Here is a 72,089-nt window from a genome sequence, read left to right as displayed (position 1 = left end):
ATCTTATATCTCAAATCAATCTATTACAAATTTAAAATATATTTTACTATGTGATTCACATTTTGCAAAGTCGATGAAAAACCCTTGACATAAACCTGCAATAAGGACAAACTTACTTTTAGAATACTTTGACTAGGCCTGCTAGATTTTGAAAAGAAAACTCTGAAACGATAATAAAGTTGAGTTTTCATCCTTTTAAGTGTGAATGAAAAGGAGAGAACATGAAGAAGCTATTTCGGTGGGTGAAAATAATTTACACTTGTATTTTTTATTTTAATTACAGAAAATATTCCTCTTTTCTTGTATAAAAATGAAAAATCACTATACTATATATATGTAATAAAAATGCTTCTATGTTAAAATCAATTTATCTTTTAATCAGTTAAATAATTAATGTCATAATAAATATACAATAAATTCAAATAATCATATTTTTTTATGATTTTTTATTAATATAAATCTAATCATAGTTTAATTTCTTTTAAATCTGATTATGCATTTGTTTAGATTCACTAAATAATTAATTGATTATGTTCGTGATTGATTGGTTTTTCTAAAGTTTTGATAATTTGTTGTGTTATTTCAATCGTAATACAATATATATATATATATATATATATATATATATATATATATATATATATATATATATATATATATATATATATATATATAATTTAAAAAAATAAACATAAGTAAATTTGCAAAAAAAAAATAACAATATTTTCTTAAGCCAGTGATTGAAGGCAAGGTTGGGGCATTTTATGCTAAATGCCTTTATTCTAGGGTACATGTTAAGACACACCTTTTTCTCTTCTTCAATTTATTGCTAAGAATTTGTCGTTTATGTTTCTTTGCAAAACAAAAAAGTTGGCACTGAAGTCAAAAGTTTACTGTTCTTTAACTTTTTTACTGACAAAATGGCATAATCATTGGAAGTCGCCGAATAATGTACCTGCATTCTAGCTAAAACTTCAAGAGTGTGTTATATTCAAGCATGATTAGTGAAGCAATCACGTAACACATTGTGAGTATAATCTAATTCTAGAGAAATTGCCACTCATTCTGACATAGTTAATTTTTATAAACTAAATCAGTTTTGAGATGAAATCTGTGGAGACCCAAAAATTAAGATGACATTGTAAATCTAATTAATAATTAAATTGATTTCCCAATATTTAAAATATATATAATATTATTTGTGACAGCAGAGAGAATTGGTTCAGCAAACACACGAACCATCATAACACGCTGATATATTAATGCAAGAATGTGTATATAATCCTTTCTCCGATTTCGAAAATAAAAATAAAATAATTATTAAAGTACACCATTCATCCTTATTTCACGCACTCAAGTAATGGTATGCTCTTTCTTCTATAAATCGAAACCCAACATCCTCGAATTATTTTTAGAAAATATTCTTTGATACACATCTACACTCATATATGACACATTATTTCTTACTCTCTTGTTATAAAAATCATGTCAAACAGTCTAGATGTATCAATCTACTATTACTCATTATTTTTACTTCAATCTCTATTAAATAGAGATGGATCTCAATACCTTACCTACCCCTGTCTTCACACACTATTTAAGCCAAAGAGAAGAATACAAATCTACTATGCCCTTATTATAAAAATCATGTGAAATGAGTGTACCATTACCCATTATTTTTATTTCAATATCTATTAAATAGAGATGGGTCCCACTACCTCACTTACCAGTGTCTTCGCACACAATTCAAGTGAAAAGGAAGTATAAAAATCTACTCTTGCACTTACCATTACCATCTAAATAAGAGTAATGATTCCTTAAGACACCTAAAATTTTTCCATTCATTTGACACTACACTTACTTACTTTTTACTCTATTCTTTTTTGAAATAATAAAAAAGTTTACAATTTTATGACCGTTTTATTTTTATAGTCTGTATCAAATGAATGTAAAAGTGTTTATAGTATCATCACTCTGTAAATAAAACACTCACCTTTTTAAGAGTTAAACGTAGGACCCACGCATGTCCTAGAATCAATGAAAATTCTCAATTTCTCTTTCTCTTTTGCTCACAATACGTACACCATGCATGTGAAACACTTCTTGTCCCTTTTAAATTTCCCTTCACCCATATTATAAATAAAGATACCAATATCCATCCTCTATTACATCCTAAAAATCAGAAAAAGTTAGTTTGACACGGTTTAGAAAGAAAACATTTGACACGTTTTTTAATAATATAATAATATATTTATGATTTTAAATTAAAAATAATAATATCGATAATATAATATTTATCCATGATGAATGTATTTGTCGTTTTCCTGTGTCAAAGCACCGTTGTCCCAAAAATCTAACAATCTAAAAGAGCTCTTGTGAGTAATATTTCCTTTTGATAAATGAAACCTTATTTACAAGTTTCGAATGGGAAGAGGAATATAAAGATTTATAATAGTATCACACTATGCCATTGCATTCGTTATTTTGTTTTGTAATAATATTCTTCAACATGTTGTCAGAATTCCAATTGGTATTAGAGTTTTTGTTATGATAACCATCACAAATATTAAAAGTTCTTCCAAGAAGTTGATATACTTACCTATTTTTGTTACGGTGTATTATATTAATGACAGCTAGCTATTATATTAACAAAAATTTTTCTTAAATACTCTGGTTTTAGAACTATGTAATCTCTGAAATACTATAACTTCTAAATGATTTAATGCATCTATATTCTTGAGGTTGAGTGTGGTTTATTTATTTGCTTTAAACAAGTGGCCATGACCATGGAATTGGTTTACTTCCATTTATATTTTCTTTTATCGATTTATTATTATTAATGTTAGTTTGTTAAACATTGAAATACCATATTAGTTTAACTATGTGTAGATAGTTTCATGTATGAGTACCTGAATACTTAAGGTTACATACCCACTTTACAACCCAAATCAATGCCCACAAGCATTAAAGGGTATACTTTATCTCACGCAACCGTAATGACCTTAATTAATCAAATCGCAGTCAATGACATCCACCAATTTGATACAATTGCAATAAAGCACATCCAAGAGTATTATAGCACATAGCATCAACCAAAAGATTTATAATTATTATTATTATTTTTTCATCACATGAACCATTTGGAAACTTGTACACAGCATATATAGTCTGCCCAATACTTTAATAGATTCAAACATCAACATCAAAGCAATAACACCTATCTATACGCATATCAACAACTAAAACTAACCTATATTTTTCATGTTACTTATGCTATTAACAAATATCTATAAGCATTTCCTTTCAATTCACATTTCAAATAAAATAAATATCCAAGGCACCAATTATAACTTGGCAGTGCCGATTCCCAGCGTCAAACATTATGGCAACAACATTATAACTTGCGTATAACATTCCAACAAAGGTTCATACTACTCTAGTTCCTTGTCAATTAACTTACTTAACAGCAACCCAAGGTACAAAGATACCTAAATGAACTCAACCGTGACCACAACAATATCAACACATAATATCATATAAGTTTCAGGATTTCAAATAGCCAGATTGCCAAGAAACAACGTTTATGTTAACAAAATTAACAAGTAACTATTCTATCACTCTACAATTTACAAAACCCAAAACAACTTCCAGTAATATCAACATAACCACACGTTCAAGACCATCAATATTTCCAGTACAACTATATAAGTCAATTCTTGAACCCCTTTATAACCCAACATAGCATACACAATTTGAAACTTATCATCCCATTCATAAAATAAAATACCCAAAATTTTATTCACATCTTTATAAATTCTGGATTAATTCCAGTTTAACACACCCATCCCTATAACTCCTTTAATTCATCCAATCATATTCATAAAACCCCTGCACCATTTTAAATTTATATGCATACCATTTAACTTACATTATTTTGCAGGGATTGAATCCTAGCCCTTCAGACTGTACACAAGATGCATACTATCCACTATCACTACCACAACTTAAATCTGCTGGAAACATACTAATTTATTATTTCTTTAAGTCTTTCTTTTTATATTTAAACAACCAAAAAGTATGTTTAAACCTTATTAATTGTTAAGAGATGTCAAATATTTTATTATCAAATGTTAAGCAATTAAATATTGTGAGGAATTAGAGGATATATATATATATATATATATATATATATATATATATATATATATATATATATATATATATATATATATATATATATATTATTCTTTGAAATAACATATTAGAATTATTTTTTAAACCTCTCTACATTATTAAGAGTCAAACTCTTATATTCTCTACAATATAGGAATCAATGTTTCTTTTTTTAATATTTCTGATGACTTCTTCTAATAAAAATCAATAGAAGAAAAATGATTTTTGAGACTTCCGCTGCTACCCATATGCTCTTTAAGATAAGTTGTTTGAAAAAATAAAATTAAATTAAAATGTAAAAGTTTTAATAAAATATTTTGAATAAAAAATAATAAAATTTAAAATTCACTCAAAACTAAAATATAAATTCTACAATTAACTATTCTCTCTTTATATACAATTTTTTCCACTTTTAAATTTTAAATAACAGTTTTATAAATTAAAATAATTATTTTACTAATATTATCTTTTTTGGTAACCGTTTTTTTAAATTTAATTATTTTTTATTTAATATTTTTTAACTAAAATAATTATTTATAATAAAATTATGAAATTATTTACATTTATTTTTATAATTAAAATAAATAATAATTTTATAAAAAAAGTAAGTTTTTAAATATTATTTAAATATTTAGATTAAACTAATATTTTTGAAAATTTTAAAATATATTTTCTTAAAAACGAAATTCAATTATTTTATCTAAATAAAAAATATAAAACATTTTAATTATGCTATCTAAATGAAATATTTTAAAAAAATAATTATAAATAATTCAAACACAATATTAAGAAAGCTTCCATTTCATATAGAAAATGATACTTTTTAAGTTTTTTTTTTCACCCCATCTCACGCAAAATTTTAGAATAATAGTGTTAACCTAAATATACTTATACACATGATTATGTAATTGTGATTACCTAAAAACCCAAGATTGTTTAATTTATATATATATATATATATTTGTAAAATATATTTTTATTTATAGTCTCTAAAAAATTATTTTCTATGTAAACTTTAATTATTAAATAATTTACGTCCATTACAAATAAGCTCAAAATATAGTAATGGATGTAAATCCTTAAGTTATATTTAAATTCCATTTTATTAATAGCAATAAATTATGTTAAGATACATGTTCAATTAATTTACTGTATATTAGCATGTATAATGGGGGAGCTGATACATTTAAATTGCTCACCAATTATCCATCAAGCCCATCTTGATTCAGATCCAGTATTTTATGTATTCTAATTACTAATTGTGTCCTATACTAATATAACAAATTAAAATATTTGTCATTACTGCATTAAATCACCATTGCTGATACCACTGTTAATCATTGTCATCACTGCAGGGGAAGAAGAAGAGAGAAATACAACGTTACAGAAAAAGAAAAAGAGATAGAAACGAAAAAAGTTCGTTCTTAGAAAACTCATTTCAAAAAGTATTTTATGTATTCTAAAAAATTTATTCTGGAAAGCTTATTTTGAAATTTCGTTCCAAAATATTATTTCAGAAGTTTCAAAGAGCTTGTTCTGGGAAATTTCCGAAACTTATAATTCAGAAATTATTTTTATGAAAAGTAAAATTGGTATTTTGAAAATTTGGGGATGCATGAAGAAATTGTCGGGATGCAGGAAGTAAATGAAAAATAATGGGCTTTGACATCAACCCAAAGAAGATCCATTTGTTCACTTGGAGGAGATAAATTGGAAAATAGTGAGTGGATGGATTTGAGGGGATTTAAAAGTAATTAATTGTTGTTTATTTGAATAGATTTGGAGGTAATTATTGAGAATCAATTTGGAAGTAAAGTTTATGAGAATTAGTATAGGATTTGATTGATGTGACAAATAAAAAAAATTTGTTTAATGAATAGAAATTGAACATTACCAAAATACCTCTAGTTATAAAAGTAATATAAAATGATAATTTTTAATGTTATATATAATTAAAAAAATATTTAAAAGGAGAAAAAAAATATAAGTTAAAATTTCAAAGACCAAAGAGCCATAAACATACAACAAAGTAAGAGGCAAAGGAAAGATGTATAATGCTTACAAATATGTTTGAGTTTATCTTTCCAGCTTCTACACTTTTTTGTCTTCCCTTCTCTTCTCTTCCATACCCCAATGTGTGTCCTCTTTCTATTTCTGTCATCTTCATCAAACCCTTATTCTTAGAGTACAATGCCTTTCGCTCTATTCGTTCAACCATTATCGATGTCATTCCACCCATTCTCTCTTCCTGGAATGTCTCAACCTCTTATTGTTCCTAGCTCGGCGTCACTTGTGATGCCCACTGCTACGTCGTCGCTCTCAACCTCATCGGACTCCACCTCTCCGGGACTCTCTCCGCCGACGTAGCTCACCTCCCATTCCTCTCTAATCTCTCCCTCGACGACAATAAGTTCTCCGACCCCATCCCTCCGCCTCTCTCCTCCCTCTCTGCCCTTCGCTTCCTCAACCTCTCCAACAATGGCTTTAACCAAACCTTCCCCCCAGAGCTCTCGCGCCTCCAGAGACTTGAGGTCCTCAACCTCTACAACAACAACAACAACATGACCGACCCACTCTCTCTAACCGTCACGCATATGATTAACCTCCCTCTTGTCAGTACAAAATTATTCAAGAGAACCGAATACATACCACTCTAGAACGGAATACAACATGTAACCTAAAGCCAAACTGTGAGGGAATCGAATACAGAAAAAATGAAACCGAATACACCATGTTTTTATTCTAGGGAACCAAATACAAACACATGGAACCGAATACAGGGCCCTTTGTATTTGTTTGTATCACGGGAATCGAATATAAATGCTTTGTAATCGAATACGTTTCTGTTCTTTTTCATCTTCAACCACTCCTTTTCATCTTCTTCATGTTCAAACACTTTGGAATAAGTTATTTTTACATTAGAATCGAATATGTTATTTGCATGTTAGTATATTTGGACGTGGTATTATAAGATAAGTCAAGAACATATGTGATTTTTTAAACATAATTCCTCAAAATCTTGACACATTAGCGGATGATAAAAAAATTATTTATCTCGCAAATCATCTCAAATAAGTCTGTACATACCTTTTAAAACAAATACGCAAATCCACTCAAATTTTTGCTCGCAAATCTGACTCAACAGTGAAATTCATTTATTGTAAACACAGCCTTAATGACGAGCTTTTAAAATGCTTTTATTTTGTATTGTTTTTTTCTTCTTCTTTCAAATCCATATAAGAAGATGGGAATTCGACAGAATGAGATAGAAATAGCAATGATGATATAATTATATGTATTCATATCCTTGTGGTTAATAGTCGTTGAACAATTATGTTTATGACTTTTTTATAATTTGTCGTCTTTTTCTATTTTTCATCTTTTCTTCTTATCGCTTATGCCAACGTGGTAAGAATTGAATGAGCGTGTCTGTATTTTTTGTTCTATCTTGCTTTAGTGCCGAGAAAGAAAGAATGAACTAAAAAATGTTAGGTAAATTTAGTATGAATCCAGCGAGGATCATATAATAAGGTATTTATGGTATACAGGTATGCACACATTAAATAGTTGTACTGTATCTTAAATTCTATCTCTTGATTGATTCAACTACCAATCCACTTTTAAAAACATTCTCCATCTCCATTTCTTAATCTATGATTCGACGCTGATTCCTTAATCAATTAATATTTGAAGTTTGATCTTCAACTTAAACATGAAACCCAGTTAAAAATAGCACGTTACCCACCTCAAAATGAGATTAATAGTTAAAGAATAGAAATGAGAAAAGATTGGATCCATCTATTAGCTGTTACTTGAGTACTCATTTAAAAAATATATTTAAAAAATATAGATATCTATGGATATTTAAAAAAATATATTTTATAAATATTTAAAATTTAAATACTAAAAAATATATAATATAATATAAATTAAAATTATTTTTAATGAATTTAATTTAATAAAATTTAATTTAATTTATTAAAATATAAATTAATTTTAATTTTAATTAAATTTAACTTAGTAAAATATAAATTAATTTTTAATATTAAATAATGAATATTTGTGAATATAAATAATATGATATTAGTATAAACTCATTTATAAACGATATTTATTAAATTGGTACATGAGTCTTTTGACTACATGATTGCATGTTGCATGTCTAGAGCCCTTTCAAGCCATGTGAGTATTTATCTAGGGAGGGACCCCACATAATAAAGGTCACAGTTCCTTAGATGGTGAGATATGCCCTGCTTCCCTTCTATCTTTCCCAGATTCCCTTCAATCCAAGGGTACCTAGCAAATGCATGCGAAAGCTCCATGCTTCCATGTTTTCTCCATCCCAATACAAAGGAACAATCAAAATGTTTAAAGTCAGAGAGCTGAATGGAACTTTCATGCACGATATATTTTAACGATTTTTTTTAATAATTTTTTAATAATAGAATACGTGTTATTATTTTATTAGTCTATGTATTTAAAATAGATTAATTGTCACATCAGTTGTAAAAAATTGTAAAAAAAATTGTTAAAAGAAAGTTTTCCAACTTTCATATTGCTTCCTATGCTATTTTTTGTTATTCAGATTATTAAATGCGTTCACGGTTTCACCTATCATATGGTACATGCATTAATTATTCAATATGATAATGCATGGTCCAGTCAATCCAGTCTCAATCATTGATCTCCTATCACCTTCTAACCTAACCATAAAATCTATTATCATAAAGTTATTCAATTAAAATATTATTCGGTGCATTAACAATTCCAAGTTAAATACATTTTAAACCAAACTTTCCTTATATGTAAATATATTTGGAAAAATAATCTTTCTTGTTGGGGAGACACAGAATGAATTTAATTTCCATATACTATTGATTACAGTAAATGTTAATTAATGCAAAATTATAACATAACAATGATAGTTTGATAATATTTTTTTATAATATTTTAATATCGTATCATTATGTGTGATAGTATAAAATTATTCTATGATCAATAATAATAATCATATATTAATATAGACTAATCACAAAATAACATGTAAATAATATTAAAATATTATTAATAAAATATTGTCAGAGTATCGTTATTCATCTATAAATATGTGTGTTTTTTTATATATATAAAGCGCAGATATCGACAGTGGAAGCACGTTGTTGTGTTTTGTTTGCAAACAATGTTGGTAGATTCCAGTTCTGGTTTTCCCTAATTTGAAGGAAACGTTGCTTTATTCTGTTGATTTTGGTGTCTTTGGTGAAAGTAAAAACAAAGGAAGAAAGATATACTGCAACGCACGATGGAAAGTGGAAAAAGGTTCCCGTAAAAACTGAGGGACGATGTGCTAATTTTGTTCTCTGGATATGAACTTGGCAAGAAGCAAAACTGATCCCAGCTTGGGTTTTCTATTTCTTACACATTCCAAGCGTTTATACCAAGACACATGCATCACTTTAATTTTATACTTTTTAGTATTATGTATATTATTGAAGTACCCGCTGAAAAGTTTGAAAGACATAAAAAAAAAATTAAAAATGATGTCTTTTAATTAATATTTATTTTTTTATGTAAAATAATTTATTAAATTTTCGTAATTAATTTTATTTAATTTTTACATAGATTTTTAATTTTAACTCCGATTCATTTCTTATTTAATTAAATATTTCACTTTTATTATCTAAAGGATGAAGCCTAATTTATTCAATAGTTTTACAATCCAATTCAAACAAAAATTTTAACTTCTGAGCAAATTATATACAAAAAAAATTCTCAAAATCCATAAAAAAAAGTATCAAAAAATAAAATTAGATTAAAAAAATACATTTAACAAATAGAATAAAAACAACATCATAAGATAAACATACTAATCAAAAATAAAGATTAAAAGATTGTACCAGCATAAAATTCAAAAAATAAAATATGCCAAAACTAAACTCTAGAATAGAAAAAGTTAAGAAGAGATAAGGAGTGTAATGAAAAGATGAGAAGTCAAAGAGATAAAAAAGAAAATAAAAATAAAATTTGATTATAGATAATATAATAACTAATATTTTTTTCTAAACGAAATTATAATTTATTGAAAAAAAATTAACTCATTAAATATCATTTTTAATATCAATAAAAGTTAATGTACAATAATAATTTAATTAATTTTTTTTAACATTAAATTAAAATTAATTTAATAAAAATATATTAATACTAATATAATTTTATAGAAATATATTATTATTAAAAAAATTGTGTTTTTTTTCTCAAACATAATTTTGTAACCAATTTAATAGAGGAATATTATTTTTTAAAAAAAAATTGAGACTATTAATTTTTGAAGGTCCGAAGGAGATTGCTTTACCTGTTTTCTCCTTAAGCCAGTTATGTTGGTGAAAATTTTACCATTTTTGTTCGTAACTTATTATTTTAACTCAGGAAATAGACACTAAAAGGGACGATTGATGACCGACACGGTTTCATTGCAGACCCCCCGATGCGTTGGATGAGAAAAAGAAGAGTTTTTGTGGTACTTGTTAAGCTTACAGGTTTTTGATGTTCACGATCCAATGCTGAAGATGATGGTGTGCAGATTTGAATTCAAATCTCGAAACCAAAGGTTTGCACATGGACAGTGTTCCCTTGACAATACTTCTATTAATCAGACAAATTTAAGCAAAGATTTCTTTCATTAAGTACATTGACCCTAGTCACTGCTCTTTAATGGTTCTTGGGATTCACTATTTATTTGCCCCACCACTGTAATCTGAATTGGGACCTGTGCTCTCCAATGGTGGCCTCCATGGCCGATTGGGGACCATTCCTTAAGAACAATATGCTCCCATTGCCTACATCCCTGAAACAAGTTCCATTGAACTTTACATGCAAAGAGGAACAACATGCTCTAGCTATATGCCACACGCCTCCTGTGAACAATATCTTCTCTATATGTATACTATGGTAGATCTTTTCAAAGAAGAGGGATGGAGGATTATATACTGAAACAACAACAACACTGATGAATTTGAAAGTGAAAGCTCTTTAACAATGCTGGAATGTACAATAACAGGTTAGATGATTATCACTCTCAGATGGATAGAGAAAGAAGCACAAAAGGTCATGGAGGAAAAAGGAATTTTATATCAAGCACCTATCATTAAGATGTTTGCTTATAAGCAGCATAATTTTTCATAACTTAATGGCATCATTATCATTATCCATTAATGCAGATTGATATTGACAGCCTAACTAAAAACATTCAAATCAATGATCTCATGACCGCAACAGATTAAGACACTGATTAGAGAAAGCGAATTTAGAAAATCAACTCAATTCGAAATGCTAACATATAATACCAACCAGTAGCAAGCAAAAGAAACAAAATTTATAAATAAATAAATAAAAGTAGTGTGATATAATAGAGACAATAACGATACACTAGTAACCATCAGCGCAGCACAAAGTGCAACTGCAATGCAACTGCCTTTGCAGCCATAACTTATGCTCTCCCATTCATCCCTATACATACATTTGCTCTGCGACCTACTCTTTTTCTGCCATTCTTATTTCTCGACTGCAATATTCATAATAATTCAAGTCAATAAGGAAAGAGAATTAATTTCTCCTCTTATAAACCCCGTTTTGCTGCAACCTCTTCTCTGTTTCTATTGTCGATGATATAAAGAACAAAAAGCTGTTTCGCTAGATCTTGTGGTTGTCTCGTGCGAAGTTTCCTTCATAAGCGACGAGAGTCGCATGACATTCGAGGGTATCAACACAGAAGAAACGGCCGCAATAATAAAAAAAAGCGTGACTCTTGTTGCCCGACGAGGGAAAAAGTCCTCAAAAGAATCAATAAAAGGGTGGAGGCGGAGGCGATGCGTATGGGAGTCCCACTATGGGTGGCAATGGCCCTTCATATACAGGGGCAGGTGGTGGGTTTTGGTATACAACAGGTGGCGGTGGAGAAACTGCCGGTGGAGGAGGCGGCGGGGGAGGCGAACTGTATTGAACCGGTGGAGTTGGAGAGGGAGAAGGGGATGGTGGCGGGTGATAAGGTGGGTGAGATGGAGATGGTGGTGGGAGGTAAGGTGTGGGAGAAGGTGTTGATTGCGGAGGGGGTGGAAGAAGTTCTGTACAAGGTGGTGGTGGAGGTGGGACACGAACAGGATAAGGAGGTGGTGGGGGTGATAAATAAGGGTAAGGATGAGGCGATGGTGAGTGATGAGGTGTAGGAGGTGGCGATGAGCCATAATTATGTGAAGGTGGTGGTGTCGAGAATGTAGGAGCCGGTGGCGGTGGAGAGTGGACACCATTGGGTGGCGTTGGAGTAGGAAAAGGTGTCACTGGAGAAGGCGGAGTGTATGATGGAGGCGGCAATTGCGAAGGTGGAGGAGGTTGTGAAGAGTAGCCAGGTGGAGCAGGGGAAGAATGTGGTGGTGGCAAATACACCGGTGAAGGAGGAGTGTGAATTGGTGGTAGTGGAGAAGGTGCCACTGGCCGGGGTGGAGGGGAATGTCCCACCACCGGTGGTTCCGAAGGAGGTGTAGGTAGTGGTGAAGGTGTCGTAGGTGAAGGTAATGGGGAAGGTGCGGCAGGTGAAGGAGGCGAAGGTGTTGTAGGTGAAGGTAACGGCGAAGGATTTACGGGTGAAGGTGTCCCAGGTGATGGAGGCGAAGGAGTTACGGGTGAGGGTGACCCAGGAGATGGTGGCGAAGGAGTTACAGGTAAAGGTGTCCCAGGTGATGGAGGCGAAGGAGTTCCTGGTGAAGGTGTCCCAGGTGATGGAGGCGAAGGAGTTCCTGGTGAAGGTGTCCCAGGTGATGGAGGCGAAGGAGTTACAGGTGGTGTCCCAGAAGATGGTGGTGAAGGTGTCCCTGGTGATGGAGGCGAAGGAGTTACTGGTGAAGGTGTCCCAGGTGATGGAGGCGAAGGTGTCCCAGGAGATGGTGGTGAAGGAGTTGCAGGTGTTGTGGGGGAAAGTGGTGAAGGAACAAATGGCTTGCAGTTAAAGGAGTTACAGTCCACAGGCTTAGACAAGAAAGCCTGACATTGCGCCGGAGGCCTCTGAACGGGCCTCGCCGGCAAGCAGTTGATCCTATCGTCAAACGCCGGCAAGGCGAGACAGGCAGGAGGCTCGCCGGTGAAGAAGTTAAAGGAGTAAGTGAAGTTGAGAAGGTGAGGCAACATACATATACTGGGAGGAATTTGACCGGAGAGTAAGTTGTGGGCCACGTTGAGCTGCTCCAAGCTGACGGCATTTCCAACGGCGCTTGGTAAGGGGCCGAGAAGTTGGTTAAAGCTGACGTCGAACACCGTGAGATTCTTCAACAAGCCTATCTCGGAGGGCAAGCAGGATCGGAATGCGTTGTTCATGAGAATGATCTCGTTGAGGTTGGACATGTTGCCGAGGCTGTGGGGAATGCAGCCGTGGAATCTGTTGTTGGCGAGGACGATGACGGAGACGGGGGAGTTGCCGAAGTTGTCTGGAAGGTCAAAGACGAAACGGTTGTCGTTGATGAAAATGGCGTCGAGATCTTTGTCGAACAATTCCCGGGGCACAGCTCCTTCGAATTCGTTGAACCTAAGATCCAAGAACTTGAGCGAAGGAAGGCGCAGAACCACCTCGGGGAACCTCCCCGCAAAGCGGTTGTTACTGAGATCCAGCTCGTAGAGGAGTACCAACTTCCGGAACGTGTGGGGCACAGTGCCGCAGAATCTGTTGGAGTTGATGTGGAAGAGTGCAAGATCTACGAGCAAACCGAGCTCCTCCGGTAAATAGCCGGCAATGTCCTGATGGTTGAGATCAATGCCGGCGACTGTACGGACGGAGGGGTTGTCGAGCGCTTGTGCACAGTATACACCGGTGTAGCTACAAACGTCGGATCCTACCCAGTCGGTTGTCTGGTTGCGGGGATCAGATAAAATGGCCAGCTTCCAAGCTTGCAGAGCTATGTAAGCGTTTCTGAGACGGTCATTTTCGAAAGCAAGGGAAGGGTCTACGGTGACATTCTCCCCTCTGTCTCCAAACTCGTCTCTGTAGTACAGAAGATGGCGCGATTGAGTTGGCGTGAGAGGGGAGGCATTGGCACATGTGGCCAGAAAGAAGCCAACGAGGAGGAGTCTGAGATTAAAGGAGTGTCCTTGTTTCTTCTTCATCTCACATGAGGCAGAAGAGAGGAAGAGGGTGCCAGAAAAGGGTTTGTCCCAGGGATTTTTGAACTCACTGCCTCTTTTTTATGAGCAGATAACGTCTCAAAAATAATTCATCAAGGGACAGCTATGCCACAGCTCAAACCACACCAGATTCTCTCTTCCCTGTTTATTTTTCTTTTAATTATTCAGTTCCATTTTCCCCTCTCGTTTTAAAAATAATAACATTATCATTATTAATACCTGAAAACGCAGATAACCGTATAAGAGTTTATTGGTGGTGTGGTATTAAATCTATGGACACGTACTCTGCCAGTCCTCGATATTGAATTGATTCTCTCTGTTCACCCTGCAGTGTTAATATTTAAAATATTAATATATTAATTAATTAGGATATATTTAAACGTATGTTAAGTGTAGTTTTAAGCGTAATTAACTTGAATCCAGTGAATTTATTTATTTAAGTATTTGAATTATGAAATTTATGTATGGTTGGTCGCATAAGAAAGCGAATGGGTCTGTACAGAGTTCCACTTCTACGTCCCCGCCAAACGCTATAAATTCGTTACGTTACTTTCCACCACCTTCTTTCCAAACCTGACTGCACATTACTCCTCACATTTTCTTTTATTTGCACCATGTAATTATATTATTTCTTCAACTCAAATTTAATTACGTTTTCTTATAATGCTTAAAAAATGTAATACTCCGTCACTAATTTCACTCATTTTCAAAAACTATACTATATCTATTTTAATAATATTATAATTTCTTATACCAATTACTAATCTCTTATTGATATCAAATCTAGAAAGTAAACATTTTTATTATTATTATCAAACATTTAAGCCAATCAACGATGGAGAGATGTAATAGGTTAATAATGATTGAGTAAATACTGTATGTTTTAGTTTTAATCTTTAATTGATAAATTTGATAAAATTATAAGAAACTGATATATATTAAAGGATGTATGAATAAATAAAGGTTATTAATAGTTGTTTTGTATGGAATAATAAGCAACAAAGAGAAATAAGAGAAGATTTAATGACAGCTAAGCTAACAGGAGAAGCATGAGTGAATTTGTCCTTGACCAGTTCATTCATGCTCCTTTGCTGTGTCACTTTAGATTGAATCCCACTTTCTTGTTTCTCCTGCATCTCCATAACATAACGTGACGTGATGCGCGTCCACATCACACTACTGTGGACTCTCGCCTTTGGGATTGGGACCCACTCAAGATGGCGGAAGAAACCTGTCCCCTGCGCGACGCAAAACGACATCCGCTCAAACTGTCCTATTGGGACCCACGCGCTTCACCGTTAGCTCCTTCCACCCTTTTCCGATATCACCCTCACAACTTTACTAAAATATTTTACACTATTATATATCAAAATTTAACTAAAATCTAATTTTTCTACCTTATCTTTTTCTAATGGCAAACATAATTTATTGGATGGGATGGGTAATAAACTTAATTTTTAAAACTTTATTTGAATGAATTTGACTTTTGAATAGTTTTCTAAAATTTCTGTTAATGAAAAATATCTATCAAGTTTTGATTTCAAATACATATATAGTAAATAAAGTTTAAAATATGTAAGATAACACTACAAAAATATTGTTTTGATCTTAAATTTTCGATTAATATAGTTAGAGTTAATTCTTTTTTATTTGAGGTATATTGAAATATGTGTTTTATCATAATTTTATTTTTAAAAGACACATAAAATGGTGAAAAGATAAATGAGTATTTATTTATTTTTAATCTCAGCTTAATTAAAACATGACAAAAAGGCGCATAGAAAGATGGTAAGAACAAATATATAATTAACATGACAAGAAATTTCAATTGAAAATTAAGATATATAGAATTCATAATATAAAAACAAAGTTGTTAAGTTTTACATTTCCACTCTCGTTATAGAATTCCAAAAACATATATATATTTCAATACTAAAAATAACTTGTAGGAAGTAATTATCATGTGTGTTCATTATCATTATTTGTATTTGTGTTGAGATTGTGTTAAATGAAATGTCTAAAATGTTTAAATTGTGTTATTTTATGAGGATTTACTGTCTAAATATAATAAAAAACGTGGATTTGTTATGTTTATTTGTGTTTGTTTAAAGTGATTTATAGATGAATGCAAGATTAGTCCATGACGTCATCCCTCTTCATGTGGTGAGATTTGTATGTGAAATATGTGGTTTTATAAAAATAACCTCACTGAAAATAGTGTTATATTTTGGCTTAAACCTATTTGAGGTAAGTTATACTATAATGCGATGACTGTGTGGGAACTGTTAGAAGTGGACTTTAAGCCTAACTCAACCTCACAAAACCGGCTTGTAAGGTGAGGTTTGCACCCACATTCACGCTGACGTATAGACATCGCGTGCGTGATCCCGATAGCGGGTGGAATAGAATAATAGAATGCCCACTTAGAACTCGCTAGGATAGGTTTTAACCATGGCTCTGATACCATGTTAGAAGTGGACTTTAAACCTAACTCAACCCCACAAAACCGGTTTGTAAAGTGATGTTTGCATTCACTTATAAACTATGAATTGGCCTTATCTTTAGTCGATGTGAGACTTCCAACAGGAACTATGCATGCTTCATGATAAATAACCAACAAATTTGTATGGATGCAGCTTCACGGTGAAGAACCCTGAACTATGCATGCTTCGTGCATTTCTAGGAATTGTGCATACCACCATGGAGTTTGCAGCATTAGGAAATCGATTGTATGTTTTTTGGAACCGATTTTTTGAGTGGTTGAAGGAAAATGCTTGTGCATAAAACTAATTCCAACCATTTTGAAAATTGTTACTATATTTCATGCATATTTAAATAAATATATAAGATTTTTAAAAAAGTGTGATACATAAATGTCAACACCTCCTATCTTGTAACGAAGCTAATTTTGTCTAACTATATACATACCAAAACCAAAATCATTATACACGTTTATTTTTTAAAATGTATAGGGATTTGTGATTTATTAACCATATACAACTATTTAAGATGGTATGATTAAAGTTTATCTTCCTATTATCACCTACACACGAGTTCAAAAAAATAGACATTCTATTCCGCGTAAGTTTAAAAAATTAAGACTATGTTCACTTTTGACTAATTTAACTGTTAAGAAGAAAATGGAAGCATAAATTTGCAAGATTTATTGTGTTTGTTTTAGAAGATTTGCAATGATTTGAGAGAATGGATTTGCAGAGGTTACAAGAGAAAGTGAATCCTCCTGGAACAGTTAGGCTTTGTTTTTTTTGGTGTATTTGGGGGAGATGATTTGGAGAAGATGATTTGAATGGATTTGAGGATGATTTTTTAGTTGTTTTTTTAAGTGGATTTGTGGATAATTGAGAGTGAATTTGGAAGTAAAGTTTGTGAAAATTAGTGTAGGATTTGATTGATGTGATAGATTTAAAAAATTAGTTTAATTGATAGAAATTGAAGATTACCAAAACACCCCTAGTTATTAAAGTAATTTAAAATGATAATTGTTAATGTTATATTTAACTGTAGAAAAGTTTATAAAGAGTAAAATATTAAAATTAATTATTATTATTTATTATTATTATTATTGTTTTTATCATTTTTATTATTATTATCATTATGTATTATTATTATTATTATTATTATTATTTGTTGTTATTATTATTACTATTATTATTAGTTATTATTATTATTATTATTATTTATTATTATTATTATTTATTATTATTATTACTATTATTAGTATTATTATTTAGAGAAGATATTTTATTCTTTATTTATTATTATTATTATTATTTTAAACAAAAAAAAACATCACCAGTAAATTATTTAAAAGGTACAGGGTAATATAGTAAAATGACTTAAATCCCTCCAAATCTTTGCTAATATGCAGAGATGAAAGTGGATGGCAATCCTCTGTGTTTTTCATTGCAAATCAGTTCAAGTGAACATGAATTATTCTTAATTCCATCGTTCTCAATCTGCACAGTGTAATCTGTTAAAGTGAACAGACCCTTAAAGAGATTTGAGGAGATTCACTTAATTTTACTAAAGTACCCTTTATGTATTTTTAAAATAAGGATATGCATAAAATTGAAGAATGGTAGTGCAACTCTGCCTGTAGTATGTGAGTCTGTTATGGGTGGCATTTTCATTAATAGTTTTTTACTCTTAAGAGAAAAGTCCACTCTGGGTTTAGTTTTTTAATTGTTAAAACCTTAAATTTAATAATAATAATTTACAATTAATTTAATATAATTAACACTAATTATATTTTATTTTAAATTACTTTTATAACTAAGGATAAAAATATAATATTTTATTTTTCTATTATTTTTTAAAATGTATCCCTAAAAATGTATTGTATATTAGTTTTTTTTTTAATTTTACTATTTCAAATAATTTTTACCAAAAAAATATATTAATCATAAATATCATTTATTAATAATTATCATTTCATATTACTTTAATAACTATGGACATTTTGATAATTTTTAATTTCTACCAATTAAACATTTTTTTATTTATCACATCAATCAAATCATACACTAATTTTTACAAACTTTACTTTAAAATTCACTCTCAATTACTTCCAACTTCACTGAAATAAATAACAAAATTTACCTTCAAATCCATCAACTCACTATTTCATAAATCATATCTTCCAAATGAACAAAACCTAAGTCAATAAATTAATAATGATCACAATCTTAAATATCATAGTTAAATAATAAATTTAAAATTTACAATTTATTGAAAGGTAAACTAATTACTGAATTTTTTATTTGTATGGTATACATTGTTTGTTGATATTTATGTATTGTTTGCATTAAAGCATTTTCAACTGGAATGTATTTTTAAAAATGATATATAAGCATTTATTTGAAAAAGAAAATTGGTAGGGTTGGGAGTTTTGAACTCCTAGGGCGAGATAGAGTGACGTTTAAATGTGGGAACAAGAAGAGAAAAATCCACCCACCACATCTCATCATTATGCTATTTCTTTCATAGGTTTAGCCTACTTATATGTCATGTTTGGTTACCATATCTTTAAGGAAAAAAATGCACTTATTATGTCAATCCATTCTCCTACTTTTTTTAGTTTATAACTACACATCTACTTTCCTTTTATTTTTAGTAATAACAATAATAATGTGATTCTTATTTTTGAAATATCAACTTTACAATAATGTGTTAATACTTTAAATTAAAAATATATATAATTAAAATTGTTGAGTGTATGACTCTTAAAACAAGTGACTCAAACTGATTGTCTAAATTTACTACATAAAATATAGAGTTATTAACTAGTTTATGGAGCTTACGGTTTTGGATCATTTAGCTTATATATTTATCAACTTTTTATATAATATATTTGACATCTTATAATTTTTTAACTGAGGATTAAATATATTTTTTTTCATTAAATTTTGATCAAAAATTGAAATTTATTTGTTTCAAACTTTAAATATGAATAAATATAATATTTTTAACTTAAATGTTTTAAATTTTTTTAATGTAAGAAACATATTTATATCATTGTTTGAATTATTTATATTATTTAACATATTATAATTTAAATATTAGTCTAATTTAATAAAAATAAGGTTATTAACTTAAAAAAACTATATTTATTTATTTTTTTAAAATTTGAGAATCAAAAGTATCAAAATTTAATACAAAAAATAAATTAAAATTACTACATACATATTTAATCATTTTATTATTTTTCATATTTTTTGCATAGCATATATATCACAACAAACAAAAATATTAATATCTCAAATGACTTTTTTATACTTGGTGTCAAAATAGTTATCTCCTTTTAATAAAATTTTATATATTTCCTAATTTTTAAATGGACAGCATATTTATATCTCTTAATTATTTTAAAAGATAAGCAGTGTGAATTAATGGGGTAAAGACACGCGTTTTAATACACACCGTCAATGACTTCAAATTATTCAAATCAAAATGCAAATAAAGTTGGAGTGTGTTTGTATCATCTCATGCAATGCATCTCCATTTCAGGAACGGGGAATATCCAATGCAATTAGAGTAATGATACCATCACACATTTTTATACAAGTTACAAGGGTAAAATTATCAAAAAATATAAATTTTTGTATTATTTTAAGAAAGAAAAAAAAATAAAAAATGAATAAAAATAATATCAAATGAATGTAAAATATTTAAGTGTGTCAAAAAATCTTTATTCATACAACTAAGACTACCACTAAATTTAACACAGTTCATAATAAGAAAAATGTTCAACTCAACATAAGAACCACTACTTTTACTTAATAAAACCTTAAACCCATAAAAAAAAATAATAGTTTGACATCGAAGAATAAAAACTGATTTACGTCTTAATTTAATAATATATATTATTTCAAATTAAAAATTAAAAAAATACAATTAAAATGTTCAATTTTCTCTTACAAGTTGTATGAAGAAAAACAAAATAAAGAGAACATGAAAAAGTAGACGCGTAAACCCCCATAACGAAGGAAACCCATCGAAAAAGAATTGTAAGATACACGTAGAAAACATAAATAATGATGGTTAATTAATTTTTAAAGACTTAATCAGTGATTTATTCTTTAAATTTATTGGTTTGGTTCATTTGATTCTTTTATTATTTTTGGATTCAATTTAATTCCTAGTTTATAAAAAGGTTTAATTTAATCTTTTGTATTGAGTTAACATTAACGCTTTTGGTGGAAGATAAAGATGTCACATAATAGTTTTTTAAACTCCTGATACTTGAATAAAATTTTGATATCTTTTAAAAAACTTACATTATCTATAATTTGGTCTAGTAGATATATATTATTGCTGTGAATATTATTTTAAATATCTGTAATGTTATATATGTTTTTAGTTATCTTGTTTTACTTTATTAATTTTGTAATATTTTATTTAATAATTTTATGTCATTAAATGAAATATTATATTGATAGGATTTTTTTAATAATGAGTGCAAGACTTAGATTTTTAAAATAATTTTATTTAACCAGGAATTTTGTTTAACAATGTTTGTTTGGATTTACGAATTGCATCCATCAAGAGTTTTAGACTTGTCAATATAATAAATGGATTTGCATTATATATATGAAAAAGTAGAACATTAATGTTTATTTTATACTTTAGTATTAATAGTTTTAATATTAAATGTTGTTAATTAAGCTGTTTTAAGTTTAAACATTCATTCTTAATGTATAATAATAATAATAATTTAAAAATGGTTTAATTTTAAAAAGACAGTGAGACAGTAGGTCAAATGGGTCAGTATAAAGTATACGTTGAACTCTTTTTCCAAGAGATGTTGAATTTATCATTTAATACCAAACTCTAACATTAACTTCAAGTTAGACTATGTTAATAAACAACGTAAGATTAAGTTAATGAGATAGAATGGGTGCTGAACATTCCTAGACTCCTAGACTCCTAGACTAAGAATGTTTAAAAACTCCAATTAAGAAAAAAAGGCACAATAATAAATTATAAAATAGAAAAGTATAAATGAATTGTCAACAAGGAAGGGAATAATATAATAAGTCTTTCTTACTAAGGTTATTTGACTATTTTAAAAAGTTTTAAAATAAATTTGTATAGTGTTAAATTCTTAACCGAGATTAAGAATTTTTTTTTTAAGTTGAACGTTTAGGATGGAGTCTTACTTTAAGAATCCAATGACAAATAGTTTATAAAGTAACTCAAATAATTTAGGCATAAGGATTTAAAGAAAGAGAAAACATGAGATATTTTTATCTTTAAATTATGAGAGTTATATACAAAAAGACAAAATATTAAGGCATTTAAATTATGTTAGTGTATTAATTATTTTATTTTAAAATTATGAAATTAGAGAGTATTTGTGGTAATCGTGTTGATCATAATAAACAGAGTCCATTTGCGGTATCTAATAAAAGTAGGTAGTTTCTTCCTGCTCCTTATAACTTTCTTCCTGGATTTATATAAGTTTATTATTTTTTTAATTATATAATTTCAAACTTAAAAAATATTTTTTAAAATGCGTAATTCAGAAATCATTTTTCATTTAAATAAAATTAGATTATACAACTTTAAAGTAAAACATAACTTTTAATTTAATCCAAAAAGGATGAAATGAGAAATACAGGAAGAAATTGACATAAGAACATTTATGTTTTCGGCCCATAAAGATCGGGTAGCCTGGTAAGCCCATCGATATCACGGATCCGTTTTTTTCTTTTTGTAATTAGATTTTGTATACTTATGATTAATCAATGTTATTTTTATGATTAATGTAAAAATATCTTATCGTTTTTAATTGAAAAGTAAATTGAAACTATATTTTATTTTTAAAAGATTCTTAGTGTGTTTCCGTAACAACACATGTATAAAACTGAGTGAAAATAATAGATGACTGCGAATAATGACTTATTTTATAAAAAATAAAATTACAATTATACTATATAACTATCCGGATCAATCATGGATAAAACTGTACCATCAATGAAATAATAGCAAATAAGACCAGTTATTAAGAATAATTAGGTTAAACTTAAACCAGGTTATTTGATTGAACTAATCTATTTAAAAGTCTACCACAAAAGTTTATAAATACAAGTTTGATATCCAAATAGTTGATATATTTATTGTAAAACTATTTAGACAAAAAATGACTTGAAAGTCAAAATACTTTTTGTAAATATTATTTAAATGACAGCAGTACTAGAAGATTTAAAGACCATACGGCCTAACTTAGAATTAAAAGACAATTTATGCAAAAAAAACTCAACCTCTCATCAACAAAAACAATAATTAAAATCTGACATCAATAAAAATGTGTTTATTATTTTGAACCACATCTATTATTAAAAGGGATAAACAAAAAGAAGCATTCATATATAGTTCAAAATAGAAGAAACAAAGTGTTTTTTCTAAATGACATTACATAAGGAGTTAAAGCATAACTTATTGCGAAAATAGAAAGAGACAGACATATGGGTGTTGAATTATTCAAAGCCAAGGAGAATTGTGAATAGGTGTAACAACAGATTTAATTTGCAAGTATTTGTGAAGGGCCTCCATGCCCAAATCTCTTCCAAATCCACTCATCTTGTACCCTCCAAAAGGAACTTCACTCCCCGCAACGAAATAGCAGTTTATCCAAATAATGCCTGCACGAATAGATCTTGACATTGTGTTTGATGTATCCAAATTGTTTGTCATAATGCCTGCTGCTAAACCGTACTTCGTATTGTTCGCACTTTTAATTGCTTCCTCTATTGTCCTGTTTGTATGCCATACTTAAATTCAATCCTCATCAACAAATCCACAAACCCACAAACATTACAAAACTAAATTCTGAAACTTACTTAAATTTCATCAATGCCAATACAGGGCCGAATATTTCCTCTTGTGCTATAACCATGTCCTCCTAAACAAGTTTTTGTATCAGAAAAATGGAAACAAGATTGTTAGTTATGAAACTAAGTTGTTAAAGATAGCCACAATATATAGAAAGAAATCACCTTTACATTGGAGAAAACTGTGGGTTCAATGTAGCAACCTTTGTCGCCAACTCTGTTACCTCCGGTCAAAAGTTTTGCACCCTCTTTCTTTCCGTGCTCAATATAGGAAAGTATTTTCTTGAATTGGTCCTTGCTAGCCTATGTAGAAAACGAGTTAAGATAAATTTCACTGCAAGTAGGAATGAAAGTGAGAAAAAAGAGAAAGTAAATGAATGTTTACTTGAGGCCCTTGCTGCGATTTGGGATCAAAAGGATCCCCAACGACCCAAGCTTTTGCCTTCTCCACCAATTTCTTTTCAAATCCATCATAGATCCCTTCCTGGACATACACGCGAGAACTACCAACACAAACTTCTCCCTGAAAATCATAAGCGACAATTGGCTCCAAATATAAATGTGGCTCATTTTGTTATACAAGAAAGATCAAAATTTTGTAACAAAAAAAGAAAAAGAAAGACCTTGTTATACATGATGCCCATGATTGCAAGCTCCACTGCCTGGTCTATATCAGCATCATCGAAAATAATGAGAGGAGACTTGCCTCCTAATTCAAGTGAAACTGGTTTTAAATTGCTCCTAGCAGCAGCTTGCATCACTTCACGCCCTACTTCAACTGAACCAGTAAAACTGACCTAAAGGTGTACAATACAGAAAAGGAAATTGAAATTATTTAGCTGTAAAATTAGTTAAGAAATTGATAGCTGTAAATATTTGAAATTATCACCGCATCAATTTCCATGTGCGAGCTTATTGCTGCACCAGCAGTTGGGCCAAATCCGGGTACTACATTCAGCACTCCATCTGGGATTCCAGCCTTTAAAAGGGACAAACCTAGTTAGTGCAGACCTAAATCAAACTCATTTTGCTGACATTTTTTATTGAGAAATGCAAGTGTGTTGATACGTACGAGCTTAGCAAGATGAGCATAGAACAAAGCAGAGAGAGGTGTTTGTTCGGCAGGCTTGAGGACCATGGTGCAGCCTGCTGCTAAGGAAGGGCTAACCTTGATGAAAAATGAGTGACTGGGTGCATTCCAGGGAATTATGTGTCCCACAACACCAATCGGTTCCATCAGTGTATATGCATGGAAATTTCCGTTCACTTTTAGTACTTCGCCGTGAATTTTATCAGCAGCTCCTGCATAGTAACGTAGAAGATTTGCTGCTGCTGGAATTTCTCCAAACTTGTTGGAATAATACAACTTTCCAGCATCCATGGTATCTAATGCTGCTACTTCTTCTATGTTTTCTTCAATTAGGTCGGCCCATTTCATCATTATCTTTGCCCTCTCCTGTTCTACCATACCAGTGTTAATATCAATTAACATTGTTTAAAGAGGATCACGGACGATAGAAGGGAAAAGAATGACGTACAGAGGCAGCCATGCGAGGCCATGGACCTCGGTCGAACGCTTCACGTGCTGCTGCAACAGCAACATCAATGTCTTCTCTGTCTCCCTCACTCACTCTTGCAATTACCTCTTCTGTTCTTGGATCTATAGTCTCAAATGTCCTCCCTTTTTTGTTTAGATTTAAATAATCACGAACCAGTTTGTTAACAATGATAATGATTTACAGTGTTATATACTAAAAATTGACTAATTAAGCTTTGAACATTAATTAAACACGAAAGTAACAATAGTTATAATCTACAGTAAATGACAGTATGAACCTGATATGGAATCAATAAAATTTCCATTGATGAAGAGCTTGGTAAACTTGATGGTGGGCATCTTGAGGAAGGAGTTGTTGTGGGTGTCACTGGAAACAGAGAGAGCACTCATCTTTGCCAGCGTCTGGTCTGAGAGGTTCCTTTACAGTGGAATTTATGATCATGATAATGTACCTATATATAAAGACAAGAACATGAATGGGTGCGTAGCATTATTCTCCACCTAACCTCACTTCATTTTCTGTTCATTAAAAAAATGAAATAATTAACACGGCGTTTCTCTTATCTCTGTTTGATTCTACGTATCCAAGATATCTCTGTTCATGAAGATGTCCTGTTGACTAAGAAATAAGAAGAAAGTGCAAAATATAAAACAATAAATGCACCAATCGGGAAATAAATACATCATAATCTTATATTCAGAAGACATGATAAATTATATTTTAATATTGATTGAAAAATAAAATTAATTAAGTTAACTAACATATTATTATTTCAGCATACAACTTTTTTATAGATTCAAAGTTTATCATATTTTATTATTTTAATTAAAACTTATATATGTTTAACTATTTATTTCTTTACTTTTTAAAAAATATATTAAGAACAAAATTATTGGTGCAAAAGATCATTTATTGAGAAGCATGGTGAGTTTTTTAAGTTGTCTCTGTTGCAGTGTCATCGAACGACTTTTTCATTTAAAATCATGTATTAAGAAGCATGTTTTTTTTTTTAAGTTATCTCTGTTGCAATGCTAATTGGACGACTTTTTAATTTATTTTTTCTAGATTCTGATAGCACTTTTAAGATTTTTTGCGACTTTCACTTCAACAAAAATGCTTTTATATTTGTAGCTCTAGGTGGGGCAATCAGACCATTCGAGAAAAATGATTAACTTGTTCTAGAACTTCAATCGTTGAACTTGAAAACTATTTGCTCACGAGTATCTGATCTTCTCGTTTCAGTAATATAACATTAGCAAGTGCTCACAAAAAGTTAACATTAAATTATGAATATTTTAACAATCATGTAAGTGTGAGATATGTAATCACTTCTAACTGGCATCACTACTCACTTAAATTTAAATGGGAAAACTATATTTTCTTAAAAGAAAAGTAGAAACTGACGAAAACTGGGGAGTGTGAAATGCATTATCAATTAATATATATATATATATATATATATATATATATATATATATATATAAATTAACTATATTCATTTTGTAAACTAAAACTAAATACTTAACATTCATTCTAGAAAGAACCTCTCAAAATAACATAAATGAAATGAGTCGAATTTGTATTGTAGAGCTTTACATGGATCGAACTTATATGGTCGATTTTAAGTTATCAAGCTTATATGAGTTTATAACTTCTTTCTGTTATTCTGTTAGGTTTACGTGTTTTCTTATGTTATGTAGATCCTATGTTGTATACATAATTCATTTTTTTTTCTTTTTACAAAAGTAATTTTTACACAATAATATTCATTCATTCTCTTCTTGTTGAGCTGAGTATTTGTTCAAATATACAAAGTCTTCATATAAAATGATGAATATCTCTCTCAACACGTCGTTAAGTCATAAGAATATAAAACTTTATCATATATTTGTTTTTCAATTTTATTTCAAACTTTATAATTAATTTTAATTTGTAAAAATATTTTATTTTTCATATTTTTAAACATCTAAATATATCAATAGTTTCTCGTTTTCTATTTTTAATTTATATGTAACCAATTTTAGTTTACTGAAAAGTTTTTTTTTTCTAGAGAAGTTTATCAAAGAAAATATAAATGTTAATGATATTTTATATTTTGATTTTTAAAATTGTTTTCTTGGTTTCCATTATTTATTTTGATTATATGTAATGAACAATAAAAGTTGTTTTGTCAATTTCGATGGCGGGAGAATTGTAAGAAAGAGGAATGGAACAGACCCAAAGGTTGACCAATGTGTGGGACCTGAAGGAACAATCAAAGGGACACGTGGCACGAGGCACAGAGAACAGTGATGTGGTGTAGTGAGAGAAAGTATTTTTTTTCTATAAGTATAGGGCTGCATTTAGTAATGACAGGGTGCAGAAAGCAATAGCCGATGAAGAAATACCTCGTTTAAAGCCTTGAGATTCGGAAGCCCAAGACCATATATTTTTGGATTTTGCTGGTGTTTTACGCCCAACTCCAACGTTGCTGATCATGCCTTCAATCTGAGTGTTACTCCCTCCATCACCCCATCTTCTCCTTCCACCTCTTCAATTTTTTCTAAATTCCAATCTTATCTTTTTTACTTTTACTTTTACCTATTTTACTTTTTATTTTTTAAAACCCTAATCCCTTTTCACTTTCACTCTTTCTCTCATAGGCAAGCCCCCACCCCACTTTCACTTTCTCTCTTTCTTTTCAATTTTCACATCCATTAACACCATTCTCCATTTTCGTCTTTTCTTCATTCTTTATTCTCGAAAGCTTAGTTACGTTATATTATATATGGTTTGATAACTTTTGTCATATTTTTTAAAAAGTAATGAAAAAAGTTGATAGTTTGAACAACAAATTTCATGTGGTAGTTCATCAACATATGTGAATGTGAGGATTTCTCAATGTGGTGTAGATTCAATAAACTAGTTCTGATATTCAAAGTCACATCATGTAATATATGGTGGTGATGTAGAGAAGGTGAAGGAAATTCGTGACACTGGATACGAAGAAGATTGTAGGGATTAATTAGATTATGTATTAACAGATGTGAAAATTGAAAAGAAAAGGAGAAAGTGAAAATGGGGGTGGGGGTTTGGCTCTAATAGAAAGAGTGAAAGTGGAAAAGTAAAAAGTAAAAAGGGTAAGATTGAAATTTTAAAAAAATTTGGAAGGTGAAGAGAGAAAATGGGGTGGTGGAGGGAGTAACACTCCTTCAATTTTTAGGAAAGGCTATGTGAAACTATGAGCAGCCCATGATGTAAGTTGGAAGAAAGTGTGCCACTGAGTTTACGAGAGTATGACAATTTAATAATTTTTCAAATAACAAGTGCACGAATAAATAGATAAATATTACTTTTTTTTGCTATTTTCTTTCATTAATTTTTCATAATTGCACAGTGAAAACAACAAAAAAAGAAGGAATTGACAATAACATTGTTGAAGAACTGATTTTCCACGACTTATGAGAAGTGGAAATTGATAATCCAAGTTATAGATAAATTCAAAGCCAAGGAGAATTGTAAAGAGGTGTTACAACAGATTTAACTTGCAAGTATTTGTGAAGGGCTTCCAAGCCATGATCTTTTCCAAATCCACTCATCTTGTACCCTCCAAAGGGAACATCATCACCAAAGGCAAAGTAGCAATTGATCCAAACGGTACCTGCACGAATCGACCTTGACACAGTATTTGCTGTATCCAAATTCTTTGTCACTATGCCTGCTGCTAACCCATACTTACTATTATTCGCACTCTTAATTGCTTCTTCAATGCTCCTGTTGTTCACATATCATAATAATTAACATAATAAATATCAGAACACAACAATAATCAATAAGAAACATGACAACATAACCTCAAAACAAACTTACTTAAACTTCTTCAACGCCATCACAGGGCCAAATATTTCATCTTGTGCTATGAGCATATCGTCCTAAACGGAAACATGATGGTTAGTTATCTAATTATGCTAAAGATAATTAACCTTTTCATAACTGGAATTTACCTTTATATCAGAGAAAATTGTTGGCTCAATGAAGTAGCCCTTACTGCCCAATGTTTTACCACCGGTTAAAAGCGTTGCTCCTTCTCTCTTTCCATGCTCAATGTATGAAAGAATCTTCTCGAACTGTTCCTTGTCAACCTAACATACAGAAAATTGTTAGCTGATTGATGAACATCATAGTCTTTTCCGAACTATGTTTTTGTACTTAATTAAGAACTGGTGTAAACATAATTGTGTCTTGCCTAGTTTCTTACCTGTGGTCCTTGTTGGACTTTAGGATCAAAAGGATCTCCAACCACCCAAGCTTTTGCCTTCTCCAACAATTTTTTCTCAAATTCATCATAGATCCCTTCTTGCACAAATACACGAGAACTTGCTACACAAACTTCTCCCTACAAGAAACTAAGTGTTGGCAAAGGCATAACATAATCAGATGGTATTTGTATTTGATTACCAAAAGCACTATCACCTTGTTATATAGGATACCGATCAAAGCAAGCTCAGCAGCTTTTTCTACATCAGCATCATCGAAAATTATGAGGGGTGACTTGCCTCCTAATTCAAGTGAAACTTGTTTCAAGTTACTCTTAGCTGCAGCCTGCATTATCTCACGACCCGTTTGGGTTGAACCGGTAAAGCTGACCTGAAGGTGCCACCAATTTAAGAAACATAATTCAAGCAGTGTTCTTTAATTAAGATCGTTATATAATTGTAAATATTTGAGTCTGTAAAGCACCTTATCAACATCCATGTGTGAACTTAATGCAGCACCAGCAGTTGGGCCAAATCCTGTCACAACATTGATCACTCCATCTGGAATTCCAGCCTTCAAAAAAGAAGGAAAACCATGGTGAAAGAGTCATGCATGCTTGATATTTGTTGAAAATGACACATACGTACCAACTTAGAAAGATGAGCGTTATACAAAGCAGAGAGGGGTGTTTGCTCAGCAGGCTTGATGACCATGGTGCAACCAGCAGCTAAAGAAGGAGCAACCTTAATATAAAACATGGTATTGGGAAAATTCCAAGGAGTTATGTGTCCCACAACACCAATTGGTTCCAGTAATGTGTACGCATGGAACTCTCTAGACATTTTCAAGACCTCTCCATGAATCTTGTCGGCAGCACCTGCGTAGTAGCGTACAGTGTTTGCGGCTGCTGGAACTTCCAAATTCTTACACATGTGAAACAGCTTCCCTGCATCAATGGCATCCAATGTTGCAAGTTCTTCTGCGTGTTCATCAATTAGTTCCGCCCATTTCATTAGTATTTTAGCTCTGTCCTGATTATCAAATCCGTGTTATGTCAGTTTTCATCAACAAACCTCAAAATTACATTTGAAATAATTAACAGTTTAATGACCTTGTACTAATAATATAAAACAATATTTTGCTAAATAAAAATGTCATCAGCATAACTTTTGATGTTATTAATGTAAAATTCAACAAATTAAATTCTTTTGGTTTATTTTAGTATCAGTACAAGAGTTAAACAATTTTAATTAGATTTAAGTGAATTTAAATTACATATTATATATTATCCAACACAAAAAAAAAAAAGGAAATGAGAACAATAGAAAAAATAAGATAAAAGAGAAACTGAATAAAATTTGTTAAACAAGCATGTAAACATTTATCCCCTATGACTATAATTTCTTAATGGAAAAGAAAAGTGAATAAAATTATAACCGAGACAACTATTTTTTGTACCATCCTTGCTTCCTAATAATGCTCTTAGTGTGTTTCAAATGTAAATATGATTTATATATAAAAATAATAATTAAGAGGTCTTAAGTAAAAAACAGAATTTCCAATTTTAAAAACGGTATGTAATAGTTTAGAGATAAATAAGATGTCTAATAAGTTTTTATTTTATTTTTTCAATCAATCCAAACTTTATTTTATTATTTTGTCATCATATTGTTATAAATTAATGTACTACCTTTTTAAACTTTAATTTTATATTATTTTATATTTGTATCCAATATTTCACTTATGTGACTCGACATTATTATAAGTCTTTATTTAACAAAATTTAAGTGGAATTTGTTTAGAAATATTCATGTAAAATTTCATGAATTTGGTTTAATGGATTTTGGTATTAAATTTAATTTACTCTGACAACAAAATTATACACTTATATAATTTTAAAGAAAATTGTAAAAAAATGTTAATATTAAAAAAATTGAATTAAATATATAAAAATGTAATAGAATTTTTTAAAATAATGATTAAAGTGTGAAGAATAAACAATATCAAATTGAAATTCGTAAGATCGACAGTTATATCGTGGATCACATGGTCGAGCATTAAATATTCATGATGACATTATTCTTGAATCACAAAAATATTAATCTCAGATTTTCTCGGGTTTCTTATTCACTTATACATATTCAATTATATCTGAACAGTAAAATTAAATATTAACTAATTATTTAGGGACATGACTTTATAGGTGAATTTGTCACTTTCATTTATTTTTGCAGCTAAAATACTTAGGTGTTTCACTACACCTTCAAGAATTTCATCATGTACCTCCAAATTCCATATTTACCCTCTAACTAATAGAATTTGGTAAACATTATATAATAATTATATTATTGATTATTATATTATTAATTTATTATCTTATTATTATATATCAAAATAATATTTATTTTGATTTGTGCTGAAAAATTAAAATATTTAATAACAAACTAAATTAACAAAATTTATGCTTAATATTCATAAATGAAAAGTATATATATAAGTTATTATTATAAAAAAATTTCATATCCGATACAATACTTTTGATAATTTTTTTAATTATATTATTTGTAAACGTTTATTATATTATTTTAAAATGTTTTATTATGTTACTTTAAATATTTAATTAAGTAATTTGTTTGAATTAATTTAATTTATGAAAAGATGAATTTATTTGAAATTGATAAATTTATTTAAAAATGATATGAAAAATTTAAAATATTTTTTAGGTAATATTAAGTATAATTAATTCATTAAAATAATTTAAAATAAATATTAAATATTTACAAATAAAATTATTTAATTTATAATTAATCTAATTAATTCAAATATTTATATATTTATAAAATTTTAATATTTTATTAAAAAGTAACTATATATCTTAAAATTATAAAAACATGTTATTTTAGTGGAGATGAGTTAAGAAAATTGGTAAAAAAAAATTTCTGCTTTTATTAAAAATTAATCACGTTTTAATATAGAACACTATAAGTATTTTAGAAAATTTTGGAGATGTAGTATGAAATGCTGCAGAAATGTCCAAGATACTCTCGTCATTCTTTTGCAGTAATCTACAAGGTTTTTCGTTAAGAAAAAGAAATCATTTAATATTTTTTATTTATGATTGAAAAATGGATTATTAAAAAGTAAAAAAAAAATAGACAATAAGAGAAAGGAAAAATAAGCGTACAGCGCCAGACATGCGAGGCCAAGGACCAAAGTCAAAGGCGTGACGTGCTGCTTTAACAGCAATGTCTATGTCTTCCTTATCTCCTTCGCTGATCCTTGCTATAACCTCTCCAGTTCTTGGATCTATGCTCTCGAATGTCTTTCCTGTCAATAATACAGAGAAAACAAAACGAAAGGTGTTAAGAAATGTAGTATAACTGGTGAATTTTTAAATTTATTTCAATTTCATAAAATCAATTCGTAAAATAAAATTTATGTTGATTATATATTTTAAATTAGATTAATTTTTAATTACAGGACTTCTAATAAGACCACAAAAAAGAAAGAGTGTTCTAAAAAGAAGAAGATGATGACCTGAGACAGAGTCGGCAAACTCTCCGTTGATGAACAGCTTGGTGAACTTGACCGACGGGAGCTTCTTGACGGAGGCAGCGTCGCCATTGCTAAGACCTGACATCACTCTGTTTCTACTTTTGCTAACCAAAACAGAATTGAAATGTAATAATACAAACATAATGAAACCAAAGCACTCATATATATACACGCCACAAATATCATCCAAGGGTAATAAAATAAAAAGAATAAACTCGCTTCTTCATTGACTTTAGATGCCTATTCTGTAATATAATATCCCAAACCTATAATAAATGTAATATATTATTATATTCTATTTCTATTATATAAAATATAATTTAAATTTATGAATTTATTAAGTAGGGGTGACAAATATCATATAATTTTTTTCACCCTTAAAAAAAATATTTTTTTTTCTTTCGTTTCATTAACTCATAATTTTGTCTGCCATTTTTTTAATATTTGAAAAAAATAAAAAAAAATAGTACAAATATTTTATTTCAAATGCCATCTTCCTTGTACAATAATGTTTACATTATATTTCTTTCTCCCACTTATTTTCCATTACCACTTCCTCCAATCAGTTCTACGGAAGTTTTCTTCACCAACCCATTAATCATTCCATCAAGGGTGTTGCTCCCTCCATCACCCCAAATATTTGTGCTTTTCTCCACTATTTTCTTTTATTTTAAAAATATTCTACATTTATCTACTATTTTCTTTTATTCTAAAAGTACCCTACCCCTCCTCACTATCTTCAACAATCTTTCTTTTTCTCTTTACATTAATGGAGCATTCATATGACTTAGATTTAAACTTAAATATAAAATTCAGAAGAAACTTCAATATTAGTGCTTCTACCACTTTCATTTTATAAACTTAAAAATTAGATGCAAATACAAAATAATAAACATAATAATATTAATAGTAAATAATATATTATTATTGTTATTATTATTATATACTAACTTTATAATGACGAAAGAACTAAATAAATTCTAAATCTTTAACAAATAACTTTTCTTTTATATTTTAAGTATTTAATAATATTTTTATATTATTTATCTAATAAATTAAATACTTTATTCAAGTTATTTGAGTCAAACATGTCGGTAAGTTAAAACATAATATAATGTTAAAAATTATAGATATTAAATGTAAAAAAAATACACATATATATAAACATTTTTCTAGAAATTTAGAACAAAATTTTATCATTTATTAAGTAATTTGAAGAAAAAATATATATTGAACAATGAAAATAAGATTAAATCAAACTTATTTAAGGGAAAGTGTAAATAAAATTTTGCAATATATCACAAGTTTAAATTTGAGCCATGCTTCGTGGAAAAGAGAGAAAGAGAAAGATGGTTGAATATAGTGGGGAGGTGTAAGGTATTTTTGGAATAAAAGAAAATAGTGGAGAGGTGTAAAATATTTTTGGAATAAAAAAAAATAGTAGGGAGGTACATGAGCACTTGGGGTGGTGGAGGGAGCAACACCCTTCCATTAATTATCAAAGTTATTTTTTTAATTACAGAGACGATTCCAAACTCGTATTTTTGAAAGTTTTACCATTTTCCAAAAAAAGTATCACCATCTCCGCTACGATCTCGGTGACGACAGAAATGAATGTATTATGATAGTTTTGTTTAAATATTAAGTTAAGAGGATAATGAGATTTCATATTCTAATGAAATACTTGGTCAAATTAAAAAAATAAAAATAAAACTTATGATCAAAATCAATAAAAATTTAGTAGAATCACTAAATTGTGCAAATTATCATGTTATTATAAGTTTTTTATGAGATTTATATGAGTATAAACTTAATACTAGTATTTTTTGAAAAACATAATCATTATATATGTTGTAGATATTTTAATGACTTTTAATAAGTTTAACATTGAAATTAATATTGTATATTATATATTTAATTAAATAGTTAACTTATTTGATACGTTTTTTAATGATTTTATAAAAGAAGCGAACAGATAACTATTCAAAAACAGATGGAAATATTATGGTATATTAAATCTGGATAGTTTTAGATACTCCAAAGCTTAATTTTTGTAGTTTTGTTTAATTTAAAGACAAGCAAAGGACTAACCTGAGATGAATGTGAGAAACGCGTCAAACTCATGGCGTTTTACTATTGTTAAACCTAAGTTTATGCAAAATATTTACATTATTAATTATTTTAGAAATTCTGTAGGGTGTGATTTAATATAATTACTATAAAAATTAATAACCTCATTACACACCTGACAATATATAATTAAATGACTCTAAACATTTTTCATAAGTATCTCTCATATAAAGAAAATTCATATCGGATTATTGATATAATCACTAGTACAATAAGAAGAAAAGACACCGGTTAATTTTGATTATAGACATCGATTCTGCAACCGAGACATATATGGTCGAGGTAAAAAGGGTAGGCTTTATGCCTCGGTCACGGATCGAGATAAAACAAGATAGGATTATGTCTCGATTCTTAGATAACCGAGGCTGTAGCGTATTTTTTTATTTCAAATTTTAGGACCCGGTTCATACTGTCGCCTGTTTTACTTTATCAGGTTGCAAATGAAATGGTAATCTGCACATCTTGTTTTCAATTATCAGGAAATTAACAAAGTGAAAGGTGAAATAATATGGTAGCAAATCAGTGAGATTCTCAATTGATAACTGTGTTGTTTCAATTTCTGAGGCTGAATCTGAATCTGAATGTCAGAGGATAGAAGCACACAAGAAAACCCAAAAAATTATCAGCAGGAAGCAAGAAAACCCTCATCACCGTCATCGGTTTCCTCTGCTCCCCCGCCTTCCATGAATCCTCCGGCGCTGTCATCCCCTCCGCCCTCCACCCTCACTCCTCCGTCCTCGGGTGGTTCTCTACTCGTCGCCGATCCGCACCGGCGTCCAGTGGTTCAAGCCTCATTCCTCGACGTCGTCAACATCAGCCCTGCTTTCCGCGACCACTACGGTGCTTTCAGCCCCACCTCGAGCCTCCCCACACTCGACTGTGGGCTCCGTGGCTCCCCAATGGATGAAGCTGGTGACGAGAGGCTCGCCCGGATAAAGCAGGCCGCCAATGACCAGAGGGAGCTCGACGAATGGCGACAACACTGTCTTGACCACGCGACGACGAGACAACAACGGGGAGGCCGCGGCGGTGAAGTTGTGGACGCAGCGGGGAGGGAGCAACAACGAGGAAACAACGGGGAGGCGCGACGGTGAGGCAGTGGTTGGATGGCAGCACCAACATCTAGATCTTGCGCTGCGAGAACACTGTAGCGGCGGCGACCACCTATCGGCTGTAAGACCCTGAAAACTAGAGGAAAAAGTAAGTCTTGGGTCATTAGAAGATTAAGAAACCTAAAATGTATCAGGTTGTAATAAAAGTTTAAGTTAATGTGTAAAATACAATGCTGTCAACTTTGACATGGTTTGGTATTTTAATTATAACTAATTTTACAAATTAGATATTGAGTTGATTATTTTTCCATTAGAAAGTAGACTCGAATAGCTTCGATTCGAGTACTCATACGCGTAATTCCGACATCGGAAAGGGGTTTAACAGGACTGACAAAGTTGTCCCAGTAAGTGAACGCGTTTTTGACGCGTTTTGAACGCGTTTTTGACTGGGTAAACGCGTTTTTACTGTTTAAACGCGTTTTTACTATTTATACACGTTTTTATGGTTATTTAAGAGTGTTTTGGGGCTGAGAGAAGTTCCTAAGTTGAACCGGAGGTCAGAGCACGGAGGTTTTGAAGCAGAGAGACTTTGGAGTTCTGTTTTAAGTCGGGGGAACGTTCGCAAAGAGTTTTGGAAGATTAGCTAAGGAGAAAACCGTAAGGGAAGCTAACCTTAAGTCTTTTTTTGTTTCTGTATGATCTTAAAATTGGTATATGTTTAGGATTTTGATTCACTTTATGATTTTAGAGTGAAATGCTGCTTCTATTGTATCTTTTGAATTGATGTACGGTTTGGAATTGAGATATGCTTCTGTTTGGACGATTTTGAATAGATCTGTTTGTATTAAGTATTTTGAATCGGTGGAAGTTTTTTTTAGGTATACATATAGTTTGAAGATTTTAAATCTGTTTATGGATCTAAAAGGAGATTAGGTTTTTGAAATGAAATTGAGTTGTACTATTTATCCGCTATCTTTTATTTATATGTTGAGTTTAGATGTTTATAAGATTTGGATGAAAATGGGTTGTTGATAAAAGATGAGTTTTTGGATGTCTAGAAGGTCCGTATGATGAAAGGAATAGTCGGTATAGCTGAAAAGTAAATGTTTGTGATTTTGGAATAGTAATTTTGTTGGAGCGAGTTATGTGTGACAGATTTAGTGATTTTGGTGTGTTTGATGTTTTGGGAGTTCTGGATGTCCGTTTTATGCGTTCTTTAGGTCGTTCTGGGGTTTTTTGAACCTTTCGGAGCCATTGGTGAGGGTATCCAATCTGTTTGACATACTTAAGGGTTCGAAGTAATAGAGCATAAAGAATTATGTGTAAATAAGTTATATTAGCGTTCGGTCGTTGGTGTAGGTTAAACCTTGATTTATATCGTTGGGTTGATATTTGATTGGATAGTTTTCGATTAAGTATTAATCTTGTTCTTTTGTGTGGTGAGGTATTCTTTTCGGTTAAGGTTTCTATTCATCCCAGTATGATAATTTAAAGGAATTATTCTATGTTGTTTTAAGGGTATATGTATGTCTTATCATGTTGGTATTAAAGTAAAAAGGTATGTGATTCAAAGTAATGGAAAGGGTGGTTTTACAAGTAAGGTTAATGGACGTAATTCCATGGTCTTCAAGGAGAAGATACATGGTGGTGCCCTTATTGTGTGTGGAATGATTTGCATGAGAGCTCAGTCTTGGGGGTTATCCTGAAACTCCAATGGTCGGTCATTCTCAATTAGAGAGGATTGATTCATGTGGTGAGGAGTAGCAGGAGGTCCTAGTCTTGGAGGCTTCCAGTATGCTCCAAGGTGAGTAATAACGGACTAACCTCGTGAGTGTGGTAGGGTGAAACCCATTGGCAATGGCTTTGCAAAGAAGTAGAGGCCACCACGAGTGCACGACCCACCATAGCTCGGCAATCATTCAAGTCCGGACGAGTCAAGTGTCAAGTGTATTAGGTCAAGTGTAAAAGGGTAACAAGTCATGTGTATAGTTGGATTCATCTGTATGTAATTGCATGTTGTATGTGATTGTGATAATCTGCATCTTGTATATGATTTGATAACATGATTTTGTATATCTAGCTTACCCTTGCTTGTGTGTTTGTGTTTGCTTGGGTATGCTTTTTCTTTTGCGATGATCATCCACTTGGATGGGAGCAAATGGCGAGGATGTTCGTGTGGAGACAGCTTTGGAAGGAGGTAGCGATGCTGCTGTTTAGTCTTCATAGGAATTTCTTAATAATTCCATGTATTTCGGAATACCTTTCCTTTCATGTTTCCAACTTAAACTATTAGTGTGTTTAAGTTTTAAATTCTGACTCTATTTGGGATGATTGTAATCCTAATTACTCTAAACTGCTTTCACATATTATGCATGATGACGTCTTATTTTATATGCATGACGTATATAATTTCGGACGTTACATTAATGGTATCAGAGCAGTTCTTCCTTAGAAACCTGTAGGTTGTGGGTGTGATTCGTTTGTGTTTGTGTACTCTGGTCTCGTGTGCGGAGTTGTGTTGGTTTAAGTTGGACTAATAGTCTTTCTCTCTGAACAGAAGATGGCATCTAGATCTCCTCCTTCCTCAGATGTCGATCCGTCTGACTCTAATCAGATGTTGAATGCTGTGCTTCAGGCGTTGCAACAACAAAATGTTGGACTAATTCAGCAGAATACCATAGCCTTGCAGAATCTGGAAGCTGCAAGAGTGTCCGCTGAGAACGCCAGAGCGTCGGCCGATACCACCCAGAGGCAGTTCATGGATATGATGGCTGGTGGTAGGACCGCTTCAGGCGCGTCTTCACCTGTGGTTCTGGTCCCAGAGTGGAGTTTAGAAAGCTTTCTGCAACATCATCCAGCCAGATTCACTGGCAAATGCAGCCCAGATGAAGCTGATCATTGGTTCCGGGACATGGAGAGAATCTATGAAGCTAAGGGCTGTCCTGATGAGAGGAAACTAGCCTATACTCAGTATTTGTTGACTGGGGAAGCTGGTCACTGGTGGAGTAGCGTGAAGATGATCCTTGAGGGGAGTGGGACTCCTATTACCTGGGAATTATTTAAAGCCAAATTTTACACGGAATACTTTCCCGATAGTGTTAGATTTGCAAAGGAAGTGGAATTCCTTGAATTGGTGCAAGGCAACAGGTCAGTATCAGAATATGCGGATCGGTTCAAACATTTGCTTCGCTTCAACACTACGGCTGTAGATGAAGTGTGGCAATGCAGAAAATTTGAGAACGGCTTAAGGGGTGACATAAAGCTGCTTGTGAAGGGGTTACGCATTTGAGAGTTTCCCGCTTTGGTAGAAATGGCCCGTGACATGGAAAGGACCAAGAAAGAAGCAGAAGGACCCCAGAATCAGAAGGACCCCAGAATCAACAGACCCAACCACTAAGAGTTGGTGGACCAGTGGTATCCAGGGGAGGCTCCAGTTTTAGGAAGACCCCTTTTTCTAGACCTATTTCTTCTGGGTCTAGGAGTTCTTCCTCTCAGTTGTCAGGGCAATCCAGTTTTGCTAGCCCCTTGAGATGCTACAGGTGTGGTGGACCCCATCTACAGTCTGTTTGCCCTCAGATGAGCGGTTATCGGAGGTGTAACATCTGCAGAGGTGAGGGTCATTATGCTAAAGATTGTCCTACCGTCAAGAGGACTGGACCACAGATACACCGTGCTGAGAGATCTGTTCAGAGGGGTGGTGCCAGACCACAGGCCACTGGGCGAGTTTATGCTTTGACCGGGGCTGAGGCAGCCAACGCAGGTAACCTGATTGTCAGTAGTTGTTTATTATTTGGGAATTCTTGTGTGACATTGTTTGACTCGGGAGCGACGCATTCTTTTGTGTCCGAGGCGTGTGTTGAGAGATTGGGTTTAACTGTGGGGGAACTTTCGTGTGATCTGGTGGTGTCTACACCAGCAGCAGGGTTAATTAGGACATCTAAAGTGTGCTCCAGATGTCCTATTGTAGTAGAGGGACGAAGGTTCAGAGCGAACCTTATTTGTTTACCTTTGCAAGGGCTAGAAGTAATTTTGGGTATGGATTGGCTATCTTCCAATCGCATACTTATCGACTGTGGTAACAAGCAGTTGATATTTCCTGGTAAAAATGAAGATATGTCTTTGTCGTTAGGCGTGCTGAAGCAAGATATCATGAAAGGTGCTTGTTGTTTCTTGGTTATGACGCATATGGACGCAACTCAGGAGTCAGATCATTTGTCTCAAAAGAATCAGAGTGTAGACTTCTTGGTTGTGAACGACTTCTTGGATGTTTTTCCGGAAGAAGTTCCTGGTTTACCTCCTCCGCGAGAAGTGGAGTTTTCTATTGATCTGGTCTCAGGAGCAGGGCCAGTATCTATAGCCCCTTATCGGATGGCTCCAGCTGAGTTGGCTGAGTTGAAGAAGCAGATTGAAGAGCTGTTAGAGAAACAGTTTATCCGACCGAGTGCTTCGCCGTGGGGTGCGCCTGTGTTGTTAGTGAAGAAGAAGGATGGTAGTTCCAAGCTGTGTATTGATTACAGGCAATTGAATAAGTTGACAATCAAGAATAAGTATCCGTTGCCGAGGATAGATGATTTGATGGATCAGTTATATGGAGCTACAGTATTCTCTAAGATTGATCTTAGGTCAGGCTATCATCAAATCTTGGTGAAAACAGATGATGTGCAGAAGACAGCGTTCAGATCTAGATATGGCCATTATGAGTACGTAGTTATGCCTTTTGGTGTGACTAATGCTCCAGCCATTTTCATGGACTACATGAACAGGATTTTCAGACCGTTCTTAGACAAGTTCGTTATTGTCTTTATAGATGACATACTTGTTTATTCTAAGACTCGAGAAGAGCATGAAGATCACCTTAGGTCAGTACTTGAAGTGTTGAGAGAGAAAAAGTTATATGCCAAGATGTCTAAGTGTGAGTTTTGGATGAAAGAGGTCCCTTTTCTGGGTCACGTGATTTAAGCCGGAGGAATTTCTGTTGATCCCGCTAAGGTGCAAGCAGTACTTCAGTGGGAGAGACCTAAGACGGTGACTGAAGTTAGAAGCTTTGTGGGTTTGGCGGGCTACTACCGCCGTTTTATTGAGAGTTTCTCTCGGATTGTCGCGCTGTTGACACAACTGACTAGGAAGGATCAACCTTTTGTTTGGACAGACCGATGTGAATCTAGCTTTCAAGAACTAAAGAAGAGATTGACTAGTGCACCAGTATTGGTTATTCCTGACACAGGTAAACCTTTTGAGGTTTTCTGTGATGCTTCCCACCAAGGATTAGGTTGTGTGTTGATGCAGGAGAAGAAGGTAGTGGCATATGCTTCAAGACAACTCAAGGTTCATGAGAAGAATTACCCCACTCATGACTTAGAGTTGGCGGCAGTTGTCTTTGCTTTGAAGATTTGGAGACACTACTTGTATGGCGCGCAATTTCAGGTATTCAGCGATCATAAGAGCCTGAAATATCTCTTTGATCAGAAGGAACTTAATATGAGACAAAGGAGATGGATGGAGTTTCTTAAAGATTTTGATTTTGATCTCCTTTATCATCCGGGGAAAGCTAATGTGGTAGCTGATGCATTGAGTAGGAAGTCAATGCATATTTCAGCCTTATTGGTCAAAGAGTTAGAGTTGGTAGAAAGCTTCAGAGATTTGAGATTGCAGGCGGAATTTGAAGCTGACAGCATCATATGCAGTAATTTGGTGGTGTCCAATGACTTGTTGAGGCGTGTCAAAGAAGAGCAGTTGAAAGATGTTGAACTCCAGAAGTCAACAAGTTTGATTGGGACTGAGCAAGGTAAAGATTTTACCTTGGGAGCTGATGGCATTCTGAGGTTCAGAGGCAGAGTCTGCATTCCTAGCAATTCAGAGTTGATAAGATTAATCCTTGAGGAAGGTCATAAGAGTCGTTTTAGCATGCATCCTGGCATGACTAAAATGTATCAAGACTCAAGGAGTCTTTTTGGTGGTCTGGTATGAAGAGGGATGTAGCGCAGTTCGTTGCTTCTTGTTTAACCTGTCAGAAGGCTAAGGTAGAGCATCAGAGACCTGGAGGTCTATTACAGCAACTTGAGATACCTGAGTGGAAATGGGATAGCATAACTATGGACTTTGTTACCCATTTACCACGCACGGTTAGAGGGCATGATGCTATTTGGGTGATTGTGGACAGATTAACCAAGAGTACTCATTTCTTGGCAATTAACTTGAGGATGTCAATGGTAAAGCTGGCACAACTGTATATCATGGAGATTGTGAGACTGCATGGAGTGCCTTCAGGTATTGTATCGGATAGAGATCCGCGGTTCACGTCTCGCTTTTGGCAAACACTTCAGAGTGAAATGGGTAGCAGGTTGAAGATGAGTTCGGCGTATCATCCCCAAACGGATGGACAATCTGAAAGGACGATCCAATCACTAGAGGACTTGCTGAGGACATGTGCGTTGGATCACTTGGGAGTCTGGGATGAGATATTGCTTTTGGTGGAGTTCACTTACAACAACAGTTACCAGGCGAGTATAGGTATGGCACCGTTCGAAGCACTATATGGAAGACGTTGTAGAACTCCGTTGTGTTGGTTTCAGGAGGGAGAATATGTGTTAACAGGGCCAGAGTTGATACAACAGACTACAGAGAAGGTGAAGCTTATTCAAGAAAGGATACGAGCTTCTCAAAGTCGACAGAAGTCCTACGCTGATCAGAGACGTAGACCCTTGGAATTTGAAGTTGGGGATCATGTTTTCCTACGAGTAACTCCTACTACTGGTGTGGGAAGAGCTATTCGTGCTAGGAAGTTATCTCCTAGGTACATTGGTCCTTATCAGATCCTGAGACGTATAGGATCAGTCGCCTACGAGATAGCTATGCCACCCCAGCTTGCAAATCTTCATCCAGTGTTGCATGTCTCACAGCTTAGAAAGTATGTGTCTGATCCTTCCCACGTGCTAGAAGCTGATGACGTTCAAGTCAGAGAGGATTTGTCATTAGAAGCAAAACCAGTACGAATTCTTGATGTTCAGGCGAAGGAACTAAGAGGAAAGGAAATTCGTACAGTCAAAGTATTGTGGAACGAGAAGACCCAAGAGATGACTTGGGAATTGGAAGAAGAAATGAAGAACTTCTATCCTCATTTATTTGATTAAAGAGTGCATTTTTCGAGGACGAAAAATTTTAAAGGTGGGGAGAATGTAAGACCCTGAAAACTAGAGGAAAAAGTAAGTCTTGGGTCATTAGAAGATTAAGAAACCTAAAATGTATCAGGTTGTAATAAAAGTTTAAGATAATGTGTAAAATACAATGCTGTCAACTTTGACATGGTTTGGTATTTTAATTATAACTAATTTTACAAATTAGAGATTGAGTTGATTATTTTTCCATTAGAAAGTAGACTCGAATAGCTTCGATTCGAGTACTCATACGCGTAATTCCGACATCGGAAAGGGGTTTAACAGGACTGACAAAGTTGTCCCAGTAACTGAACGCGTTTTTGACGCGTTTTGAACGCGTTTTTGACTGGGTAAACGCGTTTTTACTGTTTAAACGCGTTTTTACTATTTATACACGTTTTTATGGTTATTTAAGAGTGGTTTGGGGCTGAGAGAAGTTCCTAAGTTGAACCGGAGGTCAGAGCACGGAGGTTTTGAAGCAGAGAGACTTTGGAGTTCTGTTTTAAGTCGGGGGAACGTTCGCAAAGAGTTTTGGAAGATTAGCTAAGGAGAAAACCGTAAGGGAAGCTAACCTTAAGTCTTTTTTTGTTTCTGTATGATCTTAAAATTGGTATATGTTTAGGATTTTGATTCACTTTATGATTTTAGAGTGAAATGTTGCTTCTATTGTATCTTTTGAATTGATGTACGGTTTGGAATTGGGATATGCTTCTGTTTGGACGATTTTGAATAGATCTGTTTGTATTAAGTATTTTGAATCGGTGGAAGTTTTTTTAGGTATACATATAGTTTGAAGATTTTAAATCTGTTTATGGATCTAAAAGGAGATTAGGTTTTTGATATGAAATTTTGAGTTGTACTATTTATCCGCTGTCTTTTATTTATATGTTGAGTTTAGATGTTTATAAGATTTGGATGAAAATGGGTTGTTGATAGAAGATGAGTTTTTGGATGTCTAGAAGGTCCGTATGATGAAAGGAATAGTCGGTATAGCTGAAAAGTAAATGTTTGTGATTTTGGAATAGTAATTTCGTTGGAGCGAGTTATGTGTGACAGATTTAGTGATTTTGGTGTTTTTGATGTTGTGGGAGTTCTGGATGTCTGTTTTGGACGTTCTTTAGGTCGTTCTGGGGATTTTTGAACCTTTCGGAGCCATTGGTGAGGGTATCCAATCTGTTTGACATACTTAAGGGTTCGAAGTAATAGACCATAAAGAATTATGTGTAAATAAGTGATATTAGCGTTCGGTCGTTGGTGTAGGTTAAACCTTGATTTATATCGTGCGGTTGATATTTGATTGGATAGTTTTCGATTAAGTATTAATCTTGTTCTTTTGTGTGGTGAGGTATTCTTTTCGGTTAAGGTTTCTATTCATCCCAGTATGATAATTTAAAGGAATTATTCTATGTTGTTTTAAGGGTATATGTATGTCTTATCATGTTGGTATTAAAGCAAAAAGGTATGTGATTCAAAGTAATGGAAAGGGTGGTTTTACAAGTAAGGTTAATGGACGTAATTCCATGGTCTTCAAGGAGAAGATACATGGTGGTGCCCTTATTGTGTGTGGAATGATTTGCATGAGAGCTCAGTCTTGGGGGTTATCCTGAAACTCCAATGGTCGGTCATTCTCAATTAGAGAGGATTGATTCATGTGGTGAGGAGTAGGAGGAGGTCCTAGTCTTGGAGGCTTCCAGTATGCTCCAAGGTGAGTAATAACGGACTAACCTCGTGAGTGTGGTAGGGTGAAACCCATTGGCAATGGCTTTGCAAAGCAGTAGAGGCCACCACGAGTGCACGACCCACCATAGCTCGGCAATCATTCAAGTCCGGACGAGTCAAGTGTCAAGTGTATTAGGTCAAGTGTAAAAGGGTAACAAGTCATGTGTATAGTTGGATTCATCTGTATGTAATTGCATGTTGTATGTGATTGTGATAATCTACATCTTGTATATGATTTGATAACATGATTTTGTATATCTAGCTTACCCTTGCTTGTGTGTTTGTGTTTGCTTGGGTATGCTTTTTCTTTTGCGATGATCATCCACTTGGATGGGAGCAGATGGCGAGGATGTTCGTGTGGAGACAGCTTTGGAAGGAGGTAGCGATGCTGCTGTTTAGTCTTCATATGAATTTCTTAATAATTCCATGTATTTCGGAATACCTTTCCTTTCATGTTTCCAACTTAAACTATTAGTGTGTTTAAGTTTTAAATTCTGACTCTATTTGGGATGATTGTAATCCTAATTACTCTAAACTGCTTTCACATATTATGCATGATGACGTCTTATTTTATATGCATGACGTATATAATTTCGGACGTTACATCGGCGACCTGTGGTGGAGACGATGATGGAGCGCTTGGATGCAGCGGGTCGCTTGGATGCAGCGAGAGAGAAGAAAAGTGGAGAACTTTTTCTTGGATGTGGATGCAGCGAGAGAGAAGAAAAGTGGAGAAGTATTTTTGGATGCAGCAGAGAGAAGAGCAGTAGAGAGAAGAGCAGCAGAGAGAAAAGCAGCAGTAGGTAAGGTAAGTGTGCAGTAGTAGGTAGGGTAACTTGCCTCGGTTATTCCTTTAACCGAAGTAATTGACTTCTATTGTCTCGATTCCTTCCTCCAACCAGTGCCTATACGCAGATTATATGCTTCGGGTAGTTTCTAACCGAGTTAATATTGCTATTATGCCTCGATTCCTGTTGAACCGAGGCCTATAAATTCACTCAAATTGCAATACTGCCACAACAGTTATATTTTCTTTGGGTTTGTGCAAACCGAGACCTATTAGCCGCGTTAGAAAGCTTTTTTTACTAGTGAATTCATATTTAAGCATATATATATATATATATATATATATATATATATATATATATATATATATATATATATATATATATATATATATACACACTTCAATGCTAAACTAGTTAACAATTTTAATGAGGGAAATCACATATTCTTCTTCATCTTTTTAGTTTTCTATGTTTATTTTCTTAAAAAATAATGTAGTTTAATTAAACTAGATCGGATAAATAGTTTTGAAGTCTAAATCAAACTAACATGTAAACACCAGTAAAAATAATTACTTTGATTTTATTTTTGATTTTCCATCAAATTCAAACCAATTTAATATAAAAATTAGAGGTTGGTTTGCTTTAAGTAACTGTGTGTTACTTAAATTAATATAAATTCAAATATTCCCTTTATACAAGTGTGATATATAATAAATAAATAAAACTCATGTTAATACTATTAAATACATAATTTGACTGTGTGTTTCCATTAATTGTCATTCATAGCTATTTATATCTTTCCTTTTTCTCAAGGATAGAAAAAGATAACCGATTGACTTTAGGTGTATAAATTTGTCCTAAAAGAATGAAAACAATATATTTTTACTTATAATTATACTTAATTATTATAATAACCAAAGATTGCACCAAACTAACTTTTGATAATTGTTTATAATTCACGCACCGCCCTACAAAATGTTAGTCAAAATTGGGTAGTTATTTTATTTTATAAAATGTCAATGTTGAACAACATTATTAAGGAATAAAACATTATTATTGGAACTTTAAACTCATCAGGCTTTATTACTTCTTCACATTAATCTTTTACTTTAGAGACCCTACAAGTTCCGAAATTAACAAAATCACTTATAAATTTGTATTTACTACTGTCTCATTCAAAAACTGAAAAAAAGTACCTCTCTTTTGTATACATATTTTTATATATTTATATTTATGCTGAGTAAATTAATATGCTCTGATTTATATTTCACCGTGTCTTAACCAATTTGAGATTTTTTTTTATATTAATTAGCTTCGACTAACATTATTTTATCTTTTATTTTGGTAATTATGAAGCTAAATGTCTGTAATTATAATCTATAACTTCAAAAGAAAATTATATATGATTGGAATCAGTTCAAATATATCATCTACTAAATCATAGAGTCTATAAAAAAAGGATTGAAATATTTTGTTTCTAACTCTATTATTCTTGATTTAGATAGATGTACTTTTCTCTTAATATTTTAGTTTCCTGGTTTAAGATTTTTAATTTTTTTTATTCACACATTTTTAAGAAGTCGTGTTTCCTTGTTAGATACGCATACAAGTTGATTTTTGTGTTTGTGTTGTAGCTGTGGAGTTGCTCAGAAGAATCTTCCTCTCTTTTTTTCTTTTCTAATTATAGATTAAAATTCTTTTAAAGAAAAATACAATATTTTTTTTTAATTTTACTAAAATGTTTATTATTTTATAACGTAGTTAATAATTTTTTAATTTTTGATAAATACTTTTAATTTTTTTAAATTGTGATATTATCTTATTTTGTTAACTTATTTATTTATCTTTTCATGTTAAAAATGAGAGTTATATCATTAATATAAATTTATATTAATTACGATTATATAAATCAATAAATAATTTTTTAGCAAACAAGAAACACCATAAGAGTGATAATAATGATGATTATGATAATGACAGAATATAAGTAATAATAGAAAAAAAAATTACATTAATTACAATATTATTTTATATTCATTATAAAATTTCATATTTTTTAAACATGGTAAAAAAAATAAGACAATATAACAATAATACTACTAAGCTAAGCAAAAATTAAAGATAAAAACTTAATTATTTAAAAAACTAAAAAATATAAAACTTTTAAGTTTCCAATAAATCCGAAAAATTTAATATAAATTCAATTAAAAATATTAGAATTTGAAACTTAATTAAATTTTATTTTATTTTATATTAGTACTACAAATACATAAAAAAAATTAATATTAAACGAAGAATAATAATATAAATGAAAAAGAAAAAGTATTCTTATTCCGATTTTAGAAAACAACAATAAAATAAAAAATAGATTGTGTAGACAAGGAAACTTGAAAAGCAGTGACATTGATGAATAAGATATTTTGGAGTAGCTTGATAATATCTGCAGGAGTGCGCAAATCACAATCGAAAAATCTTTTCTCCAAACACGAAATTGCAGAAATTGGAGAAGCAAACAATTGTGTCCTCTTCAGATATTTATATTATAATGCAATAATGAAAAGTTCGTGAAGAAATTTTCTAAGCTTGATTTTCAATTAAATATGACTGACTAAATCAACGTTTCATTCTTCCCACAAACAAAAGATCAAACAAACATATTTTCAAGAACTATGCAAATAGGCCCAGCAAGACATGACAACGACATTATAACAAGTACCAACCATGTTAGAAAAGATGGATGTATGTGTTAAAACGAGCTGGCGTAATTCATTAAACTTCATGAACAATTAGTTTAAAATAAATTATTCACATCTAAGTTAATGTATTATATTATACTAGTTATATTCGAAATCATTTTGATGACATGATCCAAGATTATTTCGACCTATGTCTATTTGAATAACATTATCTTATATTGGGAAAGACATAAATAAATAAATAAATCGTGACTAACTTAAAGTAATAACTTACACACATTAACAATAGTATTAAACAAATGAATCAAAGTGAACGTAAAAAGTATATAGACACATTAATCGTGATAAATTAATTATGTGAATTATTACAATATTTAAAATCATACGACGTATATCAGTAAAAGTGTTGGAGTGTCTTTTTACAGGTACATTTTTTCTTATCTGAAACTACATTTATGTTTTAAATATATCGACTCAAAGATAAAAAAATACATTATAAAAAGTTATTTGTGAAATTTTTACATAATATATTTGATCAATTAAAAACATATATCAATAGATCATTAATAAATATTATATATGTATATAATTATCTCTCTAGAGCTCATTAGGTCTAATAAAAATTAAAAATTTGTGATGTGAGCATATTAAGATATAATTTGGAAGGGAATTTAACTTTGTGGAAGAACAAAATATAATGTGTCTGGTGATGGTTTTCTCGAGGCTTGATTGATAAAAACAAGGTGTTATGGTGGTAAAAGAAAGGAGCATATAATAGTATTTATTTAGAAAACAAATTAAAAAAGATAAAGAAGTTGAAAAATCGCTGTTTAGTGAGAAGGGATATCTTAAAAGCATTCCCACGTCCACATCTTTCAACCAGCCGTGTCTCATTCGTTATACAGTATCGATTATTTGTATAAGTGGCAAGTATATCCAACTTTTATTTAATATTTTCAGTGACGACTTTGTGTTTAAGATGAAAAATATTGAATTAAAAATACTCTCGTGTTAAATTAAATAATGAAAAAAATCTGAGGTATAATCATAATAACAAGTAATCAAATAATAATGTTTATGCATCTATAGATGGAGATATTATAAGGAGAATAAGAAATTTAACATCTGAATTTTATAACTCATTTTGATTAAAGTAGGTTGATGTAATATGAAATTTAAAGTACTAAATTTTAAATAAAACGTAGATTATAAAAGTAAAAGAAAATTATTTTTAAAATTTCAAATTAAAAATTTAAATAATAAATGATCAAACTGTGAATTTTGTAATACTTTCCGTTGAAATGTAGAATTTACATTAAAGATAGTTTAGGCGAAACCCACGAACAAAGTGAGTCATGTCGTGACTAGTGAGTCAGTCCCTCAGTTCGTCAAACATTTTTTAACTTGTGCGTCTATTTTGATGCATTGGTCCTCTTTTCTTTTATTTTTTAATTAAAAATTAAAATAAAATATTAAACAAATAATTTTGTAATATTATATTACTCAAAAAATGTAACATTTGAATTAGTACTTTTAACTTTAACTCATTATAATTGTAAATATAATAATTATTTTAATTTATTTAATTAAAGATATTAATTAAATAATTAAAAATTAAAAATATTTATATACTTAAATATATTTTTAATATATATATATATATATATATATATATATATGTATATATATATAAATGCAAATAATTAAAAATAAAAACAGTTTGTCCACCCTTTAATGGAATGGATTAAAATTTTCAGCCCATTTTTGAATAACAAACCAGTCCATCTCATCAACATATCGAAACAGGAAGAGGTGACTAGTTTTAACACTCCTAATTGTATTTGTAAGAAGATAAAGGTAAAAATAAATATAAAAAAGTGCAGAGCTTTACTGATACAAGAGATCATCCTCTCTCTCTCTCTACGTATCATCATCTATTAGGAGATTGAAAATAGCTGTGATGAGGCCATAGCTCGAACAAAGCCAAACACATGGCTAAGCAGACAGCCCTCTCTCCTATAACCAAGTCCAACGGTAGAGGCTGAGGCCAAATATTCCTGGAAATTATATACACGAGCCCATTGGGATACCGACGGTACACACATTTTCCGGAATTTTAACTATAATAGCATTTTACCACTTCTGTTAAAAGATAATTTGGACTTACAGAAAATAGCTATGAAGGAAGAACGAATAAGAGAAATGGAACAAGGCTAAACAAACAGCAGAGTACAGGCTCTCGAGATTTTACGAAATGTAATATTAAATTTAATTACTTTAAAAAAGAAAGGAAAAAAATTCGGAAGAAAAAGAAGGATCTTTGCCTTGGCACCATATACTATGTATTTGAATAAAACCTTCCCAGGATCTTGTTTCATTTCCAATTTTGACATGGGCAAAACCAGAAATAGAATACATGAAAGTAGCATAAAAATGAGTCACGGTCAGAGAAAGATTGGAAAGGGGGGAAATTGAAAACCTAGCCCCTGTAAGTAGGTTGATCTACTGTGTATGGAGGTGGATATGTTAGGGGAGCACCATTTCTGTAATCGTATATGCCATAGGTAGCCTGTCCTGAATAAGAACCACTAGACCGGTAACCAGATGGACCCAAATTGTCCACAGGAATAGAGTAGTGCTGTTGTGTTATTCCAGCTGGACTTTGCGTGTGGGTAGTTCCATAGGTTGCCGCGTAAGGATTAGCTGTTGCACCATCGAATACGGTCTGGCTGGGGTAGTTGAATGGACCAGAAAATCTTGCAACGGGACTGGGTTGTAGAGAAGGTGCTAGGTTCCTGCGGCCGAAAGATGACGAGTGTGCATTACTAAATTTGGCTGATTTGGCTGGACGGGAAGAACTGGATCCATTGCCTCGATTGCCTCGTTTGTTCTGAGGTTTAGTTCCTGATGTTGAACTCTTTTTCCTTTCTGCCTTAGCTTTCTCAAGAAGGGTAGCTCGCTTCCTCAAATGATCAAGGTTAAATTCTGATTCAAGCTTGTGATCTTCTACACATTTTATTATAGCCTTAATGGAATTCAACTCTGAAGTGCTTGAATCATCCTGAACAATGAAAAGACAGAATTAAGAATCCAATCCATCTAAGGCATACACCGTTTCATCTGTAACATAAACACACCGTTGTAGCATGATTGCTGTTTCCCTTTTTCGACATGGTAGTAACATTCTTTTTGTAGTTCCGGTGATAGGACTTGAGTAGGTTGATCGGAGGAAATCTTTCAGTTAAACCTGATTCTGAAGCAAAATAAACAGCTTCTATCTCTTTGCCACTGCTAATGAGTTCATCTATAATATCTGCATAAATCATTTGCTTAATTAGTATACGCAGGTATTTATACATTGGGCAAAAAATAATTACATAAAAAATATTACTTTATCTCTATTGCAAGGAGAAGTGTAAAAGTATGGGAGCGTACAAATAAATCGGAATCAAGGTAAGAGTTGTATGTGATAACACAGTCTATATTCTCTAACCAGCTTATTTGGGCTGTCATTTTGTTTCTGATTTATCACAGAGGAACATAAAGGTTAAGCAGCTAGGCCGACATGTCTACAAGGATAGGTGTAACAGGAAATTGAGGTGGAAGTTTGGAAAGGTAAACAAGACATTTTATGAAAAGTTGTAGACAGGCAATACATGACAAGTAGGAGGCTGTGGCCTGTTACCAATGAGCAGATGCAGCATTGAAAGAGAAAATCAAAGGAGTACCACAGAGAAATACTAAGTTAATATCAGTTTCAAAAGGAAAAGAAACAACCAAACTTCTTTGAAAAATAAAATTAAACGTACAAGTTACACAATATTTAAATTTTTGATGACCCAAAATCCCATAGCCCTGTTCTAAATTATGCACTGCAAGCTATAACTCAATGCGATGTATCAGAATTTGCTTCTCCTTAACACTGATGAATATAGAAAAGAGAATTCTCTTCCAAGTGATTATGCGCAGAAACCTATTTATATTCTAAACTTCCTAACATGACTCAATACTTTCCATTACCACTGTCAGCCTTTCTTACTGCAATACTTCCCTTTTTCTCAGCCCACCGCCACCATTGCACCACCATCAAATTTCAACTTCCTTCATTTCCACAACAGCTTCGCATCTTTACCACCACCAGAGGCCAGAGATGGAATGGACCCCACATCCAAATTCCACTGCCTACTTTGAAAAGTCAAATTGTTATCATAGTCTATACATAACACAGACTGACAAAACCAGGATAATAATGGAATGCAGAAGGGTGCACACTGCCACATGACCTGTTTATTGCAGCTTAATCTTGGAGAAAAATTTCTTTTATTTCAAAAGCTCAGCGAGGAATTTATAAAGAAAACAGAAAATGATATTTTCCCAAAAGAAGCTTAATTCAAATAGGCACTGAAAGGCGCAGAACTGTAACCCTCAAGGGACCCTGAGTGCCAGAAGCATTTCAGGCATCGCTGATGACATGTCTTGCTGGTGGCAATCTGAAGATTATGATTCTTGAAGGAGTCACAGCTTCCAATCAAGTTCCAGTAGTCCTTCTTAACTCCAATTTTTATCTCTTTCCACTTCTAGGAAGCACCAGCACCCCAATGGAAAAAAATATCTGCGTATTCAACACCTTTTTTGGACTCGAAACATCCTAGACACCTATTTTACAGATATTCAATTATCCTCAACTGTGTCACCACTAAAAATATTCGACTCAAAAAACACCTCTTCGATACATCTTGGACACCTCTCGTACACAGCTTGAATAGGAGTAAGGAAAATGAACTGAGACTTATTCTTGACTAAACACTTACTAGACACTGTTATCATAAAAAAACTAGGAAGAAATAAAAAAGGATAAATTTATATTATAGAAATTGCAAGGCTTAACATTATATTGAGAGACTCATTTGCCTTATATTGTGAGACTCATTTAAATTATAAACTTTTAAGAGATATGTTTCTTAGAATTTTATTGTGATCTATGAAAACTGTATAGCTTAGCCATGCAGTTTTTACAATGCAAATAATTATGTAAACATCTTAATTCTCAATTAAGATTTCTGTAAGTGGTGTTCTTGTCTTATAATTGGCTGCATCTGTACTTTTGTGCAGGGTGAATTTCATTTTAGGACAAAACTTAAATACAATTACATAAGTGCTTTCTTCAAACAAAATTAGAGCTTTACAATGGTAATCTGCCTAATAAAGGTTTGCATTAAATATCAAAACAAGCTAGTGAAAGAGACGCTAGTTTATATTGGAGAACACTAAAATCCCTAAAGATTGTGAATGAATTTTCTCTTCATTTATTCGGTCTGTTTTATTGACTCATATTTACATAACTGGACATCACTTCAGAAGTACATGTGGGGGCGAATGACAAAAAAACCGTACGATACCAATAGGAGATTTTGAAAGTTGCTTTAATGGTGGTTGTCCCTAGCCTGCCTAAATTGCGGGTGCGATCACTTTGTGGTTGCCAAATTGAAACCTCAAGGGTGGTGGAATCAAATCTCAACTTACAAGCTACATTAAGTTAACTTAAACTCACCTTTAAAGAGTGGGGAAAACAGGGAACTTGGGTTTGTTTCACATTCCAATCAGGGTATTAAGGATCAGCTACCCTAATATGATTCAATGTCTTGGCATAGAGGGTGAGGTATGGTGTTAGGGAGTTTAAGGGCAAGGACCTATTGGAAGAGTACGAATAATACTCAGCCTCTTCGAATTTATGAAAACAACTGCAATACTGAAAAGTAGTCCTCAACCATACGTCTTTTCTCTCAATTGTTTGTTGAAAAGATAATGTACAATGTTTGAACAACAAAGGCCCTTAAAAAAAATTAGAGGTAAAGTTCCAAGTTTCAAACACTAAAGGGAATACATGTATAGAACTTAACAGAAACACAGTATGTTCCAAGGTAGTTTATTTAGCCAAAAAAAAGAAGCACAAACCTATGATCTTGTCCCCGAACTGTAAGGAAGCAGCAAGCTTTGCCATGTCCCTTCTAGAAGCAAACTCCATAACGAACTTCCTCAAATACTCGTCATCAAACCTGGACCTTAACCCAAAACACACCACCATCTGCAGAAACATAACCACTTCTGCTGCACCACTATCTGATTCTCCATCCAAATGCTCCTTCCACATTTCCACAACCGCAACGGCTCTCTCCATTATCTTCCTAGAATATTCTCTCGATTCCGAAACCATCAGCGCCTGAATCAGAAGCCCGCACGCCCACCTCTTATCCGTCACCCCGGACTTCGCCGCCTTGCTCCTCAGAAACTCCTCTACCGCCTCTAGCACCAGCCGCGGCGGGTCGACCGCCTCCGCCATTGCCTCAGCGATCTCAGCCCTCAGCGACGCCGACTCCTTTCGCTTCGACACAACGAACCGCAGCAGCGCCGCAGCGTCCATCTTCCGCGAGAGGGATTTGAGCGCGGTAGAGAGGTCGGGGTCCGTAAGAGGAGGGGCGCGAAGCTCGGCTAGAGCGGCCTCCTTCTGGTCACTGATGCGGGCGGCTGCCGCGGACTCGCGCTCCGGGATGGAAGTCTGGCGGCGGTGGAGGGATTGGAGGGTTTCGCCGGAGATGGATTCGAGAGATTGGAGCTTTGAATCGAGAAATTGGGATTTATCGGTGACGGAGTTTTGGAGGGAAGAGAAGTGGGTGGAGAGGGTGGTGAAGAGGTTTGTGCATTTGGCCAGGATAGTCTTCTTTGCTTCCAGCTCCTCGAAGAATTGGTCGACCTTCGAGGATGGTGTCGTTGACAATTGGGTCGCCATTGGAGAGTGCTGTAACTCTCTTCTGAAACCGAAACCAAAAACCCTAATTTACCGTTGAGCAGCAGAACAATTTGAGTTGCTTCCTGTTCATGACTAGAAGGAAAGGGGGTCTGAAAATGATTACAAACATTTAAACTTTACCATGTGTTTTGTATGAAAAGAAAATTCAACAAATGACATATTACAAAAGTTATGACAAATCACATTTTAAAATTTATAAGTACTTGTTACTGCGTTTATTAAAAAAAATAAAGTTTTCTCTTATTTAATAAATATACATGTCTTAAAAGGCTAAATATATATTTAATTACTTTTTCGACTAAAGTATAAATAAATAAAAAATTTATATTAAAATTGTAATTTTATTATTTTCAATCGACTATTTTTTCGAAAGAAAAAAGAGAGGAAGGTGAATATGTTTTTTTTATGATAAAAAAATAATAAATTAATATAATTATAAAAGTAAATTTAAATAATTTTTATAATTTTATTATAAGTAATTTTAATTTTTTATGTAAATATTTTTTATTAATAATTATTTTTGTTTATAAGAATAGTTAAATTTAAAAGAAAATAAAAGACAAATAGAAAAAATGATTAAATTAAAAAAAAATTAGTTAAAGAATAAAATTGGTAGACTAATTATTTTGATAAAAATAATAGTTAAAAGGTAAAATTAGAAACAAAATATATACCAAAAGATCGTTCTTATATAATAAAATAGATTATTATATACTATTAAAACATACGTGTATGTTATTTTTTTTTTGTAAAATAATAATAATTAATTATAATTATAAAATGAATATAAATATTTTTTATAATTTTATTGTAATTGTTTTTTATTTTATAGATAAAATTTTATTATAAATAATTATTTTAGATTAAAAAAATGGTTAAATTAAAAAAAATGAATTTAAAGAAATGATTAAATTTAAAAAAGTCACAAAAATTTGTGAACGTTTAGATATATAATTGAAAAAAAATTATGTATATCGAAAACTAAATATCTTTATATGATAGTATAAGATTAATTTTTTTAAAATCAAATACAAAATTCTTCTTTTTTTCACTTTTTAATTTTTGTCAAAACAAACTTATAAACTATCAATAATATAAAATAGTTTTACGCATTACTAATTGATCAAATTCCTTTTTATCTTTTATGTTCACCGTGTTGTGATTTTTTTTTCTCTTGAAAGGAAAAGAAAATTTAGAATTTATTTTAGAAAGAATGGTTATTACAAACTTAAAATAGATAAAAGAACCTAAGATACATATTTTTATTTGGAATAGGAAGAAAAGAAATCGAAGTGTGTAAAAGAGAAAAGAAAATAAAAAGTGAAGAGTGAATAGAAATAGAAATCGTTTAGTCAAAGAATAATTGAAAGAATAAGACATACTTATTATCTATAACTTGAGGAGATGGTTTTTTATAATTTAAAGGATAATGGTATTTGACATTTACAATTTTTTTTACCCTCATTTAATATTATTTCTTATTATTTTTTACTTTCCTTTTCCTCTTACAAATACAAAAATTTAAATTTTTATAACTATTTATTCTTGCATGTCTTACACCTTATTTTCAAGATCAAATTACGATGGTAATATGTTTTGTTTTGTTTTGGGTTCACATCTTATCAAGCTTAAAGAACAAATGGATATTGTTGATCAAAGGCCAATTTTTTTAGTTGGGGTTTTAAATGTGTCAAGTGAGAATTATTTCAAGCACAAAATATATGTATGTTTTATTTTTTTGCTATATATCCGTTTAAGCTTCCATAATGACTGATTTCTTTTAAGCACTAAATTGTTTTCTAGCAATTAGGGACTAAATTCTTATTCACTTCAAATATTAAAAAACTAATTTGATGTTTAAAATCTAGAGAATTAGTTTCAATAATTACATGGATATTTTTTTAATTATGACCAGAACGTATTCTTTACACAAGTTATTTAAATATAGGTAGCATCATAATGAGACTAATCTTTCAATAATTTTTTTTCAGACATAAAATTATATCATTGCACCTGATTATTGGTTTTTTATCACTCAACCATGTGCAATATTTGCGAAAACTGAGAAATGTAACTTTCATAGATAATTTTAGCTAAGACTACTGACTATAGGCTCATGTGACATAGTATAGTGTTCGACACAAGAAACATATAATTAACGTTTTGCTAAGGCTTGATTTTCTGTCCTATGACCTTTCTTACACTTTTTTTAGTTCCTAGCCACTTCAGATATAGCAAGTGACACCCAGAGTTAGTTTTTAATTCAATTTGAATACGACTACGGATCCCTATAATATAAAAGAATTAGTATTCAGTAAAAAATGAAAATACTTAAAGTAAAGAAAACAGACTGAATTTCTTGAGAGAAGTTTGGGCAATTTCCTCGTCAAAGACATTTTTTTTTTCTTCGTGGTCAGATGATAGCTAAGGTGGCATGTTCTAAGAGGCTAGGTTTTCTTTTTGTTACGTTTGTTAAGAAAAAGAAAAAAAAAATAACACACATAATTTTTTTATATTCACTTAACAGTATATTATGTGTTAAATAAATGCAAATGTGCGTTATTTTATCATTATTAAAAAAAAAAGTAGAGATAAACCGTTTGGTGGGTTTTCTAGCTACTTCGAGGTAGACCAATTGAACGTGACTCCATTTTTGGCTCAATCGGAGCTCCTAAGTAACACAATTGACTTTTTGGTTTGCAGCAAAATAACTCATTACATTGATTTAATACGACTTTCTGGTTAATTGAACACTGATATTGATCAAAAGGGAACATGAACACCCAAAGAAAGGTTTACCTACAACACCTTATTTGGGTCTCACTAGTTGAAAAAATCTGCGTGAACTAAAGATAGTATCTACTAACTAGTTCTTGGAATTGAATTCATTCTTTCTAACTCAAGTTGTAGAACACAGTAAAATGTATTACATCCGAAACACAAAACAAGTCTGTAAGACCTAAATTCTGAGAATAGTTACATTTATCAACCAAAGAACACGAGAGTGGCAGATAGATTCTTTACTTCTTGATGGAGAAATCTCATTAACACATAACTATAATGTAATTACAATGAAGAAATTAACCACTGAAAAAATAAAAGATAATAGACAGATTACAGACATAATGTCTCAAAGCCTTGGTCTTGAACTACCCTTTTCTTGTTACAAATACGATAGAAGGATCGGCAAAGCGAACAGAGAAAGATCTGGAGAGATTATCAGGTTCATCAAGCGCAGTGCCTTGATCGAAATTCTGAGAGTAAGTGTGTTGATCATAAGGGACCTGAAACGATGCAGACTGAAAAAGCCTCTTTTTCTCTTTCTTGATCTTCATCCACAATAGCTTCCACCGCAACTTGGGTGCTACGGTGGCTGATAGCGAGTGCACATGCTCAATCTCACGGTGACACCTTCCCAGATGGATTGCTCTCTTGCCGGAATTCCGCCAACCTTTGATATCCATGGAGTCACTTGGAACAAAAGCTTGTGCTGTGATTGGAGCCAGGAAGCTCAAAGTGACACGCAAGAGAGTGTAAATGAGCAAAGTGAGGAGTGACGAAAACATCTTTAGAATATAAAAAAGCACATGGCGTTGGATTGGTAAAGAGAGAATAGGTATTGGAACCTTTTTATTTTGTTGGGTTCACTTGGCAAAGTAAAAACTAGATTTTTGTACCCTGATTATGGGGATCACACTCTGGATATATAGTAATAACTGAGGCACGTGGGGCACATGAAGACTGCATGTAATTGCTACGTGGGACTGTTTTCTGGGGCATATTCCATGTGGTACTGTGTGTTGGTCCTGTTTTTATATAATTTTATTTGTTGATGAAATCATGCATTGGAGACATCATGGTTAGAAACTGAAGTTCCAGTTTCGTTGACTTAATAGTGTTAGGGTCTATTCAATACATTAGTTCAATACCATTATATGTAGAACAAAAAGGATTGAGTTCAACTTCAACGAAACTTAGAAAATGGGAGAAAAGATGAACCACTTAGCAACTAAGGCGTTCTTTCGGTGTTCTTTTAAAACAAGGAGTTTTGGTGTCATTGTGAGTCCAATAAAAACATGACACGTGCCTAGGCCAGAAACAATAAGTACAATTGAATGGACGATGATGAAGCTTCTATGCTAGTAGGAAGGAGAAAGGCAAGCTTCATCTACTGATTGGTCCTGTAAGAGAAGTTGAAGAGAGTGACAAAGACAACCTTCGTAAAGGAAACACTTTCCACCCTCCCGTTCTCTAGCATGTTATTAAGAAGTGAGTTTTAAAGTTAGTTCAATCTTAAAACCATGAGATTTATATTCACTTTGTTTTATCTTATTTTATGTGAAATTTTTAAAACTTTCTTTATATTGAGATACATATATCTCGAACTAGATAATATGTATTATAATAGGTTTTAAGTTATAACTTTTGATATCAGGTCAAGAAGTAAATTTTAAACTTAATTTAATTTTACAAAACTAACTTATAAAGTAAGATTTACATCCACTTATATATTTTAGGTTTTCAATTAAAACACATCAAAGCCTATATTTTCTTATTCTTTTTATTATAACAAATATAATGAATGTTAATTGAAAGATTTTGACTTTAAAAAGAGAGAATAAATGATTTATGTATATTTTTAAAATCTCATTTTTTTTTTCAATTATGTAAGTTGTTACTGAATTATTGATTTTTTAATATATTTTTTTATATCATATATTAGTGAGTAAATCTAATTTATAGCGAATTTAGCCCAAATGAGTATAATATTTTTTAAATTAAATTTAATTCTGACTTATTAAAATTTACATTTTTTTAACCAACTCATTATGAATTAGATTGGTGCATGTAGTTTGACCCACCTTGTCATTTATACAAATTATGATTTGGAGGTGATTTATTTATTGGTCTATAAGTGCTTGAAAAAAAGTAAATTAGTATAAAAAAACTTGCAAAATCTTACCATATATACATCTTTATTTGTTACATTTTTGAAAATTTTGGTTTATTAGAACTATTCTTGCTAACAATTGGAATATATTTACGGGGATATTTGGTTTATATTATTACTTTTTCATCAAAGTTTCACTTCATTCATAACAAGAATGTCACCCTCTTTGCATTAGACTTAGAATTTGAGCTAGAAATATAGTACTATTGAGCATTATAGGTTAAGAACCTCAAGAAATTTGTCATTTGGCCCTTAGGATTTGTCTCGGTAACGGGAACCTTATTTTCAATGATAAACATAACACATTTGTTTTCGTTTTGAAAACAAAAAATTAATTAAACTTTTTAAAAGATAAAAGGATAAATTAAATCTAAATGTAGATAAAGTATCAAATGTATAATTACGGTAACAAAATAAATTATATTTAATATACGATATTCTTAGAAATCTATAATTTTTAAAACTTGAAATTAAAAGCAAAATAACTTATTGATTTGGATCTATTAGGTTGAACTTTTTTGGGTCTATAATTGGAAATTTTATGTAACTTCCAACTTATAATTAAGTTATAAGGTTATGCGAAAATGACTCAATCTTTATCGTTAATCTTACCTTGATTATGGACTATGAATGTGATCTATATTAAAAAAAAATTAAGTTGTCAGCTCTACCTTAAATAAAAAAAAAAATTATTCCTTTTATATTTTTATTTTCATTGAATTATAATCTAAATTAAGTTTTCTTTTTCTTTATAAATAAGTTATTCGATATGTTTGAATGAGCGAAAAACTCATAAGTAAAAAAATAATTTGTTTATACAATATGTATTTTCAATTTTTGTTCAATAAAATAACAAAATATTGACTGTTTTCGTACTATAATTATATTTTTTTTTCAGTAATAATCACGTTTATTAATTATATCGTTGACATTGCTAGATAAAAAATTGAAATATTGATTTATTACATCTGTATATATAACAAGTAATTTCTATTTTCATTTTTAGTATAATTATAAAAACTTTACATGAAATAATTGCATTGGTTAGTTAAATTTTGTGTTGTATTCTCAAATGAAAAGATAAATAACGTCTAATAACATACTTACTTGTAACCGCAATTATTTAAATAAATAAATCGTTATTATATTTAATTATCTTTTTAAAAAAGATTTCAAAATATATGCGAAGGATAGTAAATATATGTCCATTTTTTTGAATAATACCTATTCCCAAACAAGTGTCATCAAAATGGTTAGGGTGCTGAGATTTTGTCGCTCCATTAAAAAATATCTTCCATCAATGATTGAGTTTTAAAAGAAAGAGTTTTAAAATTAATTAAAACGTGTTTAAATAATAGGAAAGAAGAAAGAGAAAGTAAAAAAAAAACTTTAACTTCATATTCGTCTAACTTCATGTAAATAATTTGAATTTTATTAAATGTTATAATTAAAAACAATTATTAAAATATATTTTAATCAGTCTTCTCTATCTGTTTCATACCTGAATAAAAAATTAACAATTAAAATATATGAGATATTAAACAAAAAAAAATAAATAGAATGGTTGTAGTAAAGTTAATTAATGATGTACTTTATTGTAAAAAAAATAGTTATTCTTAAAATATTTAATAGAATTATATATATATATATATATATATATATATATATATATATAACAGGTAAATCCTCATTATATATTACTGTAAATGCTAAAAACCAAAAATTCACCTTCAATATTCAATATCTAAACTAAGAAAAATGATAATGAACATTTACATGGTACTTGTAAGACCCATGAAAAAAAAAAATTTATAATAGTAAATTTTAGCATTTTATTAGTAATAATAATTTTAACGGATAGAAAAATATATATTTTGAATATAAAATTATAGTAATTTTAGAAGGAGAGGTTAAAATTTTTGATAACTTATTTAGTATTTTTTTTTTAAGAAAATCGAATAGTAAAAAATGAATAGTGAATAGTAAAAAGTGAATAGTAAATAGTAAAAAGTGAATAGTAAATAGTAAAAAGTGAATAGTAAATAGTAAAAAGTAAATAGTAAAAATAAATTTTCAGCATTAAGATTCCTTAGCATGGAAGAAAGTAGTAGGTAGAAATTAGGATCAGATTTGGTGAGAAAATGATTGAAATATTATTTTTAAATAATATTAAAATAATAAATAATATTAAAATATTAATGAATAGTAAATTTTTTTAACTATAAATAGCCATGGGAGGGAAGGGTATTTTGCACCAAGAAAAGAGGAATCAAGTGAGAGCTTGGGAAATAGAGAAGAAAGAGCTAGGGAGAAATTTTTAGTTGCAAGAAGAGTAGAGGTTCTGAAGGGTTTCGGGGAAATAAATTCAGATCAAGAGGAATCTGGAATAGAGGTAGGGGAGCTAATCTTTCTAAGCTTTTATATTATGATTTAGTACTGTTTTATTACTATTCATGTCTTGAAATTATGTATGAATATTGTTAATGCTTACTGTATGTTTATCTATATTGATATTCGGTGTAAATATTATATGCTGTTGTTTTGAATCTGTTAATAAGAAATTTGTTAAAAACTAGTTGAGGAACACTTTGGCTAAGGAAAGACTTGGTACTTAAGTTGTCCATTGTGACGCACCTCTCTTTCCTGGAAGTCTCCTCGACAAGTTTTTAACTTAAATCTTGTGTACAGATTATGTACTGTTAAATTATCATGTAATATATCTTGTTGGAATATATTCAGTTTGTATGATTTCTGAAATGATTGAAGTTTATTTGATTTGAATTTATGCATCTGAACATGTATGAGTATTATGGGGAAATGTCGTAAGGGTATAATATGAGTCGAGGAATGTGAGTATGGTATGAGTCTCGCGGAGAGATTCTGTAATGTCATGGTATGTGTATGAGGATTATGGGTAGATTTCGTAATGGTATAATATGAGTTAAGGAATGTGAGCATTGTATGAGTTTCGTGGAGAGATTCTGTAATGACATGGTATGTGCGTATATGTTGATGTTGAGGGTCATGAAGTTGGAGGTTATCCTGATACTCTAATAATCAATCAGTCTCAAGTAGAGAATGATGAATTATGTGGTGAGAGGGGCAGGAGGTCCTGGTCTATGTGCCGGTTTAGGACATAGTGAGGGGACTAACCTTGTGAATGGTATGGAGGGCAGAATGCCCTGGTCTATGTGCCGGTTTAGGACATAGTGAGGGGACTAACATTATGAATGGTATGGAGGGCAGAATGTCCTGGTCTATGTGCCGGTTTTGGACATAGTGAGGGGACTAAGAATGACATCACAAGTGAAAAACCTTCCGTTGTATCGCTCATCAACATATCGTTGGGATAAGTGCCTATGGAATATCGTTGGGATAAGTGCCTATTGAATATCGTTGGGATAAGTGCCTATTGGGTATTGTGGAATGAGTGTTTATTGGGTATAGTGGTGTTTATTGGGTATTTTGGTGTTTATTGGGTATTGTGGGACGAGTGTTCAATGAGTGTTTATTGGGTATTATGGAATGAGTGTCCATTGGGTATTTTGGTGTTTATTGGGTATTTTGGTGTTTATTGGGTATTGTGGGACGAGTGTTCAATAGGAATTGTGGTACGATGGTATGAGGGTGTCTGACATAATTATTATATGATGTTTGTATCGAAGTAATTATGCATGTCTTATAAATGATTTGTTGCATGTTAGCTCACCCTACTTGTTTGTGTTTTGTGTTTGGGTATGTACGATGATCGTATAATTCGTTATACGGGAGCAGATGAAAGAATGTCGCCTCACATAGTACCAAGGAAAGAGGAGTCGAAGAACTATAATTAGAATCTTTTTACATGTATAGACTTATATCAACTAGGAAATTTTAAAGGGTGAGATTACGGAATGTTACCGTAAATGTAATGTTAATTATCAAGTGTGAAAATTTGGGATGTTACATTAATGTGAAAAGTTGGGATGTTACATTAATGTGAGAATTTGAGATGTTACAATACTGAACACAAACAAGTATAAAAAAATAATAATAGTCAAAGAAATAACATCTCGGTTGTTGTACACAATATATATGAAAATTTCACTTCTATATTTTTTTTTCTTATATTTTTCTTTATTTTCCATAGTATATTTATTACATTTACGTTTTGTTTTTATTGAGAAAATGTGTTTCTAATCTTCATCTTTTCGGTTAAACATGACTAAAGTTCTTGTACATGATAAAAAAAGTTAAAAAAATCTCTCAACTTTTAGAAAAATAATGAATTGTTTAGAGTAAAACATAGACTAAGATAAAAACCATATATGAAAACGCAGAGATCTTATCTAAAAAGAAAAATAAAGACAAAATATATTCTTTTTATTTCTCTCTCTCTTCAGTCCTGAGGAATCTACTACCTCAGAGAAAACAACAGATGAAAACACGTGAACAGAATTATGGATCATGCTACAAAGTAAAATTTGCAACAGCCTTGTATCCGCTTGTTATCCAAATCAAATCTGGGGTGGCCAAATTACAGATCTAAATCTGGCCTATATTATTAACAAGAATTATTCTAAGTACTTAATTACACCATTTCAGATCAACAATCTCTCTAGTTTAGGAATACAAAAACAACCTACATGTTTTGTTCCTTAATTTTATCAAGAACTTCATGACCGTTTAAATTCATACCCAGAAAACGAAAAAAGAGAAAAAAAAATTCCTTAATTTTTCAGATGAATTATGTGGATGGTTGTGAGACAGAAGAACTACGATTGTGGAGAAAAGAGTGATTAGTGGATCCACCAAAGCATTAATTAATTAAATAATTATTAATTATCTCTCTGTGTAACAGTACTAGTATGAGTAACTTAACCACTTACATAGGCATGTTGTGAAGCTGTGATAAACATAAAAACAGCACAGACAGGAAGAGACAGAGAGAGACATGAAACGACAGCGTTGTTATTTGGACTTGGAGCGTTTCATCCAGGAAGGTGGAGACGATGAAGCTGTGACTGAGCGATGTAAACGACACCGGAAGGAGCCTTCGTGTGTCGTTGGAGAACACAGGCACTGCCCTTTGGCCAACGACGCCGTTCCGTTGCCGCCGCCACTCTCACTTTCCGCTAAAACCGAAACCGTGAGCTTTCTCTGCACCTGAGACTGGGAATCCATCACTCACTCTCCTTCTAAGCTCAAAAAACCCAAAACTTCCTTTTTATAGATACAAAACTATATGTTTTTTGCCTTCTTGAGATGCCTTTTTAAAAAATATAAATACCCATAAACAATTTCTGAGGTTTTGAATGGACATTCCCAACATACTAAGTACATATTAATCTAGTATCAATATACAAAACTTTTTACATATACCATCTTTTCCTGTTTGGTTCTTCTCGACAAATTAGGAGAAGGACAAAAAATTTAACCTGGGATGCACGTGAAAGTCTTCTTTTAAACAGAAAAAAATACTTCCCCTTTCAATGTTTATCCATTTATTTTTCTGTCATGTGGTCTCACTCTTGTTTGATTCTTCTTGTTTCAATTCTGGGGTTAATTTTTCATATATATATATATATATATATATATATATATATATATATATATATATATATATAGATAACTTGTCTATTCAGCTAAGGTTGTAACATTACACGTTTTAACATACATAAGAAACCTTTTTCATTTATAAGTATGACTTATGCAAGTGTACAATGCTGGATAAGTATAAATTTTATTTTGTTTTCAAATAAAAATGGATTCTTGTTTTCATTTTTGTACTTGATGAATATATAATTTTTGTATTATTTTATTAGAAAAATAGTATATGTGTATCTTTCTTTTTACTGTTATAAATGTTAATTAATAATTTGCTTTAAAAATATAAAAATTACACTAAAAAGTTATAAATTGTATAAATGTAAAATAAAATATCAAATAATAATTAGATAAATATTAAATAATTATGCATAAATTTAAAAATAATGAATTGTTTTAAAAAATAAGTTAGTAAATTATGTATAAAAGGAGTTGACATAATTTTTTAAAATTATTTAATAAATTCGAATAAGATAAAAACAAAAAAAAATGTATTCATATTTATCTTCATCTCTTACCAAACCTTAAATTAAATATTATTTAGATTTATATTATAATTCAATTAATACATTTTTGGTCAAAATCAAAATGATTTACATAATATTCCAAAAACAAGTTTATTTATCATCCCAACTTATCTTTACAATGAGCAAATAATACTCATTTACATATAAATTATAAATAATTTAATTTCCTGCTAAGATTTATCCTGGAATAGGTGATTTTAAGAAAAAATAATCTCTTTAACATTATTTAACTTATTGTGTATAATGTCAATGATAATGGTAAAAATAAAGGAATTGAATAATTTCGAATTATGTTTGATAGTTTTGTTTCCTAATTTTTAAAAATAATTTAAGAAACGAAAACGACCTATCATACACGTGCATGGGATGTAATTAATCGACGGTGTAATGATGAATTTGCTATGTAGAGGATAATTGGTAGCTAGCATGAAAAAGATCGTGAAAGGCAACCATGTTGGAAACTTGCAATTTGTTTATTTACTATGATAGATAGATTACACACCTACCATAACACATTTTATACTTAACCAAAATGTCTTAAACACACAAAATTATAAAAATATCTCAAACTTCAAAAGAGATGTAATGAAAAATTAAATATTCATTATTTAGAAAAGGGAGTGATCAATAATTTTAAATATTAAATATTTAAATTAACTATAATTTTAATGTTTAATTATACTTTTTTAATTACAATAAATACTGATTAATCTCCTAACTTTATATTTAGAAAAATAAAATAAAATATTTGACTATGAAAATTGAAAAATCGACTATGTTTACACACTAAAAGGTTAAATATATTTTTAAGTTTTAAATTTGAATATTTGTCTTCATTTTAATTTCAAATTTTAAAAATAAATAAATATAATTTTCTTAATTTAACGATGTTAAAAATTGTTAAATATTAAAATATATTTTAGATTGATATTTAAACTAAATAATATAAAAAACTCAAACAGTTTTAAAAATAAATTATCAGTTTATTTTAAAAATTAAAAAAAATTAAATTATATCAAATTTAAAATAAAAGTAAATTATAATTTTGATACAAAAAAGCATATTTAATTCTAATCATAAAAAATATTTATTTACACCAACAAATTATTATAACACGTGTAACTATAACGTAACTTACATCATACTATTCTTTTGCAAGACAGGTTACTGTTAGTCAAATAATTGACATCACCGAAGAAATATCTTCATCATTATAGAAAAGAAAATCTTTAACCTAAGACTATAAGAAATATCCCGATCTTAAATATATCATTCGTTCTCTGAAAAATAAAACAAACTATAATTGATTTTTCATTATTTCATTACGTTTCAACCCAGTTTCTATGTTCCAATTCATTAATACATATGTCTCAAGTAGAAAATATATGACATGTTATATTGTATATATTAATTGTTATCATGACCTTTTTTTTTTTAAATTTGTACGTGTGTATAGTAAAATTAATAGGCTAAAAGTTGTTTTATTATTTCTCTTTAGTTTTAAAATAATTGATAAAACGGTGGTGATGGAATCTTTTAAGTTTTTTGTTTTTATATATTTTAAAAGAAGTGATTGCAGGGGTGGATAACTTTTGAATGTTTTAGTAGGACCCTTGTGTCTCGTGGCAAAGTAGTTTTTTCTTTCAGTAAGTGATGAAAATAACAACCCAACAAACTTGATTTCTTGTAGGAATCAATGTAGGGCTGGGATCGTTTCGATATTTTCAAATTATTTTACCTAAATTTTGTTAAAAAATAAATTTTGAAAAGAATTAGTTTTAAATTAAATTTAATATCACAAAATTCTTATAAAATAATTTTACATATATATATATATATATGTGTGTAAATTAATCTTATTTCTTATTAATACAAAATTCTCAACAGTATGTCAAGATATATATTTTGAACGTAAATTTAGATATTAATTAATAATTCTAGAGTAATTTGACAGCGAATGAAAAACTTAATAGATTTAATAAATAATAAACTTTAATATTTTAATTTATCAATATTTTAATATAATGTTAAAAAATAAATTTTAAACCGAATTAAAAATTTCAATATTGACTTGTGAAATTTATACTCATAAGTTTATAATTAATTTTATTTTAAATATGTATAATGTTTTACTTTTATTTACATTTAATTTTAAGATAAAAACTTAAAAGTTGAAATAATCTAAATATACTATAGGATAGTATGGTGTAATGTTTTTGTATATAGTTTAAGCCTTTTGTATCTCTTGTAACCTAAATCAAATAAATTTTATTGAATATATATAGTTTAGGGTAAAGAAGAAAGTGTGAGTTTTAAATGGAATTGATTAGTTTAAGAAAAATGAGAACAATTTAAGTATGCATACCAATGTTGATTTTATTTAATAGTTAAAATACATTAAATATAAATATATACATAATAAAATTAAAAGTTAATAAAATCTCAATTAGTGATTCGTAATGAATAATTAGGAAAATCTGTTGAGTGAGATGCGGTGGGGATAGAAGAGGGAGACAAGGGAGGGCAGTAGCAGATCGAATTGTGGATAAGAGCGTAGAAATCTGACAAGAACAGTGACTCCATTTCTGGAAAAGGTTCTTGCTAAGAAAACAGAGGTACAACACTTTATAAATTACTCCGACAGAGGTCAATTATAAAAGTCAGAAAAAAAAATTACTGTTTCTGTTTTTAATGATTATCTTCTATGATCATATTATAGTTACGGATAATTAACAAATATTTTAAGTATCAAATTTATTATTTAAATGATCTATGTCGGAAGTAAAGATAATTTTTTGTTATGAAAAATGAGTTGGAAGGTATTTCATGTGATTGCCTACTGAAATTAGTATGTGAGTGCATAGTACAATGTTTTTTTTTTCTTTTAAAGATTAAATATGTTTTTGTTTTATTAATTATAATAAAAAATCATAGTTGATTATTGTTTCAAATTTTGATTCTGATTTCTTTAATTTTTTAATGATAAACGACGACACGTGGCAGTGTCAGCCACGTTTTAATTTTATATTTTAAACGAAAATTAAATTCTTTTGAAATGTGGAGCATTGATGAATACTACCGACGGCACCTAGACCACCGTCTTCTCCACGTGTGCGTGATGGATGGTCTCTGTCGTGGTGTGCGTGCTGGTTTTGTTAGCAGATGAACTTGAAAAAGAAAATCATTTAACGTAAGAGTAAAAGGGGAAGTGAAAATTAATTTATTCTACTCTACCTTGTTTTGTCAATAAATGAAATGAAATATCTGTTTTATAATATTGCAAATTACTGATAGAATAAAGCTAAGAAAAAAACAAAGAACTATAGAGTTAAAAGACAAAAAATATTTGTGAATGATATCATAGAAAATACTTATAAAACCTATAAAATACATAGAAAATTAGATGATATAGCTGTATCATCTCACTTTAGAAAATTAAAATATAAACTAAGTAATATTGTAATTTTTTAGCTATCTCTAATGAAATCCTTGATCATTTAATTTTTCCTTCTGAATCTCTTTATTGGGCCATCTATCAATTACCCACGGTTTTTAATCCAATCCATTTTGCTATAGTATATTATAATCTATCCCATTTCACTTTCTACCACAAATCCAAACATAATCTAATTTTTTTTCATGTGAATAAGTAAATATCTAACATTTTCATAATTAATTGTCATTTGAAATGTTTTCTTATCCAAAACACTCCTAAATTTAATTTAGTTCTTGTATATGGGCATAAAATAGCCTCATATCTAATTTTCTTTGTTGAAGGGTTTATTTAATTCCATTTTAATTTTCTTTGTATTCACTTTAATCCGTATTTTATTTAAAAGGAGTTAATGTAATCTTTTTATATTAAGTTGATGTTGACACAGTTCGAAAGGTGATCACATTAACTCTAATATTCTTCAATCCTTTATATTCATTCTCTTTGTTTTTAGTTGTCACTCTTCCACAGTCTCAAGAGAGAATAGAAATAGATATAATGAGTAAAAATGGAGAGAGTGAAAAGTTGGAGGAGTTCAAAATCACTTATACAAAGTCACCTTTTTCAAACATGTTAACACTAATTTAACAAAAATGAATCATATAATTTTTTTTTAAAATAAAATGAGGAATGAATGAAGGATAAAGACCATTAATAAATAATAAAAATAAGTTATATTACACTAATTTGGAGATGAATTACTTTCATATCTTCCGAATATCCTTTGTCCATTAATTTTGTTATTACCCCCTTAATTAGTATTGAGAAAAAAGTGTTTGTCAAACAGGGAAAATTTGAAACCATAAAGGCTTTAAATAGATATAACTTTGATCAAATTTAGAAGCAAACCCATGGAACTTAGCAAAATTTAAAATTCTAAGTGGTGGATAATTTGAAAGAAAAAGTTGTATAGTGTCATATAAGCTGACTTACCAGTCCAACCAAATAACTACCAGTCTTGTACAGTGTCATCATGACGTTCCATAATTGTTTTTTGGCCTTCAAACTCTTCCATTTGCCTTCTCTTGCTTTCTCTTTTCATTCTTTGAAAAGCCTCTTGAAAACTGAAGAATTATTCTCCCTTTTTTTTCCCCACATAGATCATCTAAGCTATGGCCAGGAAGACAGGAAACAAGAGTTTACAAGCAAAACTGGTAGGTATGTCCCCCTTTTTTTCTTGTGTTCATCTTCATTCAAAAACAACTTGTTACACATGTTAAGATAGTGAGAATGAAGGGAAAATAGAGAGAAAAGGAAATCACCAGAAACAAAAATTTCAAAATTTTCTCTTCTGGTTTAAATTTCAAAATTTACCCTCCTCCCCTCATTTTCCAATGATCAAAAGGGCATGCATAATTAGCAGAAGAAAGTATTCCAAAATTGTTATCATCACCTTCTGTGATTTCCCAGGTACTTCTTGGAGACATGGGAACAGGAAAGACAAGTTTGGTTCTTAGATTTGTCAAAGGTCAATTTTCCGAGTACCAGGTTACAATTACTATTTTAGTGCTCTTATGCCTCCTCACATTATCATGTAGATTCGTGGTGGGTCATCCTTAATATATATGTGTGCAGGAATCAACAATTGGAGCTGCATTTTTCACTCAGGTCTTGTCTTTAAACGAAGCCACTGTAAAATTTGATATATGGGACACAGCAGGGCAAGAACGATACCATAGTTTGGCTCCTATGTACTATCGAGGTGCTGCTGCAGCCATTGTTGTGTATGACATTACAAGCATGGTAAATGAATATCGTTTCGAAATGCTCTATAGTCTAAACTATAAATACAATTTATTACTTTCACTGCTTCATGATTAGTCTAATGTATTTATCCTTAAAAGACTATATATATATATATATGTTTTGTTCACATAATCTACTGCATAATGTATCAGTTCAGTACATTTACAATGAACATATCTGACTAATAAATAATGCATATTCGGGCTCAGGATTCTTTTGTACGAGCAAAAAAATGGGTTCGAGAAGTGCAAAGACAAGGTAGGTACTGTCAAAATGTAAAAAAAATGGTCTTTCTACTTCTGAAAATTATCATTATGTGAAAAGTTCATCACAATTTCATTACATAATACTTATTTGACAATTCACATCAGCAAATTCAAGTTTGACAATGTTTTTGGTGGC

General features: G+C 31.1%; 7 protein-coding genes across 8 annotated transcripts in view; 2 read left to right on the top strand and 5 right to left on the bottom strand.

The window, feature by feature from the left end:
- Positions 1-11,522: 11,522 nt before the first annotated feature.
- Positions 11,523-14,517, bottom strand: LOC108347691 (leucine-rich repeat extensin-like protein 4). The gene has a single exon (XM_017587090.2). The coding sequence runs from the start codon at positions 14,314-14,316 to the stop codon at positions 12,010-12,012; it is 2,307 nt and encodes a 768-aa protein (XP_017442579.1). The 5' UTR covers positions 14,317-14,517; the 3' UTR covers positions 11,523-12,009.
- An 8,685-nt stretch (positions 14,518-23,202) lies between these two features.
- Positions 23,203-25,689, bottom strand: LOC108346954 (aldehyde dehydrogenase family 2 member C4). The gene is made up of 9 exons (XM_017586029.2): positions 25,524-25,689; positions 25,226-25,368; positions 24,760-25,143; positions 24,577-24,666; positions 24,311-24,484; positions 24,073-24,210; positions 23,853-23,990; positions 23,697-23,758; positions 23,203-23,611 (listed from the first exon to the last, which is right to left on the bottom strand). Exons 1-9 carry the CDS (start codon positions 25,633-25,635, stop codon positions 23,338-23,340), a joined length of 1,515 nt encoding a protein of 504 aa, XP_017441518.1. The 5' UTR covers positions 25,636-25,689; the 3' UTR covers positions 23,203-23,337.
- A 2,875-nt stretch (positions 25,690-28,564) lies between these two features.
- LOC108346986 (aldehyde dehydrogenase family 2 member C4) lies at positions 28,565-33,174 on the bottom strand. Its single transcript, XM_017586065.2, has 9 exons — positions 33,020-33,174; positions 32,667-32,809; positions 30,130-30,513; positions 29,966-30,055; positions 29,699-29,872; positions 29,484-29,621; positions 29,230-29,367; positions 29,096-29,157; positions 28,565-28,999 (listed from the first exon to the last, which is right to left on the bottom strand). Exons 1-9 carry the CDS (start codon positions 33,120-33,122, stop codon positions 28,726-28,728), a joined length of 1,506 nt encoding a protein of 501 aa, XP_017441554.1. The 5' UTR covers positions 33,123-33,174; the 3' UTR covers positions 28,565-28,725.
- Positions 33,175-38,779: 5,605 nt separating this feature from the next.
- LOC128195448 (uncharacterized) lies at positions 38,780-41,178 on the top strand. The gene is made up of 2 exons (XM_052873062.1): positions 38,780-39,487; positions 39,550-41,178. Exons 1-2 carry the CDS (start codon positions 38,780-38,782, stop codon positions 41,176-41,178), a joined length of 2,337 nt encoding a protein of 778 aa, XP_052729022.1.
- A 9,717-nt stretch (positions 41,179-50,895) lies between these two features.
- Positions 50,896-55,496, bottom strand: LOC108347748 (FRIGIDA-like protein 4a). Its single transcript, XM_017587184.2, has 3 exons — positions 54,532-55,496; positions 51,714-51,889; positions 50,896-51,637 (listed from the first exon to the last, which is right to left on the bottom strand). Exons 1-3 carry the CDS (start codon positions 55,361-55,363, stop codon positions 51,056-51,058), a joined length of 1,590 nt encoding a protein of 529 aa, XP_017442673.1. The 5' UTR covers positions 55,364-55,496; the 3' UTR covers positions 50,896-51,055.
- A 2,900-nt stretch (positions 55,497-58,396) lies between these two features.
- On the bottom strand, positions 58,397-59,039 carry LOC108347332 (uncharacterized). The gene has a single exon (XM_017586499.2). It carries the CDS (start codon positions 58,948-58,950, stop codon positions 58,534-58,536), a length of 417 nt encoding a protein of 138 aa, XP_017441988.1. The 5' UTR covers positions 58,951-59,039; the 3' UTR covers positions 58,397-58,533.
- An 11,914-nt stretch (positions 59,040-70,953) lies between these two features.
- The window catches only part of LOC108347154 (ras-related protein RHN1), a 2,180-nt gene continuing 1,044 nt past the window's right edge, over positions 70,954-72,089 (top strand). The window contains exons 1-5 of one of the 2 annotated variants that reach the window (XM_017586304.1): positions 70,954-71,095; positions 71,352-71,429; positions 71,517-71,684; positions 71,897-71,945; positions 72,059-72,089. The exon at positions 72,059-72,089 is cut by the window's right edge and continues 43 nt beyond it. In XM_017586304.1, coding sequence (XP_017441793.1) covers positions 71,054-71,095; positions 71,352-71,429; positions 71,517-71,684; positions 71,897-71,945; positions 72,059-72,089 — 368 coding nt within the window. In that variant the 5' untranslated portion in view covers positions 70,954-71,053. Of the gene's footprint in view, positions 71,100-71,351; positions 71,430-71,516; positions 71,685-71,896; positions 71,946-72,058 lie in introns of both variants that reach the window. The other variant, XM_017586305.2, reaches the window with a different exon arrangement.

Source organism: Vigna angularis, chromosome 1 (genome assembly GCF_016808095.1).
Source record: "Vigna angularis cultivar LongXiaoDou No.4 chromosome 1, ASM1680809v1, whole genome shotgun sequence".
Taxonomy (NCBI): domain Eukaryota; kingdom Viridiplantae; phylum Streptophyta; class Magnoliopsida; order Fabales; family Fabaceae; genus Vigna; species Vigna angularis.
Note: the sequence above shows the minus strand (reverse complement) of the source record. Positions and strands in the feature narration are given on the sequence as shown.

Bases quoted from the DNA above. Each gene is read 5' to 3' on its own strand.
- LOC108346954 (XM_017586029.2), bottom strand. From the start codon at position 25,635: ATGAGTGCTCTCTCTGTTTCCAGTGACACCCACAACAACTCCTTCCTC. The intron at 25,369-25,523 runs GTTCATACTGTC...TAAACAAAAAAG, and splicing joins TTTTATTGATTCCATATCAG to GGAGGACATTTGAGACTATA. The intron at 24,667-24,759 runs GTACGTATCAAC...TCCCTTTTAAAG, and splicing joins ATGCTCATCTTGCTAAGCTC to GCTGGAATCCCAGATGGAGT.
- LOC108347691 (XM_017587090.2), bottom strand. From the start codon at position 14,316: ATGAAGAAGAAACAAGGACACTCCTTTAATCTCAGACTCCTCCTCGTT.
- LOC128195448 (XM_052873062.1), top strand. From the start codon at position 38,780: ATGGCATCTAGATCTCCTCCTTCCTCAGATGTCGATCCGTCTGACTCT. The intron at 39,488-39,549 runs GTGAAGGGGTTA...TGACATGGAAAG, and splicing joins GGGGTGACATAAAGCTGCTT to GACCAAGAAAGAAGCAGAAG.
- LOC108347748 (XM_017587184.2), bottom strand. From the start codon at position 55,363: ATGGCGACCCAATTGTCAACGACACCATCCTCGAAGGTCGACCAATTC. The intron at 51,890-54,531 runs GTTTGTGCTTCT...TGATTTATGCAG, and splicing joins GTTCGGGGACAAGATCATAG to ATATTATAGATGAACTCATT. The intron at 51,638-51,713 runs GTGTGTTTATGT...TTCATTGTTCAG, and splicing joins ACAGCAATCATGCTACAACG to GATGATTCAAGCACTTCAGA.
- LOC108346986 (XM_017586065.2), bottom strand. From the start codon at position 33,122: ATGTCAGGTCTTAGCAATGGCGACGCTGCCTCCGTCAAGAAGCTCCCG. The intron at 29,873-29,965 runs GTGCTTTACAGA...TGGCACCTTCAG, and splicing joins CACACATGGATGTTGATAAG to GTCAGCTTTACCGGTTCAAC. The intron at 29,158-29,229 runs GTAAATTCCAGT...GTTTCCGTTTAG, and splicing joins CAATTTTCTCTGATATAAAG to GACGATATGCTCATAGCACA.
- LOC108347332 (XM_017586499.2), bottom strand. From the start codon at position 58,950: ATGTTTTCGTCACTCCTCACTTTGCTCATTTACACTCTCTTGCGTGTC.